General features: G+C 49.3%; 7 protein-coding genes across 21 annotated transcripts in view; 4 read left to right on the top strand and 3 right to left on the bottom strand.

Moving 5' to 3' along the window:
• LOC109523957 (carnitine O-palmitoyltransferase 1, liver isoform) overlaps positions 1-5,052 on the bottom strand; it is an 8,694-nt gene extending 3,642 nt beyond the window's left edge. Inside the window, exons 1-10 of one of the 2 annotated variants that reach the window (XM_019883478.1) lie at positions 4,866-5,052; positions 3,548-3,700; positions 2,902-3,041; positions 2,651-2,822; positions 2,166-2,267; positions 1,865-2,002; positions 1,659-1,736; positions 1,377-1,484; positions 516-600; positions 1-10 (exon numbers count right to left, since the gene is read on the bottom strand). The exon at positions 1-10 is cut by the window's left edge and continues 186 nt beyond it. In XM_019883478.1, coding sequence (XP_019739037.1) covers positions 1-10; positions 516-600; positions 1,377-1,484; positions 1,659-1,736; positions 1,865-2,002; positions 2,166-2,267; positions 2,651-2,822; positions 2,902-3,041; positions 3,548-3,688 — 974 coding nt within the window. In that variant the 5' untranslated portion in view covers positions 3,689-3,700; positions 4,866-5,052. Of the gene's footprint in view, positions 11-515; positions 601-1,003; positions 1,092-1,376; positions 1,485-1,658; positions 1,737-1,864; positions 2,003-2,165; positions 2,268-2,650; positions 2,823-2,901; positions 3,042-3,547; positions 3,701-4,865 lie in introns of both variants that reach the window. The other variant, XM_019883477.1, reaches the window with a different exon arrangement.
• Positions 5,053-5,809: 757 nt separating this feature from the next.
• Positions 5,810-18,103, bottom strand: brsk1a (BR serine/threonine kinase 1a). Of its 5 annotated transcripts, none has more exons than XM_019883470.1 (22): positions 17,327-18,103; positions 16,496-16,583; positions 14,701-16,258; positions 14,520-14,614; positions 13,942-14,027; positions 13,484-13,624; positions 13,231-13,347; positions 13,040-13,073; positions 12,861-12,929; positions 12,628-12,774; positions 12,039-12,070; positions 11,790-11,954; positions 11,322-11,419; positions 11,043-11,190; positions 10,896-10,956; positions 10,558-10,584; positions 9,596-9,872; positions 9,411-9,459; positions 9,200-9,323; positions 8,677-8,887; positions 8,458-8,547; positions 5,810-7,993 (listed from the first exon to the last, which is right to left on the bottom strand). In XM_019883470.1, the coding sequence occupies exons 3-22, from the start codon at positions 14,783-14,785 to the stop codon at positions 7,782-7,784; spliced, it is 2,268 nt and encodes a 755-aa protein (XP_019739029.1). In that variant the 5' UTR covers positions 14,786-16,258; positions 16,496-16,583; positions 17,327-18,103; the 3' UTR covers positions 5,810-7,781. The 5 variants fall into 5 exon arrangements, with proteins under 5 accessions (XP_019739029.1, XP_019739027.1, XP_019739026.1 ...); XM_019883468.1 differs by lacking the exon at positions 10,558-10,584 and having other exon boundaries at positions 9,596-10,229; positions 14,701-15,473; positions 15,574-16,258; XM_019883467.1 differs by lacking the exon at positions 10,558-10,584 and having other exon boundaries at positions 9,596-10,229.
• A 331-nt stretch (positions 18,104-18,434) lies between these two features.
• prr12a (proline rich 12a) lies at positions 18,435-35,193 on the top strand. Of its 3 annotated transcripts, XM_019883434.1 has the most exons (16): positions 18,435-18,813; positions 18,979-20,077; positions 21,501-21,658; positions 22,376-22,537; positions 22,803-27,565; positions 27,843-28,064; positions 28,190-28,868; positions 29,127-29,680; positions 30,644-30,760; positions 30,871-31,004; positions 31,134-31,561; positions 31,637-31,756; positions 32,327-32,424; positions 32,862-32,993; positions 33,673-33,768; positions 33,856-35,193. In XM_019883434.1, the coding sequence occupies exons 2-16, from the start codon at positions 19,995-19,997 to the stop codon at positions 33,988-33,990; spliced, it is 7,881 nt and encodes a 2,626-aa protein (XP_019738993.1). In that variant the 5' UTR covers positions 18,435-18,813; positions 18,979-19,994; the 3' UTR covers positions 33,991-35,193. The 3 variants fall into 3 exon arrangements, with proteins under 3 accessions (XP_019738993.1, XP_019738994.1, XP_019738992.1); XM_019883435.1 differs by lacking the exon at positions 18,435-18,813 and having other exon boundaries at positions 18,878-19,158; XM_019883433.1 differs by lacking the exon at positions 18,435-18,813 and having other exon boundaries at positions 18,878-20,077.
• An 84-nt stretch (positions 35,194-35,277) lies between these two features.
• On the top strand, positions 35,278-39,471 carry irf3 (interferon regulatory factor 3). Of its 3 annotated transcripts, XM_019883527.1 has the most exons (12): positions 35,278-35,466; positions 35,586-35,612; positions 36,342-36,509; positions 36,672-36,843; positions 36,926-36,993; positions 37,082-37,130; positions 37,211-37,276; positions 37,435-37,680; positions 37,901-37,991; positions 38,571-38,860; positions 38,934-39,058; positions 39,238-39,471. In XM_019883527.1, the coding sequence occupies exons 3-12, from the start codon at positions 36,345-36,347 to the stop codon at positions 39,346-39,348; spliced, it is 1,383 nt and encodes a 460-aa protein (XP_019739086.1). In that variant the 5' UTR covers positions 35,278-35,466; positions 35,586-35,612; positions 36,342-36,344; the 3' UTR covers positions 39,349-39,471. The 3 variants fall into 3 exon arrangements, with proteins under 3 accessions (XP_019739086.1, XP_019739084.1, XP_019739085.1); XM_019883525.1 differs by lacking the exon at positions 35,586-35,612 and having other exon boundaries at positions 35,278-35,482; positions 36,343-36,509; XM_019883526.1 differs by lacking the exon at positions 35,586-35,612 and having other exon boundaries at positions 35,278-35,494; positions 36,343-36,509.
• A 950-nt stretch (positions 39,472-40,421) lies between these two features.
• Positions 40,422-45,539, bottom strand: LOC109523965 (synembryn-A). Of its 4 annotated transcripts, XM_019883493.1 has the most exons (14): positions 45,450-45,539; positions 45,162-45,256; positions 45,040-45,087; positions 44,648-44,665; positions 44,304-44,393; positions 43,657-44,231; positions 43,421-43,556; positions 42,804-42,992; positions 42,463-42,557; positions 42,115-42,265; positions 41,750-41,845; positions 41,529-41,673; positions 41,116-41,395; positions 40,422-40,620 (listed from the first exon to the last, which is right to left on the bottom strand). In XM_019883493.1, the coding sequence occupies exons 2-14, from the start codon at positions 45,249-45,251 to the stop codon at positions 40,488-40,490; spliced, it is 2,046 nt and encodes a 681-aa protein (XP_019739052.1). In that variant the 5' UTR covers positions 45,252-45,256; positions 45,450-45,539; the 3' UTR covers positions 40,422-40,487. The 4 variants fall into 4 exon arrangements, with proteins under 4 accessions (XP_019739052.1, XP_019739053.1, XP_019739054.1 ...); XM_019883494.1 differs by lacking the exon at positions 44,648-44,665; XM_019883495.1 differs by lacking the exon at positions 45,040-45,087.
• A 4,375-nt stretch (positions 45,540-49,914) lies between these two features.
• LOC109523944 (transient receptor potential cation channel subfamily M member 4-like) lies at positions 49,915-61,518 on the top strand. 3 transcript variants are annotated; one of them, XM_019883446.1, is made up of 29 exons: positions 49,915-50,341; positions 51,387-51,448; positions 51,525-51,702; positions 51,843-52,023; positions 52,111-52,280; positions 52,468-52,645; positions 53,186-53,250; positions 53,333-53,566; positions 54,670-54,772; positions 54,859-54,980; positions 55,099-55,380; positions 55,483-55,584; positions 56,153-56,281; positions 56,392-56,521; positions 56,683-56,828; positions 56,920-57,032; positions 57,259-57,375; positions 57,463-57,512; positions 57,587-57,825; positions 58,075-58,190; positions 59,168-59,300; positions 59,376-59,550; positions 59,648-59,813; positions 59,906-60,087; positions 60,172-60,304; positions 60,568-60,640; positions 60,883-60,976; positions 61,063-61,113; positions 61,160-61,518. In XM_019883446.1, the coding sequence occupies exons 1-28, from the start codon at positions 50,279-50,281 to the stop codon at positions 61,083-61,085; spliced, it is 3,759 nt and encodes a 1,252-aa protein (XP_019739005.1). In that variant the 5' UTR covers positions 49,915-50,278; the 3' UTR covers positions 61,086-61,113; positions 61,160-61,518. The 3 variants fall into 3 exon arrangements, with proteins under 3 accessions (XP_019739005.1, XP_019739004.1, XP_019739006.1); XM_019883445.1 differs by having other exon boundaries at positions 61,063-61,518; XM_019883447.1 differs by lacking the exons at positions 49,915-50,341; positions 51,387-51,448 and having other exon boundaries at positions 51,607-51,702; positions 51,785-52,023; positions 61,063-61,518.
• Positions 61,519-65,020: 3,502 nt separating this feature from the next.
• The window catches only part of LOC109523972 (carbonic anhydrase 4-like), a 15,316-nt gene continuing 14,463 nt past the window's right edge, over positions 65,021-65,873 (top strand). Inside the window, exon 1 of the mRNA XM_019883511.1 lies at positions 65,021-65,192. The gene's annotated coding sequence lies outside the window, so the exon portion shown is untranslated. The remainder of the gene's footprint in view (positions 65,193-65,873) is intronic.

The raw sequence follows: 65,873 nt of genomic DNA, 5'->3' as shown, positions 1-65,873 counted from the left end.
TGAACGGTGTCTTCAAGAGGCAAAACGGGAAGGCATTTTGGATTTGAAGCGGCTCGAGCATATCCGGTGCTGTTGGTTGTGTTGGCAATGTTCCGTTTGGTATCAAGACCCGTCTATTTAGGGCCGCGTTCCCCATGGCGGGCTTGATTCAGCGTACTGAGCTATTGGGGAATCCCACATTAACAGCTGCCGTTTGCCAAAGCCACCAAAATAATTTACGGGGAAACTCGCCGGCGACTACATGCGAAGGCCAGTCTGGAATTTCTGCCTGAGGAGACGGAGGAGCGCAGCCATAAGTGACGGGCCTGAGTGAAAGAATGCGACGTGTGCTTTTGGTTTCAAATTCCAAATGAATGACGAGTGTAAAACGGACGGGCCACTTTTAGTTGTCCGCTAAAGTGATACGAGGGAATAACTATGGTAGCGAGGGGTCGTGTTCTACATCTACAGCTCTAAAATGAGGGATGATCTGGTTTGATTTAAAAAAAAAAAAAAAAAAAGAGCATCAATACTACCTGTTAGCGTTCCAGGGATTCGACATGTGTCAAACATCCTCTCAAACTGATAGGAGCAGCAAGGAACCGCAGACCTCAACAACCACTGAGTCAGAGGAAGAAGACGACGACGACGACGAAGTACGGACCGCAGAAACACCAGTGAGCAAAACGGTAGAAAACCCAAAACCAATATGGATGGAAAAAGAAACCGAGGAGAGATGAGAGAAGGTGATGTGCGGGCAGAGAAGAAAAAAGACGTTAGTCAAGTCAACGGCCTGGCTCATAAAAACAGACGCAGCTCAACGGGACGAAAGGTGACAGGCGAGGGATGACAGGACTCGCACACAACTTGAGATGCTCAACAGTGACAATTTTTTTTTCCCGACCCCAGCATTGTGGATCAGCCATCTGGACAAGCGGCCACTTTGAGGGGATGTTGACGCAATATGTGCGTTCCTGTGTGGAAGAGTGTATGCGTGCGTGTGTGTCCATGTCTTTCTCTTTACCCGTCTCCTCTCCAGGAGTGCGTGTGGTGTTGAACATCCTCTCACACTGAGCCGCACACAGAGGAATGACAGTGCCGGGTATACGACTCTGAGAGGCGAGGAGGGGGGAAGACATATTGTAAAGCAAATAGAGTAAGAGTGATGTGTGTGTGTGTGAGGGTGGGGACACAAACGTGGTATGAGAACACGAGGGTCTGAAGGAGATGCACATTACATGTAATAAAATCCCCACAGATTGATGGATGTAGACAATTACAAAAAAACAAAACAAAAAACACAAATGGTGCCTCAAATATTGACAGATTGCATTTCAAGAGACCGCAATTGTTGTTGGCGCGACTCTTGTTGCCGAGGCAACAGTGGCTAAACTCACAGGTTTGAGCTCTTCTCTGTTGAGCTTGCGGCGGTACAGGAACATTGCGTGGATGGTGTTACCGGCTCGGGCTGCCTGGATGGGTGTGGGGGTCACATAGAGGAAGTCCTGGCGGGAGAGAAAAGGCAGAGACGGAGATTCAAACAACTTGAGAGACTCGATAAAAACCAAGAAAACAAAACTATGCCAAGCAGATAATCTGGAGCAGTACTGAATCTTTATTGTTCTCATAACAAGTCACCTAATGAAGTCAAATGGAGTTGCACCAAAAAGGGTAAATACCATGCCGTAATAGTTACTGTTGACCATAATGGGGCTCCTTCCTCGCAAATACACGTATTCCTCCCACCAGTCGCTGACCTAAAACACATGAAAAACATGATCGAGAGGAGGGGAAAAAAAAGCCAAGCTTAAATCACCTCCGAAACACAGAAACAGTGCTCATGCCGTTTTCCGAAAGTGGAAGTGGTTGAAATGTGGTGACTCACGTAGTTGGAGGCCCAGAGCGATTTAAGTTTGAGGTACCACTGCAAGCGATTTCCAAGGCGGCTCTCAAATTCGCCGGCCAGTTTGGTCATCCGCTCGTACTGGGTGTCATCCATCAGCGGGCGCACTGACTCCAAATACTGAACAGGACAGACAGGCCAGATAACCGGAAAGACACATCAGAGTCGACAAGCCAGTCTTATATGTGGAACACAATTGAGTTAATTGTACAGATGCAGGACCAAAAAAAAAAAAAAAACACACCTAAAATGACGACAACACGATCTACAGGTGGCAACCTACCCTCTTGAGCGTGTCCTTGATGGCGGGCACAGGCAGGTTTGGCAAGGAGCCCTGGTAACTGTAGAGCAGAGGCTTTCTGCCGGAGAAGATGCGCACCAGTGCCTGGCATACGGACACATTCATGTGGTTCACGGCGTTCAAGTCACTTGGGGAATTTTAATGTCGAGTTTTTGGTTTTGAAATGCAGTGAGTCGTCAATAGTTTTGCGGAGCTGCTTCGTTCGTTTTTCTTTGGGTCTTTTTTGTTTTAGTTTAGATTTTATGAGTGCTCGTGTTAGTTTTGGTGTGTATTTGTTGTGTGCAAGATTTTTAAAGTTATCACCCCAAGTATGGGTACCAATCACAACAGAAATATTATTCTAAAAACAACCATGCACAGACTTTGAAGTACAAAATGTGGCGTGCAAAACACCGCTTCTAAAGTGAGCTTGGTTGGTCTCATGTTCCCTCCCTTGGTGTGCTATGGGGCAGGAAATAAGCACTGACCACCCAGACTTTCGTGGTGGTGGACATCTTGCCGTGCTGCTCGAAGATCCAGCGGTGATAGGAGAGGAGCTGCTTGAGGCACAGGCGCATGGTGAAGATGAGCAGGAGCCACAGCAAAGTGCTGAAGAGCACTGCCGAAACCACCGTCTGACATTGGCTGCTCATGGACTGGCTGTGTGAGAAGCGCAGGAAAAATATTTCGCTCAATTACTGCTCCAAGCAGATTGTCCACCCAGTGCGCTTTTTCTTACCTGACGGGCAGATGCTCTTGTATCTTGGCTATGAGTCCCATGGAGGGGTCGGAGCGAGTGTACATGGTGGCCAGGATGGCGATGACCACAAAGAGCCAGGAGGACGGGCTGGCGGGATACACTCCCGTGATCACGCTGTTCTATTTTCCAGGAAGGGGGCATGGGGGGGAGGGGAATTGTTTCCATTCAACCGATTCCATCCACTTTTCCGTGCCACACGCGTACATGATTTACAGAATGAGGAACTACAACGCAACATTATCCATACACTGCTGGGTAAGAGTGAGATGTGCTTATTGATCCTTTATTCATGCAGGGGTGTCATATTGATGTCAGATTTTAATGGGCCAAAAGCTAAGATCAGAAGAAGCCATGCTTTATTGTGGTCCATTACGCAAGTATGCTCTTTTTCCACCGATGATAACAACATAACTGATTGAAAATTAGTTTCCCCACTCCCCACCCTCAAGCATAACCACGGCTTTATTGATTGACCGTGTCCAAAAATGTCACGCGTTAGCAAGCCATCTGCTGTGAAGCGTTCATTTTGAGTGTCACGACTCTTCCACTGATTAACTTATGAAGTGAGCCCGCACGGCCAAATCACCGAACAAGGGATTACCCGAAATCACGGAGGCGGACATACCTTGAGTCGAATGATACGTTTCTTCCAGGAGCGGAGGCCCGAGCGGTAGATCTCTGTGAGGGCCTGATGGGACAGCTGCAGATCGATGCCCTCCGGGGTGACGGTGAACTGGAAGGCCACTGCCTGGTGGGCCTCCGCCATGACGGCTGTGTGCTGGGCAAAAGAAGAGATGAGCTTGGGGTGACGGGTCAATGTCGCGATTGCGATACAATGTGCAATTATTTTTTTTCACCGTCATCTTCACACGATTTTTTTTCAACAATCACAAGCAATACATGAATCTCTATCTCAATAATCAATGTCAAATTAGTTTTACAAATACATTTTGGTGTGATAGGCTGGGCTTTCCCGAAAATTAACCGTGAATTCATATGAAAGACAGTTTCTCGACTTGCGGTCTTTGACGCGTTCACTACTGTAACTTCACCTCTATTGCATCGACTTACACATGCAAGTCGCTTGCAGGTTTCAAGTAATTGTGCAGTACCTCAACATACAATTAATGTCATTTGATTGGTATATGGCCAACAGGGAATTCAGGTTTTGTCAGGTGTTGAGATGAACCGTAGTCCAACTCCAACGACATCCCGGTGTACGTCCCTTCCTCAAACACAACAGAGTCAAACGCCAGCGGTTGCTGTAAACATTTCAAGGCAATGATGTTCTTTCACAGGTACCATTTAGATTTAGGTTTAGATTTGTGTGTGTGTGTGTGTATAAATGTGTGTGTGTGTATGTATATATACACACACACACACACACACACACATTTATTTCTATACACACAGACCACAACTTGAAGTTAGTGTCGACGTTTTTAGCGTAGCGAGTAGCGTATGATTTTAAACGCAAAAGCACACGCACACAAAACTAAATTTGAAGTCGTCGCGAACAACGAGTGACGACAAAGACCGAGTAGTGGAGGTTTTGAGGGACTTGCATAACGTCGTTGCTGGGAAGCTCGTTTTTTTGTAACGGTAAACATTCAAAAAGTGTTTGTTTGCAACATGTTATGCAAGTACCACACTGGCGCTAACACGTTTTAAGACATTTGACGCTAGCTTAAAGCTAGTTCCTGTTTGGCACTTTGGGATTCCTTTCTTCTTCACATCAAGATTTTCTCTTTTTCAACAGTCATATTGGCGTATCTTGCGAGGAATTGGTGTGCAACGTAAGTGAGCTAAATGGAGAAAACACCTGCAATCGTCATTGGTCCACGCCACTCGAACTGGAACTAGCTGCATTATTGTCACGTTAGCCACAGTCGGCACGTCACCCTCGTCGTGACACATTTCACGCCACGCCCGTGCCGTCATACCTGCTGCTGGCCTTTACGGGGTACAAAACGGAGTTGCTGGATCAAGTGTTTCACTTAAAACATCGACAAAAGCCGTGGGCGCGTCGGCGTGGTCCTGTCGGCCCTCCTCGTCGGTAAATTGTACAACCGAACCGTTGCCCTCCGGAATGGACCTGATGATGCCTTCACAGACTGTCGGAAACATCCAAATCATGTGAAGGGTTAGGGAGTTCACCGTTGCAAGTAACAATCACAACTGAATTAGAACAGGGAAACATTTTTTATTGCTCAAAACTAAAACTGATAGTAATTTAGTTATGTGACATTGACATTATTTTAATCAATATGATTATTAAAGCGCAACTGAACTATTCTGTACTGTACATACTGTGCCGAACAGATTCATGCACAAATTGAGACAATTAAAAAAATGTTCGTATCTACCACCGTCAATAATATACTTCGCGAGTTGCACTAATTAGCTTTTTTTAATGCATTTTATTTAGGACAGCACGCCACCATAGCATAATTTTCACCCAAAGGTATATATATGTACAGTAAGTTGTGAATCATTTCATTTTATTCTCAAATGTGATATTTGAGCCTAGATGGCTGAAAGCAAAGCTATTTATTCTGTTGTATGAGCGACAACAGGTGGGTACAGGCTCATCTTCTGCAATCTAGTGGAAGAGCATCTCATCGTTCCGCCTGTCGCGCCTCAGAAATCAGCACTGGTGTCATGGAACACTCACCTGACTTCAGTGCAGGGTAGCAAGGGTTCAGTTCCCACCTTAGTGGGGGTGTAAATGCGAACGGCCTTTCGTCTCTGTGTGTCCTGGGATTGACTGGACCAGTCTAGGTTGGACTGTGCCTTCTCCTAAAGTCAGCTGAGATACACTGAACGGGGTTAAGCATGACACAAAAAGACAATACGGCCGGGCCTCAGAAATGCGAGGAGCCACGTACACAGATTTAGGGTTTATTATTGTAACCATAACAAGAAGGTGGATCTCTCTTTATTTTTGACCCTCAATTCAATTGTAATTGTTTTTTTTTTAAATCACAGGCAATAGTTATAAGAGTGCACTTTTCATATTTAAATTATGATACAGACATTTTTTGAACACCTTTTTCTACTGACCCTTGATGGATGTAGGATAGTTTACAATCTTGGCCACAGTTGGGTCAATGACAGTGAATGTGGCGTGTAGAAGAGAAAGATGAATCGGATGGCGGCGAGCAACCATAAAGCGAGTGCAGAGAGTGAAGCGAACGACGGTTTCTCGCACAACATGTGAGGGGGCGGACAAACGGGTCAGAGTGACCTGGGAATGAAATGAAAAGATGGAGTAAATTGGCACGTGTGGGGTGGCGGGGGAATGGGCAAAATGCCTGTTCTGGTTTGGTGGTTGGGTTGCGTATCTGTCAAGTTACTCTGCCATCAAGCACCACTCTCCCACGTATACCAGCGCCAAGCCTGATGAATTCAACCTCAGATAAACTGAGCTCACGCTGTATTGCCATTGACTGTTCACGTGATGGAAAAAGTTAATCTGCGGACAACCAATCGTGAAAATAAGTGAAAGATGAACAAATGGCTGCGTGCTTGAATAAATAGGTAAAAAAAAAAAAAAAAGCAGAAATGAGCACTGTCCTGCACATTTGTTGCATATTGTGCCGCATGGAAGACTGGTGATGCGCATCAGCTAGTCTATTCGAGAACTGGAGTAACACTACGACATGACTGTGTGCGGGGTAGGATGAGAGGATCTGCTTACTTCCCCTTTCCAAAGTCCAGCTCAACCGGGAATCTGACACAGAGAGCCGCGAAACCATGAACGTGTGCGTTTTGTGTGTCCGTCTTGTCGGAATACTCTGGCGAGAGTTTGACAAGTAAAGGAGGCTGCGGTCTGAAGCGTCGCAGGCCAGGAATGTCATTCTCTTTCAATGTGGGACAAACAGCTGGGATGAGGTTCATGGACATATTCACATGTCGGGTTTTTTCCTCTCTTTCTTTCTCTCTTTTCATCGAGTAATGTTGCTATTTCTGTCGAAATCAAACAATAATTTCCCTCAGAGTAACGGGAGTCCAAAGACATGAGTTCATCTTGTCTCTGAAGAGAAATGAAAAAATGAAAAAAATGTTGCACTGAGGAGGCAGCTTCCTCTCCCCAGCACTGCCACGTATGCTGTCCTTGCTGCTACCGCCGCACGTCCTCAAAGGAAAATAAATACGGACCAAATAAAAAAATAATTTCTCACATTCACTGACATAGCTTACTTTGTTGGTTTTCTTTGAGTCGGAGTAGGACGCTGCCTTCCTGAGAAGATCAGGGCCCCTTTTTTTTTTTTTTTTCTCAGCTCGCTCCCACTCAGTGAGGAGGATGCTTCAGGTTTAATCTGCCTCCGACGTACACGATGTCGTGAGCCGACGAGTTGTCCGCACATCACCCGAGAGTGACGTGAAAGACGCAGCGGTTCATTTTCCATCCAAGCTCGAGAGCCGTCGCAGCACGCCTAATTCTTTTTGGTATCAGATCTTGTCGTACAATGCTTACGGAGGACGAGCTATCAGGTTTCGTCGGCATCCTTGAGCAGGCTGATTTGCTAACCGGCATGCACATTAGCACTTCAAAATTCCTACTCTTGATTTTGAGAAACTGCAGCCACGGCGGGAGACCAAACTACTCATTCATGTGTTATGTTGTCACCAAAGGGCCATTCCGTCGCTCTCGTTTAAGGGTTGCAGTCCGGGTCGGCCGAAGGATCCAGACAATAGTTAAAAAGCAAGATGGGGGTAGGCTCAATTCTTGCTATGATCAAAGTATCTCCGACTTAGTCGAGGGAGGAGCTTGTGTTTTGCGGGGACGCTCAAAGATGAAGTCAAAGAATGCGGAAGCCGCTGCGGCATCCCGTGGCACGGAGTCTCGTTTGAACCTACGGTTGCGATTGTGTTCCGTTGGTGGACAGAATTCGGGTTCTCTCCTTCGCCGAGCCTCTGCGCTGCAGAACTCCCCCGCTGCCTCCGAGGCCGCCGCCATCTGCTCGCTCGCCCCACTCGCACCTGTCGCCCCCACCCTCTGAGCGCCTGGAATTTTGCCGGGTGGGCGTCCGGTGGGGTCGGCCGTTCTTCTCATCTGGGAAAGGATCTGGAGACGAGAACGGGAAAGTCACTGACTGGAGTTAGCGGGAGAGAGAGAATTGATTTTTGAGTTGATTGTTGAAGGACATTGTCAGTCCAAACCAAGTCATCTTCTTGCAATGTTTGTGTTGATACTAAATAGCCAAATGGTTGGAAAACAAAAACAAAAAACAAGCGTGAGGGACATTTGATCAAAATCACAGCAGGTTTTTTTTTCGACAGACACTCCACTCTAGTGCATTTTCTCTATTGTTGCTAAGTTGCCACCTACTTTTATAGAAGGGAAGAATGATGGACAGAATAAAGCTTTTAAAAAATGTGTGTGTGTGTGTGTATACGGTGTGTAACCTCAAAAAGTCAGACAGCGGTACCGTTGTAAACCCAGGGTCCCCGGTCATTTTTTTCCTCGACTTGTCTGCCCCCCCGCCCCGCCATTGAGAACTCCAAGTTTGCACGAGACATGGATCTCACCAGATAGGGCTTGCACCAGGGGTTGATCATGGGAGCTGAGAAGCTGGGCTTGAATCGTTTCCACCACTCGTCTGAACCTGCGACTCGGACCTAAGGGCGCGCGACGGAAACAGCGGCGGTTATCGTCGCTCCGTCACCACTGTCCTCAAAGAACGGCCGTTGCGATTCAGTGCCGAGGCGTTCGCCACGCCAATCCATGGATGCAGCCAACCAACTTGCCTGACATGAGGGTGAAGGTCACGCTGTAGATTCCCGTCTCCCTCCTGCCGTCCCTCTCGGCCCTCTCCCTGTCCCGCTCCTTCTCGCCCTCGGAGAAGGCAATATCCACCTGAAACTTGACGGGCTTCTGGAAGACGGAAGGGCCGCCGGAGGACTTGTATTCGGCCCTGAAGCTTGTCTGCGAGATGACGCTGTGACTGAGCGACGGGATCTGTGCGGGGGGGAGACAGAGAAGAAGCAGAGAGACCGACAGACTTACGAGGCGGGAGAGGTACGGGGGATCCGACGTGAGTGCGGGGGAGACAAAAGGTGAGGGTGAGGGTGTGGAGAGGAGAGAAAGAGTGAGCCACGGGCCAAAGCAAAGGCATTCATCCAATGTGTCGCCGGCGAGCACAACTGAACCGAAAGAAAGAGGACAGAAATGAAGTACGCACCTCAAGAGAGTCTGAGTTTGAACATGCGCCCCGAAAACAAGCCCGCCACCTTTGAGAGGCGGGGCAGACAGCGCACGCGGCATACTTACAGACAGGAAGGCGTGGACGATGTCGGCTTTGACGGAGCTCAGAGGTTTGTCTCTGATCACCACAAAGATCTGCTCCTCTTTCTCCAGGCCGATGAAGTTCCCAAACCACGACTTCTTGGCCAGCCTGCCACGGCGCAAGGCCAGACACTCAGGAGGCGAGCCTTGGGATTTCGCCACGCGTGTTCTTGTTCATGCGCAAATGAGGACTTACTCAGGGCTGGATTCTGGTGTTAAACTGGACATGTCCTCCGACGTGGGCACTAAAAGAGACCACTACTTGGTAAGTCTGGCGGGACTCTTCGCTGGCAGAATGCGACTTTTCTCAGGTCGGCCACATTCCATCAATCAACTCGATTTGAGACGCATGAATCTCAACATCACCGGCCACTCGCTCACCTTGCAGTTTGCGCCGATGGAACCGAGGTGAGCCCAGTAGGTTGTTCTTGAAAGAATTGAGGCGAGTCCTCCAGTGGGCGGAGCTGCTGGCCGCCATGCCGCTTCCCCCTCCGGGGCTGGAGGGCGGGGTGAGCGACAGGGAGCCCACCCCGCCCCCTCCCTCGGCCCGCGAGGAGGAGGAGGACGAGGAGGAGGAGGGTGGGGTGGAGGAGGGGTGCTGAGGGTGGTGGACAGGGGTGCCCAAGGGCGTGGGCAACGGAGAGCCCTGGGGAGTGACCTGCGGCACAGAGCGGGCAGAGTTTGGGTACAGGCTCTTGGTCACGGACTTTAGGACAGAGGACGACGGGAAGAAGAAACGGGGAACGGGCGAGAGCAGGGGCGAGGGAGAGGGCGAGCGGGAGGATGGGTTGTGCAGAGGCAGGGATTTGACGGGCTGGAGGTGAAGCCGTTCGGCGGGTCCCTTGGTGGGCAGGGTCTGGGTCTTTGGATGGGGGGGAGCTTTGGGCCTGTCGTGAGCCCGCCCTGGGCGAGGTGTCGTGGCGCATCCCTGTTTGGGCTCCTTTGTTTGGGGGGACGCGGCGGCGGCGGAGGTGACGTCTGATTGGCTGAAAGTGAAAATGGGACTTTGATAGGACTGGGGAGCGGGGGGGGGGGGCGTATGGAAAAACAAGAGAAGGGATGGAACACGGAGAAAGAAGGATGGAAATGAATATCATGCTTCATGACAAGAGACTGCATCTTGTGAGGTAAGTGAACGTGTGCAGCCGAGATGTGCCCCAACGGCCCCAACTTCCAGCGAGAGGCTTCATGAACGTTGTGACGAGACGCAAGCGCAATGATTCCAATTCTTTACTTCATATTCATGTACACGTTTATGATTGTGCGCATGGGTGGCTCATGCAGGATGTGGACGAGAAGTGGCATGAGAATACACAATAGAAAAGTGAAAATGGCACACAAACCTGCCGCGTGAGGTGGACTCTGAGGAGCTTGATTTGTGGTAATGTTCCAAAAAAAAAAAATGATTAGAGGAGACGGACAAAAGGATGCTTGTGGGAGTTATGGCTGGTGGTTTGGGACTGAGATTTTAGAGAACATCTTGGAATTTAGGATCGAGCCTACTGCAAAACACACACCAATTTAGTGTTCTTTTTGTCCCTAAAACAAATGAACAGTTGACTTTAATCGGAATAATAACAATTATGAGTACATGATCCCGGTGCGGGTCATCAATGGAATCTGCAGTCACGGTGAGCGATATTGCGTTCAGCCATTGCCAGTAACTACAGCAGCAACTTACCCTGGGACTACTGAGAGGGCTGGAGGAGAGACCGGTGGAAGCTCCGCTCACCGAGCGAGACCTGACAAAGGAACAAAAATTGCACGCGCTAACATTATCGTCACAGTCCACGGACAATCCCAAGCGAGTCCGCTTGAGTAGACGCACCTCTGGCTGTGTGCGGCATCCAGAGCCCGGCGAGGAGGCGTGGGAGAGCCCTGTTCCGTCACGCTCAGCACCTCCAGGCTCTTCCTCTCGGGACGGCAGCGACCGTGACGCGTCAGCATGGGTGAGTCCACGCGCTTCCGGGGAGGATCTGCACACCGGCGGTGGAAAATGTGGGGAGTTGAGCTACCGACCGTCTCCGATGTCGAGGTTTAAAAAAACGAAAGCTTCAACTGCAGTCTTCCTTGAGTGAAGAGCTAACACTGCCACCTAAGGACTGACCGGCATCATTGCGCTGAGGCAAGTCCTCGTCCTCGTAGCTGGGGTACCGCTCTTTCCTGTCCAACAGCAGGTAATAAATCATCTTTTCCTGGTTTTCCCTGAGCAAGGAGCACAGCGGATGCAGGGTTAAGGTAGGGAAAGGCAACAAAGAAAGGAGTACATTAGAAAGCCCAAAATCAAAGCCCAACCGTGAAGTGTGAATTATCATTATGATTTATTTATTTATTTAGTTAGTTTTTATCACGTGGCCCGGGAGCACTCAGAAGACACCAATGGCACCAACAGTTGTGCCATCACACTCTAACGTGTAACCTGAAATTCTTCAATCCTATCAAACACGAGTGCAACTTAAAGCATCCTAAAACATGACATAAGGTCTGATGGGACGTGAAGAAACATATTTGTCCTTTTTGGGGTGTGGGAATAAAAAACAAAAAATAATAATTTTAAATTTAAAAAAAGGCTTACTCTTCACATTGCAAATCTCGCGTGAGCTTGACGCGGTCTCTGAAACAGCCTAGTGAGTGCATGCTGTCCAACACATCCGGGTCCAGCTCAGTCAGGGATAAGATTCGCCTCACGCACACTCTTCTAGGAGGGGGCTGCTCAGGACAAGGCTCGTTGCGCCCACCCCTGCAAACGCACGCACACAAGGTATAGATAATAAATGTGACGAAATAAGATGTGGCGTCGTACTCCACAGACCAGTATACTCACAAATACCAGGCATGTTTCTGAATGGTCTCCAGCTGTAGGAGAGACAAGAAGTAAGGTCGGTTTACGGTCTTGGACAAGTGAAAACTGAGTTTTGTCGCTTATTCACGCGTGGAGTGCAGCGCTGATGGGCACCAGTGACAATACAGAGCCAATGTAGAAAACATGGATGTCGGCAAGAGAGCAATCGTGTACCGTGAGACGCTTTTCGGGGTTGACCTCAATCATGCCCTTCAGCAGGGACTGGCAGTCCGGGGGGATGAAGTGCGGCATGTGAAACACGCCACTCTTCACTTTTTCCAGGAGCTGGCGTAAATTGTCATGGTCGAACGGCAGGGCGCCCTGGCAAAGAAAGAGACGTATTAAAAAAAAAAAAAAGGTCAATAAGAAGGACAAAGAGTCATCATCCTCGTGTTTCTGAATGGTCTCCAGCTGTAGGAGAGACAAGAAGTAAGGTCGGTTTACGGTCTTGGACAAGTGAAAACTGAGTTTTGTCGCTTATTCACGCGTGGAGTGCAGCGCTGATGGGCACCAGTGACAATACAGAGCCAATGTAGAAAACATGGATGTCGGCAAGAGAGCAATCGTGTACCGTGAGACGCTTTTCGGGGTTGACCTCAATCATGCCCTTCAGCAGGGACTGGCAGTCCGGGGGGATGAAGTGCGGCATGTGAAACACGCCACTCTTCACTTTTTCCAGGAGCTGGCGTAAATTGTCATGGTCGAACGGCAGGGCGCCCTGGCAAAGAAAGAGACGTATTAAAAAAAAAAAAGGTCAATAAGAAGGACAAAGAGTCATCATCCTCGTCGGACGGATGTATTTACCACGAGCAGAGCAAAAAGAATGACCCCACAGCTCCACACGTCTGCTCTCCTTCCATCATACTTCTCCCCCTACCAAAAACAGAAGAATCCCAAAGGTCCCAGAAAATCAACACCGACTGTGAAAACAAACGTCACCTGGCTCATCGAACATCAACGTCAATGTCTGAGTGGTGACTTACCCGTATGACCTCAGGGCACGCATAATGCGGTGATCTGAAATAAGATAATTGTATGACATGCATTCGTATGACTGGCAGTTTTGAGGACTCTGCACTGAAACAATGTAACCTGTAATCACCTAATCTTTCAAAAGAAAAAAAATAACCATCTGATGTGTGTTTATGGGCAAATTGAAGAGGCAGGCACTCACCCGCAGCTGGTCTCTAACAGGCTGTCACCCACCTGGAGTGATGCCATACCAAAGTCAGCGATACGGATGTTGTTCTTCTCATCCAGCAGCAGGTTCTCCGGCTTCAAGTCCCTGTGGCTGCATCAATGCAGAAGGGATGTTCGTTGAGCGCATCCACAGGACGCCATCAGAGGGAATACGGCGTCAGTGGTCAACTGTACAAATGACTCGAACCCAAGAGTGCAAGAATGAGCACTTGGATGTCAGAACCAACCAGATGGAGTGACTGTGGCAGAAATCCAATGCGGAAATGATCTGCCTGAAGAACTTCCTGGCTTCTTTGGGAGTCAAACGGCCTTTCTTTACCAGGTAGTCGAAGAGCTCTCCTCCTGACACGTGCTCCAATACCAGGTATCTATCGATGGACAGAGATCTGACCTCACCAACTCCAATACACGAGGGGACCTTTGTCAACTAATGAGAGCCAACACAAGAGCACCACGCAAACGCTGCCTTGAAATGAAGTCAAATAGTCACGTCGCCAAGGTATCAGGAACGATTCACATTCTTGAATAAATCCTTGGGAGCATTATTAACTTGAACCTAGCGTCAAGGCAGAGCTTTTAAATCTCCTTGTGTCAGAGCTCATTCGGTTTGGCGGGTGTTCGGGTGCATCGAGCATACGTTGTACGTCCGTCTCACGGCACTCGTGCCAATGGCATCGGAACTCACAGGTACTTGTTGTTCTCGTATACATCGTGCAGCTTCAACACATGCGGATGCTCGATGAGTTTCAGGATGGCGATCTCCCTCTCGACCTGTTCAGAGTGAAACGAAAGAATGGCCATGAGTTGAAAATGAAGCGTATGACTGTGCAGCACCGTATACTGTTGATGTACCCGACTCATGGAGGCAAATCAAGTCATCAAAATATCAGAACCGGTTGTCAATAGTATACGCTGCACTGTGGTTTGTGCATCACTTTGGTTTTGTTATTCCGTGGAACCGCCAATGTCAAATACCCCCAAATTTTTGCCAGCCAATCGCTGGTCGCGTGTTGCCGAGCAACCTCTCCCGCTAACATTCACTCCCAAGGACAGTTTAGAATCTTCGTTGAACCGCACATGCACGTTTTAAGAAAGCGTTAACGGTGGACCGTGTACAAACTGCGCGCCGGAAAGTCTGAACTGGGATGTATATCACGGCAGTGCTCAGAAGTATGAGGCACTGTGCTGTCAGTTGGGCTGCCTTGTGCCCCATTATTTCCAATGGCGAAGAGAGTTTTGAAATGGACGAGAAAGACAGCATACCTTCATTAACACCGACTCAGACAGCTTCTCCCTATTGACGATTTTGATGGCAACCTTCTGACCGGTGATGCAGTGGACCCCAAGCTTGACCAGTCCTAAAAGAGGGGGCCAAGAGGAACAATTTTGTTCAGTTATTTTTACATCAAATTGCGACGTGAAGCTTCCGTTATCCTCTACTCACCCGTCTGTCCCTTTCCCAGTGTTTTTTCCAGCCGAAAGGGTCCGACATACTGAGCGGACTGACTCAAAGACAGTTCCTTACTCATACTGCTGTTACTTGAGGAACACTGGACTAAAAGTGCGGCGATTATTGCAATTACTGTACTATTCTACAGCTTATGCGGGTGTTATTGTGGCATACACAGCACTCACACTTGAAGACACACAACACACGGGGAGGGTAGTCAGTCAAAGCCTCCATTTAAACCTGACTAATTAGTGATTCCTTTTTGTTATTTTTGGGGAGAATTTACGAAACAGGTCATTCGTGCTGAAGAAAAGCAATAAACATGGCAAACTAATCAATTCAAGCGTATTTGCATAACATCTTGTCACATATTTGACGAGAGCGACATGACGGCTATTCAAAGACGAGTCTGAGGGAAAAGAAATACAGAGAAAGGTGCGGAGTGAATCTAAATGTTATTTCTCTCGCTGTCGGGCCTCAGGGGTGCAGCGACATGCTAAACGTAGCCTCGCCGCCGCTCTCCCACACAGCAGCGAGGCTAGCTTGTAGCTTTAGCTTCGGCGCCTTGACCCAGCGGCGGGTCCTGTCAAAATAAGCCGCGCCGCCTCGACTCGTCGGCCACCGAGAAACGCTTGGTACACTGCTCCGACGGGCGCCTCATTCTCTCGACAGGTGGATGGATGCTGCGCGTAGCCGGCGTCGGTCGAAGTCCTTCCCCCGCCTGTCCTGTCCTGTCCTCCCTTCGGCCAGCGCTCGGCTCTACATCCCTGCGAGGAGGCAGCCGATATCACAGCAGCATCTTCTCCGAAGCAGGTGCAAAAAAAAAAAAAAAAAAAGCGACACAGTCTATCCCCTGTTTAGCGCTACCTCCCCAGGGGTGCCTCCTTAGCTGTCGGTGATAGTTGGCGCAGGGTTAATAGGCCCCGTTGTATTACACTGCCTTCGCTTTTCTTGCCGTAAACCGATCTTTTTTCTTCTCCCTCTCTTGTTTCGCATCAGTCGCATCAGCATCCGGGTCCTTCTCCATCCTCGAGTCCAGCTCCGCCGCCCCGCCCTCCTCCCGTTCCTCTTCCTCCTCCTCCGGCATCCAGGCCAGAAACAGCCCCGACAAGCCGGTGGGAGATGACGATGCCGAGGGGGGGCACATCTGCTGAAGAGTGACAATGCAAAAATAATAAATTATTATTATTATTAGTACATACATCCAGTGCATACAGTGAACATAAAAGGGGGGAAATTCACACAAGCAATTTTCAGTGTCTTCAAAAGGGAAAATATTACTCTTTCAATGTAAAAACGCCAAGTTACACTGCTTTTTGCGTGTTTTGACACTCAACCAAGTCTGATCCGGACAGACTCAGTGAACAAAAAACAATAATAGAGGCTGGAGTTTAATTCAATTATTTGAGTTTATTATAAAAAATAGGCCCACACAAAGACTCCATTGCCAACATTCACAAAACACAGCCGGCATTGACAAGTTAATTGTGCAGACATGTCTCCTCTTCTCCGGTTTTTGAGATGATTCAGTCCATGCACTTCCGGCTGGAAACTGTTAGGGGAAAAAAAATGAAGAAAAAAAAACCAATAAACATCAAATGAAACAATTAAAATAACAACAATGAGAACTATTCACCTGTATGATGAAGATTGAGACTGACAATTTATTTGTGGGGAAAACATTATAGTTAGCTGCTTTGTGACAAAAAAAGGTTAATGCACTTTACTTTGGAGTCCAGCCCACCTATTTTTTTAAACTGTCATATTAAAGATACTGTACTATACCCACATGTCACGATCCTTCAGACAGGGTCTTTGCACAGGCATGAAAGGCGTCTACAAGGTCTTTGCACTCCGCTGCGTCCTTCTCTATGACACTGAAACACGAATCCAGACGACATATCAATCACATTTTAAATCATTTATGCGATGTGTTGCATGTCTCACTCTATAATAACGTACACCAAAAGCACCACAAACACTGCATAGGATCATCTCTAAAGTGAGGCGAAATCCGCACCAAGGATTATTCCAACCGTCCCACTGTACTTTGATGTGTGTTAAGTGATTACACGTGAGTTAACGGTACACCACTAATCACCTCAGCACGTGCAACAAATGTCTCTGGCCCCATATGTTCACGTACCGTAACACGAACCGGCAGCCTCGAATGCGCGGGCCAGGTCATACGCGTCAAAGGCTATTTTAAACCTTTTAATACCTCTCAAGACATTTTTGTTACATAACAGTCCGGTGTAAACAAGTGAGTGTGTGAATGGAAGGGACACTTAGGCTTCAGTCTTAATTTACCACTGGGAAAAACAAAAACAAAACAAAAGACAAAAAACAACTATCCACTCTCTGCGAGATGAGGTATACAGTGTATGTGTTAGCAGATGTTTGAAAATTCCCCCATTTAATTTCCCTCGCAGGATGAATCTTTGAGTGTATTTATTTGGCTACTCTTGAATATAACAACAACGTACTTTGGTTTGCGACGACGACCAAGGATGTGATGGAACTCTGAACATACTTACTCCCAACTCACAAAAGACTCATCAAATGTGGCAACAACGATGCATTTGTATGAACATTTCCAGCAGTAGTTATCAAAACTCACCACTTGCCAACGTTCGCTTTTATAAGCTGACACGGTGCCGGCGCAGCTTCGTCAGAGCTCGGCATGTTGACAGGACAGCTGCGCTGCGTCGAGAGCGTGCTCCTGCAGGAGGTTGCGGTCAAGTGCACATCTGCTATGCAAAGACACGAAGAAGGGAGCCGCCGCATGGACTGGGCGGGGAGAGGGAAGGCAGACCCTTCTGAAGCGTGACGGTGTCATGTACTGGCAGCTTAGTGATGGGGAAAATACAGTGCATCTAAAAAGTCTCAACCCCAGTGTTCAAATGCCAGGTTTTTGTGTGAGGAAAAAAATAAGACAGATCCAGCATCTCTATGAGAACAACTGAACTTTATCTGCGGTTCACCTGAGGCACTTGAAATGGCGGCAGGTGTGCGCCGACTCCCATTTAACAGGAGTTTAAATGTGATTGGTCGGTTCTGAACACAGCCACGTTTTCCAGTTAAAAAAGGGTGGGGAGACTTGTGCAAGCACATTACCTCAGTTTTTTACTTTTGCGGACCCTCTCAAAAAGATGTCTGCCATTTTTAGTTGTTTGCTTTTTTCAGTTGAGTTGTACAGGTTATAGCTTTGGAAAAAGTTTCAAATTATTTCCATTTATATTACTCTTTTTTTTAAATACAAAAACCTGACATTTGAACAGGGTGTGTAGACTTTATATTATAGCCACTGTAGTTCGACAAGGGTTGTTAAATACTTTAATTCTCCTTTCTTTTGGGAGTCTTCCTAATGAATATGCAGAGAACAGATCTTTTGAGGCAAATAGCACCCCCCGCAACCCTTGGGTGGATAAGCGGATCGGAAAATGGATGGATGGATGGATAGTTTTTTTTCAGGTTCCTAACATGAGTTGACAATCACACTCGGTTAGCCATTCAATTCTCGATCAACTGCAGTAGTGTGGATTATCAAAAATAGCTTGCAGGCTAATGTGGAGATCCCCATTTTGCTGTTCTAGACTGCAAATTTCCCCAGTGTGGGTCAGTGTGGGACAAATAAAGGTTATCTTATCTTATGTATATTTTTGCATTAAGATTGTGTTTTTTCCCAGGCGCCGTGTGACAAAAAAATACTATTAATTCAATGTAGTGCAGAAATATTGTACGTATAGCCTCATCGATGTCAACGTATTTTGGCAGTGGTGAGCAGTGTATTTGGTACATGGGCCTTCGGTGGAAACAATAAATGTTGATCAGTGCTTCTTACCACTTAAGGAGAGCAATAGTATGCGTTAATATAAATATGTAGTTGTCATCCACTGGCAGAAATGACAGCTCTTGTTTTGGGTCTCATAGGTCTTGCAGGTGTTCCTATTGTTTTGGCCCGTAAGTACAGCACCTGATCGTGCTCAAGTGTGCCGCCTACTGACGCATGGGTGAATTGCATGTAGTATCAGGAGAAATACAGTACAGTCGTCGGTAGTCCCCCGTGAGATGATGCTTCAGCATACTTTGCCATTTATGACGACTGTATGTATGAAATGGACCAATTGTTGGATACATTCGACTTCTTGTGTTAAGAACTATTTACTCTGCGCAATGGCACAGATTTGTCCGGGTCCAAATATTTAGCGCAACACCTCATATCATCGAGTTTCCGTGTGTTGTCCTTTTTTGTCTCTTTCGCATCATTAGCCTAACAATGAGCTGAAAATGTGGAAAAGCATGCCGAGCTGGTTAGCAGACGAGTTGGCGAACGGAGGGGAGGCCAGCTAGAACGGGGAGCGGAGTGTTACAGCTAGGAGAGACGACGAAAGGAAAGGGGAGGACGAAGAGAGAGCCGCCTTCAAAAATGGCGTCTCCGGATGAAAATTAGTAAAGATGTATTTTTTAAAAAACACGGCCTGCTTTTTTGTTAATCTTCCTCGCTCGCTTTGTACTTTATAACCACGTCCTCTATATGTGGGCGCTTTTTAATTTAATACCAGAAGGCGTAAACGTACGCAGTTGGCATGTACTGAGGGCGAAATAACACCCCTTTTATTCTTATGCGGCTAGCTGTTAGCATCCTGACAGAGGAGGAGGAGGGGTGCTTCATGGCGGTGGACATTTGCATGAAAAGGACAAACATTCAAATTAGGTACTTCTCCGCTTGTGGTGTGCGCGTGTGTATAGTGAGAACGCTCGCTACCAACGTGGATGTCTCGCCTGTCCTTTGCCATATTTTTATATGGCGCTAGGCTGCGTAGCCTAAAAAACTAGCCCAAAGAAAGGGGAGGAGGCGCCACAGAGAGAGAGAGAGACAGAGAGAGAGACAGAGAGCGAGAGAGAGAGAGGGGAAAAAGAGGGGACGCGTTGGAAATCAAATGTTCATCAGCGTTTCGCCCATTGGCGGCCAAATCCGCGACATCTTCATCATGAGCCGGACTGAATTCGGACTATCTTCGTGGAAATGATAAACGTGGAAAGAGGAAAATGAGGAAGAGTGTCTTTTATCGAGCTGGTTGGATTATAACCCCGTAGACCCCCCTCTTTTTTCATCCAGTTTTTTCCTCCTCCCCTCCATTTCTCTTTCAATATGCTGTTTTCCACTCCGGAGGACTGGCTTATGAAACCGGGGAAAATTGCCTGAAACGGAGCTCGGGAAAGACTGGATTTTTTTCCTCCCCCGCCTTGCGACGTCGCTTTCGCCCGCGCCCCCCTCCACATAGATGGATAGAAATTACCCGGGAACAGGGTTCGGCGATTTGGGCGCTGGAGCAGGATGGAGTTACGAGAGATCGGCCAAAGCAAGGTAATCGGCACAAGCCAGACAATGTGCATGCACGCATGCATGCATCAGTGCTTACATTGACCCGTGTAAACACATTGTCGCCATTGGCTTCGCGCTCCACACACGCACTCGCTACGCCGATGCATTGTCATCCCAAAGAGTTGCATAGTAATAACATTATCAACAGCAATGGAGCGGTGTGCGTGTCGTTGCTAGACGTGGATGTTGGAGATGGTGGATGGGAAGTGGTGGTGGCGTCTCCACAGGCTTTTCACTTTGCAGGCTTGGGCATGCTCTGATAAATAAATAAATGGGTTCGAATGGTGCTAAAAAGCTCCACAGCAGCCCCCTCCTGACAGACATCAACTAGAATTGGAGGTGCATTGGTGGAGCCATCGTTAAAAGGGGGGTGGGGTGGGGGATTAGTTCGATTGCAATGAAAATGTTCCAAATTTTTGCAGCATTTGGCCCCAGACACGATTGGAGATGATTTGCGGTGGGCTTCTTGCAGACTCATTTGCATAATGAAATCCTACCATTCGAACCACATTCAGTTGTTTCAGTAAAAATAGCAAAGGCAAGGAGACATCATGATTTGATGCTAAGAATGATAAGTTTGATGCTGACGTGGTTATAATGTGAAAAATGCCGGAATCATTCACGAGACCTGTTACCTTTTGCGTTAGCACGCGAGCTAGCTTTGCAAGGAAGTCAATTGCGGCCTGCTAGCATCACTTACCTAGCCGCTTCTAGCACATTTTCCCACCCCGCTACTCGAACACTAAACGTTTTGGTGTCTCGTTTTAGACGCGATGCCATGTCCAAATGATGGCATCGGTGCTGATATTTGTCATTCTCGATACGTCGATCAGTAGCGCCCGGTTGTGAGCCTCATCGACGTAATCATTGAACAGCTCGTCCCTTCAATTGTACGAGGTAGTTGTGATGTACAGTACTGCACAAATTTGGTTTCTTTTCACCCCAAAATGTTGACCTTGCACACACATAAGGCCGCGTGTGTGCTCTGCGCTCATCGCTGCTGTGCAGAGCTCCCCGCAAGCCGGCACAAATTGCTAACATGTTCACAAACGGCCAGCAAGCCAACCATTGCATGTTCACCTCAGGCATGTCATATTAGTCACGTGTGCATTTTTGTTGCAGTACTCCAGCATCATCACGATTCATTTTTCTATAAAAACATGACATGTCTCATGTAAATCCCATGCTTGAGTTTCATTTTGATGTTGACATCGAATGACTGTCCTAGTTGCAACGAAATCAAGTGTCTTCATGACTTTCATCATGGGAAGATTTGAGTTTCTAACTCACTTAAATGGGATGGGATTCTGGAAAGCGGCTGTCACCTTTTTTAGGTTCCAGCTGATGTTTATGCAAATGTGCTCAGAAATTAATGACACTTCATCGTTCCTCCTCCTCCTCCTAGTCTTGTCTATGGGAGTTCCAGATCATCCCACCCTGAGTCTGAGCTCCTCCACCGCCAAGCCTACGCCACCCCACACCCTCTGCAGGGCTATGCCACCAATCACCACCCAGGGAGCTCCGGCCAAGGCGGGGCTTGGGGAGCAGCTGGACGGAGTTTGGGTGAGATAAATGTCATACCTCCCGTGTCCCCAACGTTAGGGGCCGCAGGAATGAATTATGGCCATGTAAGTCCTAGTCTAGACGTGTGCGTGAACAATGCTCACAACCTGAATAAATTCAGTTGGGATTTAAAAAAAAAAAAAAAAATCAAATAGCGATACACTTCTTCACTTGAAGATCACGGGAGTATTATCTCTGCAATTTTTGTCATTTCCCGTAAACGCAATTAAAGCCCGAGCGCTGAGTTTGTCCTCTGAGGGGAAAGTTATGCTGCAAATGTGATTTTCTGTTGTATTACGTCACTTTGTCGGATGAGCTACAAATCAAAGAGCGCAAATAAGTCACTGTAGCTGAATTAGTTTGCAGGCTACAAGTGGGGGGTGAAATCCATTACTGAAGCACTGGCATGACAAGTGCTGATAGTTAAAAATATTCAACGCAAGATGGATGAAGTCCGAGGACTATATTTACCGCCCGCTACCTTGCAATATCACTTTGTTGTTTAAGTAGGCAGAATTTCAACACACAGTACTGTAGAGTAACCTTAGCCAAGTATTGACAACATATCATATCTTGGGCTTTTGTTGTTATGCTCCCTCTTTGCCCTCGCAAAGTTGTCAAGCGGAGGCACCAATAATTATCATGTGTTGATACATGATCAAAATATGCAAGTGCCTTTGGCAGCATTTTTCATGGCTGTGTATTTCTTTCTAAAAGGTCTGTCGGGGCTGTTTGACACTGGCCTGCACCACGCCAGCCCCTCGGCCCCCGACGCCTCAGTCATGAATCTGATTTCGGCATTGGAGTCTCGGGGTCCTCAGGCCCCCCCCTCGGCCTCTTCCTTACTCTCCCAGTTCCGCACACCATCTTGGCAGACAGGTAGGACTGTGTTTGCTCTTCCTTTATGTGTTGACATTCAAACGTGGCCTGCTGTCAATATGACGTTGAAATAACCTCCGGTCGGTTCTATTATCATTCTGCTTGCATTGTGTTGGATGTCGTTGTTGTTGTTTTTTTTTTTGTTTTTTTTGTTTTTTTTTTAATGTGGAGAACAAAGCAAAGGTCGATAGGTCAGGATTCTGATTTGCATTAAGTGGACGACTCAAGTCATTTCCCATTCTTTTTTTGTCCCCCTGCTGAACAGCGATGCACACACCTGCTCCTCCGGAATTATTCATTTCTGGAGCTCTTCCTGGCTCGGGCTCCTTCCCCTCCTCCTCCGCTCTCTCAGCCTATCAGCACCCAGCTTCCTTTTCCAGCCGCTCCTTTCCCGGTGCCTCACTTTCGCTCCAGGACACGCCCACGTTCAGCCCCACATCCAACGGTCTGCTGTCCCCACACGACCCCTTACTACACATCAAAGCTCCCTCCCAGTCCAGCCTGGGTTTCGACAGACTCCTGTCGTCGCAAGGGGCTGCAGCAGCCGCCTATCGGGGCAGCCAAGACCCTACAGGTGCCTCATCAGCCCAGGCGTCCTCTGCTCGACACCTGCAGTCTCACCAATTTAACCTGCTGTCGTCACAGCTCCAAGACCAGTCGTCCCAGCTGTATAACGCGTCGGTATTCTCCTCGGCCCAGCCGCAAGCTCAGTCCCAGTCCCAGTCCAACTCTGCTCAGGAGCGGGCCGTGCCCAGACAGGACAGCGTTATCAAGCACTACCAGCGACCCACGGCATCGCAGCCGCAGCTCTCGTCCTCCGCTGCCCACTCCCTACAGCACTACCTCAGCTGCGGAGGGGCGGGCTATCAACAAATAGCCAGCCATCACAGGCATGCTGGCCTTTCTTGCAGCCCGCTGGGTGACCAGAGCCCTTCATCGGACCACAAAGCCTCCTCTCGTACGGAGCAATATCGGCCAATCATCCAGCCTCCGTATTCTTCATCTTCCTCCTCCTCTTCCTCCTCTGCTGGGAAAGGTACCAAAAGTAGCTCCAGCAGTGGCTACTCCTCTGCGAGTTCAGCATCGTCCTCAAGAACTCCTCTCACACCTCCTTCTGCATCCTCTACCTCCTCCACCTCCTCCTCCTCCTCCTCGTCCTCGTCCTCCTCTTCTGCCACCCCCGGGGCTCACCCTCCCAACTCAGTCCCCACTTCGAACTCCGCCGCAGCCCCTTCCAGGCAGCAACCCCCCACTCAACCAGCCCCACCGGCCCCGGCCCCTCAGCAGCAACAGCCCCCTCCCACTTCCACTTCAACACCTCAATCCCTCCCCAAATCCTGCCTCTCTGGCTATGGTTCTCCCGTGCCGCCTGTCAAAACCCCCACTTCTGCTCTTACTGGTCAGACTCCGCCCCAGCAGCAGGCACAGTCATATTCTCCAAATCAGCCCCCTACTTCTCACCTCGCTCAATCCTATGGAGGCTTCAGTTCCCCGCAAGCCCAGGACCTGAGCTCAGGTACTGGTGGAAAAGGCTACGGAAGTCTAGGAGGGCGGAGTCAGTCATACCCCACCGATATGTATGGGGCCGATTCCGCTTACGGCTCGCTTCCCCCTTCTCTAGGTGGGGCCGGAAGCCCATCACTGGGTTACGGTGCCCCAGGCCATTCCCCTGCGCTTTTAAGATCAAGTGGTTCATCAGGTAGCGGAGCATCTGGCGGAGGAAGCAGCAGCGGTCCAGCGAGTGGAAACTCTTCGTCAGGAGGAGCGGCAGGAAATGGCATGGCCAGCGAGAGAGGTGGAGGAGGTAGCGGAGGAGCGTCTTATCATCTTCCAGATTCTAGCCCCTCCCCATCCGGAAACTCGGGCATTATCCGCCCAGGGCTGCACTCCCCGGTGCCGGCGTGCCCCACGCAGTCCCCCGGGGGTGCGGGTACCAATAAATACATCTCGTCTGTTCTCTCTCCCACTTTCCTCAGCTCCCCACAGGGCTACCCTGACACCAGAGGTCCGAGCTCCCAACCTCAGTCTTATCACGCCGCCTCCTCCAAAACAAAGGCGGACACGTCAATGCTCGGAGTTGGTTCGCAGAGATCCCAAGAGGAAGTCGACGACGACGACGAGTTCTTGATCCAGCACTTGCTGCAGGCACAGGCGAGTCCCGCTCCCCAGGCTTCTCATCACCATTCCCAACAACAGCCCCAACAGACACCCCAGCAAAGCCAGCCTCAGTCTCAGTCGGCGCCACCAACTTCTGATTCTGGCAAAGGGCTCGGCTATGAAATGGGAAAGTCCTCTGAAGAAAGGTACCACCCCCAAAGTGTCATACGCACCCACACTGCCACGTCCTCTTCTGGGGTCGGAAATCCAAACTCTGGAGGGTCAATCTCCGGCCTGGACAGCCAGCTGGAGATGTCATTAAAGAAACAGCAGCAACATCATCATCAACAACAACAACAGCAGCAGCAGCAGCACCATCACCAACAACAGCAAAGGAACGAAAGGCCCGCAGGGAGCAGCAGGAGTAGTGGGGGACGAGGCAGTGCAGAACAGGTGCATTCGCACCTTCTTCACCATGACAACTTGGGCTCAGTAGTCCACTATGGACGAGGGGACCCGTACACACAGCACTCCCTCGCTCCCCAACACTCCTCCCATAATCAGCACGTGTCGTCACATTCGCAGATAGCACCCCACACCCAGATGGAGCTCCAGAAAAAGGAGCGCGCCGAAATCCCCTATCCTCGTAAAACGCCAGAGGTCCAGCCACAACATTCTCAGTCTCAAAGCGCCGCGTCTCTTATGGACTCGCCCAGCGATCAGTCCCACCAGCCACCGCACCTCCTGCAGTCCGTGTTGTCCCATACGACCCGGAACAAACTGGAGCCTCATACGCAGCACCACAAGATGGACACGCACCAACAACATCCGCAGCAACACCACAAAATGGAAACGCATCGGCAACACCAACAACACCATAAAATGGACTCCCACCAATCACATCAGCAGCACCCAAAAATGGACTCCCACCCACAGCATCAGCAGCACCACAAGATGGACTCTCACCCCCAACAGCAGCAGCAGCACGCCATGGGTCAACAACAAGCTGCGATGGAGAGTGCCGGCGGACGACTGGGCTCGACTAAACATCCAGCTCAAGCTCAGTCGCAGACCACCCAGCTCCAGCTCCAACTCCAGTCGCAGGCTCTAGAGGTGGCGGCGGCTCATTACAACCACGGACCCTCGTCGCACCAGCACGAACAAGGCCAAGTCAAACAAAGCTCGGTGGCTTCATCTTTGGACATGCTGGAGCGCTCTCTTTCCCAGACCTCGAGCACAGATGTTGCGATTGCAGAGGACGGACGTGGCGGACGGAGCGGAGGAAGCGGCGAGCGCCACAGACAGCAACAGCAGGAACAGCAGCAGCAGCAGCAGAGGCAGCACCCGTCTCACCATCACCCACAACCGCACTCGGCCCCTGAACTCCACTCTTTCCTCTCGGAGCCTGAAATCGCCATGCCCACCCCTTCCCACATGCACCACCTTTCGCAGCACCACCCCCAGCAGCAGCAGCAGCAGCACCCCAGCTCTCAACACCAGCAAGCCCATTCTCACCACCCTCACGCTCAGCCGCAGACGACGCACCCTCACCATATACCCCCGACGTCTGCCCCGACTCACCCCCAATCTCAGCCCGATTCGCAGCAGCCGCTGTCGTCCCAGCTCACCCCCCAGCAGAGCCAGTTAGACCAACAGCGCTCGGAGCAGCACCAGTTTGAGACGGTCAGCCCGGTGGAGAAAGCAGACCAAAGCCAACAGAGTAATCGCTTTGTTCCCCTGACATCCATCTGCTTTCCCGACTCCCTTCTCCAGGATGAGGACCGCTCCTTTTTTCCGGGCATGGAAGACATGTTTTGCGCAGAGGACTACAAGTCAAGTTGCGCTGGCGCTGCGGGACCGGGGCAGGAGGCGATGAATGAAAGCCACACTGGGCAAGAGGCTATGGGCTCCATGAAAGCTGGACAGAGCAGCGGTGGACCCGGGGGGGCCGGGAGCGGCGCTGGCTATGATATGATGGGTCACCACGGAGATCAGGGTTATGAGCCTTATTGTCACAGCTTGGAAGAGCCCGGCAACAATACAATGACTCTGGATCTTGACTCCCTTAAAACCCACGAGCTGCCCTCCACGGTGAACACCGAACAGCTTGGTTTAATTCAGTCCCAGAACCCAGCGCTGGGTATGAGCTCCAATAACACCGGAGCTAACAACTCCGCTGCAAAGATGTCCTCCGGACCTGGAGGACCAAGCGCAGGAGCAGCTTCGGGAGGCCTCCAATCGCCAATTTTCTGCTCATCTCGTCCCAAAAAGCTCCTCAAGTCGAGTTCTTTTCACCTCTTGAAGGAGCGCAGAGACCCGAACACGCTGCCGAAGAAAAGTTACGCTCAAGAGTACGAGTTTGAAGACGATGAGGATAAAGCGGACCAGCCTGCTGACATCAGGTTGAACAGTCGTAGGCTTCCAGATCTCCTGCCAGATTTGGTGTCCAGCTGCAGGAAAGGAGGAGGAGGAGGAGGAAGCGGCTCGCTCAGCCCTTTAATGGGTGACATTGACTTCTACCACGCCTCTGGCTACCCATCAATGGGCGCACACTCTCTTTTGCCTCAGGACGGCCCGAAGAAGAGAGGCCGGAAGCCTACGCGGCCCAAGAGGGAGGGCCCCCCTCGACCCAGAGGCAGGCCTCGCATTCGCCCCATGCCTGAGCCTTACACGCCACGAGGAATGATGGGCGAAATGGGCGGGACGGTTGGCGGAGGGGGATTCAGCGTGGAGGGGCGAGGCAGGGGCCGAGGCCGCGGGAGCAGAGGAAGAGGAGGTCGGAGAGAGGATATGTACATGGAAATGAGCGGGAAGGAGCAGGAGCAGATGCATCACCATCACCAACACCAACACCACCACCATCAGCAGCAGCAGCAGCAACTCCATCATCAGTCCCAACAGCAACAGCATGAACCGATTCCACCATTGAAGGTGAGTAGCTCGACATCGGTCCTCAGGAGTTCTCAGGAGTCATTGGATTCGTATTGTTGACGAATTGGTATGCCACATTCACGGTACGTAGGCACCTATTTCAAATGTTGTTGTGGACTCCCGGTTTACGGCTCGCAGACGCCATTTTGAGAACCACAGCTCGAAAGTTAGTTCAGATCCTTCAAACCTAAACGATAACAGAACCATTCCACAATTTGGTGCTTTCCTGTCTCATGTATGCCCCAAATCATGTTTGTTCTCTATTTCTTTGAAATAGATCAAGTTGCCAATTCCCATGTCGTCCTCCGATGCCTTGCTGAGGGCAGACTCTCTGTCTGGCACAGACCCTGCTTTGTCTGATGGCTCGGTAGGCTCGGCCCCTTCACTTGGTCTCAGTCCTGGTCCTTGCAGCACTGAGAGCACCAGGGCGCAGGACAAAACCAAGCAGAAAAGCCAGATGGCGAACGAAGGAATAGATGGGGACGGTCTCGAGGAAAGGGTAAGAGGTCCTGGTCCATGACCGCTCGATTGCATTGAAGCACATTTGTGTCACGTTTTTTTTTTTTTTTTTTGAGTAATTTCCCCATGAGTTGATCTCCAATTTGCTCGATGTGACTCTCCTAGGGTGATGAGAAGGACCCAGAGTCCAAAGCTGGCTTGGTTGCTTCTTTCTTGGACTTCCTCAAGACAGGGAAGAGACCTCCAGGCTTGGACATTTCCCCCGGAATGGAAGCGGACAACGGCGAAAGCTCCCCGTGTAAATCCGGGTTGCGGCCACTCTCCCCGGCACCTCCTCCGCCCCCGCCCCCGCCCCCGTTCGGGGACGGCGAAGGTAACGGCACTCTCGCCCTGGGCGGCTGCCCCAGCCCCAAGCGCTTGGAGGACGAGCTCAAGAGGAACCTGGAGACCCTGCCCTCGTTCTCCTCAGATGAGGAGGACTCGGTCGGAAAGAACCAGGACCTCCAGAAGAGCATCTCCTCGGCCATTTCCGCCTTGTACGACACTCCTCAGCTGACCGCAAACATCCATCACGCGCTGCCGCCTCCTCCGCCGCAGCCTTGTCACTCCCCTCTGACGCCCCCGTTGCAGCCTCCCACCCTTAGCCCTCAGACGGACATTCACGCGCCCCATGCGCAACCTCCGCCCAATGAGCCCTGCGTCCTCCAGCCGGAGGACGAAAACATGGACGAGAGCAGGGATGAGGAGAATGACCGGGAGAGGATTACCGGTGGGGATGAGGAAACTGAGATGATGGAGGAGAGAGAACCGCAGCTGGAGACACTGGGTGCCCCGAAGCTTGAAGGTACGGCCAAACTCGAGCTGCTGGTGCTGTTTTTTTCATGTTGGGGGTGTCATCTTTGGATTTGGGGAAAAAAAAAAAAAAAAGAAAGAACAGGTATCTGTTTGGCATACATTTTCATCAAGAGTTGGCACACCGGTTACATCACAGATAAAGACGCGGTCCAATTCTGCTTGTGTTGGTTTGAAGAACAATGCGGTGCTTGTCGAGTTTTCCATCGGTCTGTCAAATGGTTCTCAGCCTTGATCTCTTTATTTGCAGTGTCCCTCCCGGAGCTTCCCGCTCCTGCTGAAGCAACAAGTCCCCCCCCTCCCTCGGTGCCTCCCTCTCCTGCCTCCTCTTCCTCCTCCTCTTCCTCCTCCTCTCCTCCTCCCTCCCCGCTTCCTCCACTCTCCCTGCCCTCGCCTCCTCCTCCTCCGCCCCCAGAGGAACAACGGGAGGACTCGAAGCCTTCGAGCCCCGTTGCCGCCAAATCTCAGACGCCGCCGCCTCCCCTGACTGCTACTCTGCCGCCGCCTGACACTCCTCCTCCTCCTCCTCCTCCTCCATCTCCTCCTCCCACTTCTTCAAGCCCACCTCCTCCTGCTCAAGCTTCTCCTCAAAAGGAGTCTCCGACACCCTCCCCCGAGTCTGCCGCCTCTCCTGAAGAAGAGCGACCGCCTCCAAAGAACACCAACTTGCACCTGGCGCAGAAGCAGGAGGACGCGGCCATCGCGGGAGAGAGTGAGGAGGACGACAGTGAGAGCGGCGGGGAGGGCATCTTCAGGGAGAGGGATGAGTTTGTCGTGAGGGTGGAGGACATCGGAACACTCAAGGTGGGTGCAGTGGTGAGGCTCGTCGCGCCTCATGAATTTTGGGTTGCCGTCTGTGGCGGTGCAACTTCCGTGCTGTTCAGAGAGCACTCCGTCTGCACACGTCTTTGAGTATCTCCTCCTTCGCAGAGGGCACAAGCTCGCGCCTGACATAATCAAAGCACTACAAAAGGACAGATTCCATTCAGTATTTTACAGCTCATTTTCTTTTTCTTTCTTTCTGGCTCTTTCTTCAATGCTCCAAGACGCCACAAGAGGGTGCCAAATCACCCGTTAAAGGGAAAGTCATTGGCGGCAAGGAAGCATCTTGATCTTTGTGTGCCAGCGTGGAGCTAAATTTAGCTCAGGTTGTTCGGGAAAGTTACGAGTCTCCGCCACATGCCGCTGTTGAGCGCACTCAACGATCAAATCATCTCAAAGCGCTTTCTTTTTACAGCTATGGGAACGATGACTTGGAAAAGATATTCAAGTGTTGACCGATCAGGGTCTCCGCTCTATTTACGGTTGAAACTTAACATAGGCAGGTCGTGTTAAGGTACAGCAAAGGTTGAGGCGGCAGTGGATCCAAGAGCGAAGGGGAAGCAGGATAATTGTGGGATCACGTGGTCCCTGGGGGGGGGAAACGGGCAGGGAGGCACTGGGAAAAGTGCGGCAACGCCTTCCGGCTCAGCTTGATCATGAGAGGAAGCAGACACAAAGTCCCCGGAAAGCGCACCGCCAAAATAAAATAAATGAGGAACTCAGAATACAAACACATAGGGAGCATCTGTGACAGCACGTCACGGGTGGACTGGGGGCTTGATGCTTGTTTGCATGCCGTTGCCTTTCGAGCAGATGCCGTGGGCGCAACTCCCGACCGGAACGTACCGGTGCCGTCTTTCGGAACGCCCTCTCGAGATCTGAACCTTTGTCCGATGCAGACTGACTTTGCAAGCTACTAAGTGGGCTCGTGTGTTTTTGCTCCAGCTGGCCTTGCAGACGGGCCGGGAGCCTCCGCCCATCTGGAGGGTGCAGAAAGCCCTGCTGCAGAAGTTCAGCCCGGAGATCAAAGATGGACAGAGACAGTTCTGCGCCACAAGCAACGTGAGTTGGCCTCAGGAAGCCGCACTCTCATCGCTCGACCGTCTTCCTGTTTGTCGAGCGGTGCGGAAGCCTTTTGCCTGATGTCACATGTGCCCCCTCCTCCCCCTCAGTACCTGGGCTACTTTGGAGATGCCAAAAGACGTTACCAGCGCATCTACGTCAAGTTTTTGGAGAACGTCAACAAGAAGGACTACGTCAGAGTCTGCTCTCGAAGGCCGTGGCGCAGGGCCACGCCCGCCCTCAGGTACCCTTCTTGCTCATCGTGACGATTTGGCCACCTTGACTTCCTTCTTACAATCTTAATTGCAAGCTCTTGTAGAATCGAGATGGCTAATTTTCGGGCCTTTCGGTGCAATTTGTCGACATGTCACAGGCGCCAGTCCTTCCCCAGAATGGCTTCTCCTCCCGCTAACCAAGCTCAACCCAAGGAGGAGCGATTGACTCCGTCCAGCCAGCGTGAGAAGGAGCAGAAGGAGAAATGGCGAACAACCCCGCCGGCTCTGAAAGAACAGCGGGAGAAAAAGGAGGCCTCGGCGACGGGGGCCAAAGCCAAGGAGAAAGAGGCGGAGGCGGACAAAGACAAGCGAGCGCAAGCGGCGGAGCGGCGCGCCGCCGAGCGTGGGAGGGCCAAGGACGAGAAGAAAGCGCCGGAGAGGAAGGAGAAACCCGAGCGCCCGCCAAAGTCCAAAGCGGCCAGGGTGAAGGCGGAGCCTCCCCCCAAGAAGCGGAAGAAGTGGCTCAAGGAAGCGCCCTCCTCTTCCGACTCGGACTCGTCGGACGACGCCGCCAGCGAGAATGAAAGTAAGGCCTTTGCATGTACCGGCTTAGCGCCGCGCTCGTACTCCACGTACACCTCCTTCCGCCTCCTGCTCTCAGTGCCCGTGAAAGGCGGCGTGAACAACCGAGCCATGAGGGAAATGTTCCGCAGCTACGTGGAAATGCTCGTCAGCACCGCTCTGGACCCCGACATGATCCAGGCCTTGGAGGACACGGACGGTAAGAATGCCCGCTCGCCGCCTCCCGACATGTCATCACGGTGGAATATTATTACAAGGCGACGGAATCCGCATGGGCACTCAGTCAAGCGTTTACGGTCCGGTGTGCTACGGAATGTCAATCTGTCAACCGGCCTGGCTACATTTTCGGGTCACGCGATGACTAATCGTGAGTACCATATTAGCAGCAAAAAAAAAAAAAAAAAGTCATGAATTGAGGACTACATGACTTACTCTACAACCCTCGCAACGACCAGTCCGCAAGCTACCGGTCGATCGACGTATTGGTCCTCCGCTCCGCAGTCTATCCAGAATTGCAGTCATGCAAATATACTTCAAGCTTCTTTGATTGAAGAGTCATGCCTGGTGACCGAGGCGGTTTTTGTGCGATCCCGCTGACTAACAAGCCAACGCCGATGACAAGACAGAACCGCATCATCTCCTTGGCGGAGGAGCGGTTCTACATATTGACGCGTGAGACGGAAATAGAATCCGCGCGTGTTATGAAAGCGAGCGGCAGCTTGGCGTGGGATGACTAATGACAGCCGCTCTACCTTGACTGCTCCGGCAGATGAGCTTTACCTCCCCCCCATGAGGAAGATCGACAGCATCCTCAGCGAACAGAAGCGGAGGTTGCTGAGGAGAGTCAGCATGAGCTCTCAGCATCAGGTAATCTGCGCCCAACTGCTCTCGTGGCGTACTTGACGGCATCGCTGTCGTCGTCCCCGTCTGTCAAGCAGGCACAAAACGCACACGCTCCACAACTCTTTCAGAAGGATGTTCCCCCCCAAAAAAAGTTGTTTAATACAACACACAACACGAAGCGATTCCTGCTTCATTATGCAAAATCTTTTCACCGCAGAATTATGTCGCGGTTTTGTAACCTAAACAAAAAACAAAGCAGTCTTTTTCAGCAGAGACCCTTCATGTGAAAATGTCGTGATTGGCTCCGATTTCCGATCGGCTCAACTCTTAATAGGGGGGCTGTCAAACAGCACTGAAATCGAATCGTCTTACCTTGCGTCTGCGGAAGCGCGGGAGCGGTTGATTAAAATGTATCTCGGGTGTGCCGCGATTCCTGATTTTTGGCGCATCCTCTTCCTCAGGAGGTTGTGCACGCATACCCCCAGATCATCGTGGACCCCTTGGACTCGGGAGCGGTGAGGGTGCGGCTCAGCGGCGACGCCTACAACCGCAAGACCCTCAACAGAGTCAAGAAAACCCTGCCTAAACCACAGGTGTCTTTTTAAATTTTAGGCTACCTAACAACCGGTTCGTTCTCTTCGAAAAGGTGCCGACGTAGCCATTTTTGTACTGAACACACAAATTCGTTGACATTTACGGGGCGCCGAAGGACGTGGATCCCGAGTTTCAAACCATTCCCCACGTCAGGTCTCACGGCCATTATTTCAACCGTTTAATCGATGCCACAGAATTTCAGTTCCCCTTTAGCGCTTCTGCATTCATGCGTAAAGTGACATTTTCGAGATATTCTTCTTCTCCCTGTCTTGCAAAAGGAACAAAAGTGCTCCCCACCCCCCAAAAAAAAATCTTCACAGCGGAAGGCAGAACTGATCATGACCTGTCAGATGTTGCTCTTCCAGTGATTCTCAAAGTGCACTTCACTTGGAACGTCGGAAGCTTTTCAGTTCAATAAATGAACATTGCATCTTTCAGATTGGTTTGTTTGAAAGAATTTTAATTTTTTTTTTTTTTTTTTTTTGCAATACATTTCATTTGAATCGTGAGTGAAGTATTTCTTTATTTTTTTATTTTTCAATTTCTGTATTTCAGGGCAGTGCTCATGTTCGAACTGCTTAACTTGACAGCGGCTCACAAGAATAAGAAATCATACTTGACTCGATGGAACATCGTTCAAATCCACACCATCTTAATCTGACTTTGCATTTTCTCCAGGACCTTAAGCTGTCATCCGACTCCTATCGGATCTACAGTCTGTACCACTCCCTGCATCACTATAAATACCACACCTTCTTACAGTGCAAGAAAGAGGTAAGCTCAGACGTCTCTGATTTTGAGGAGCTAACCTGCTCGCGTACTTGAGTCTCAGGCTCCTGTCTCCCCCCCCCCTTTTTGCAGACCAACACGATCGAGCAGGCGGCCGAGGACCCGGGCCAGGAGGAAGTGGTGCAGCAATGCATGGCCAACCAGGGTTGGCTGGACACGCTCTTCGGCTCCTTCATCGAGCTGCTCACGCTCAGCACCAAAGCCTGAGATGGATGAGATGAATTCAAGTCAGGGGATATGAAAAAGAAAAATAAGGAACACCGTGGATCCCACTGTACAGAGCCCCTTTCCGCCAAACCGTCAATTTTCTTCAAATCTCAAAGATCTGAGGATGTATTTTCACGGCCCATTGTGAACTTGAGGGGCGGGGCGCCAACAATGGCCACTTTTTTTTTTTTTTTGTTCTTCTTCTTCTTCTTCTTGATCAATGACTAAAGAAACATGTTTCATTGTGAGGGGTGGGACCCCACCGGATTAGGGGTCACGAGCGGGTCAAGAGGAATTTGACCACCCGCGTCAGGTTGGAAAGTGAGGACAACGCCAAGTCCTCAGAGGAGCCACTAACATCTCGTTAACTGTGCGTCACTAAGACAATAGCTCAAAGAGAAACGATTACTGCTTAGTTTTTACATAAATTATTTTTTTGAAAAGACTAACATCAGCCGTTGGCTTCGGGAAAGACTGAAAGAGGGCGCGAATGCTTTTTAAACTGCGCGTGGAGTGTGCCGTGAGCAGCGTAAACATGGACTCGAACCATTCGATGTGTTCATCAATGCTCTCTCTCTCTCTCTCTCTCTCTCATCCTGTACGACATGAAGGGCAGCGCGACTCAGCGGTGTGATAATATATAAACACATTTTTATTATTTATATGAGGTTTTTAACTTAACAAGCGCTGGATTGCTGCCCTAACATTTGAACTACTTTTTATCGTCCATACCTTCAGTATACAACCGTGACCCACATATTCAAGCTGTCTTCCTCTCTCCACTGAAGAACAGACAACATTAAGACCGACATTATGTATCAAATACAGTGGGTGTAAAATAATGTTTAAAAAAAAAGAAAAGAAAAAAGCGTGGGGGTGGGTGGGGTGCGGGATATTTGAAACTTTACATTGTTGTGCTTCAGTTCAATCATCACTCATGGAAATGCAAAGAAAAAGAAGTAAACTGTCCATTTCCTATGTGGGAAGAAGGAGTATAAATAAGTAATATTTAAAGAGGAAATAGTCATGTCATTTTTATCATTTTGATGTATGTGCATACTTATTTTGAAAACAATCTAATTTTCCATTTTAAAAAAAGGACAAAAGGCGTGTAAATATTGTACAGTTCTTGATGATATTCTTTGTCATTCTGTACATTTAACTCTCCTGTATTTGAGAAACAAATAAAAACTGCAAAGATCACACTGCGTGGTTCGCTTCCCCGCGACCCTCTTGGGTCAACCCGAATCGGAATTTCATTCACGTCACCGTGAGTGTCGGCGTCCAGCTGCGCGCTGGAGGGCTCGACAACTGGGAACTTGAAACTCCCAACCGCGTTCGGAAAACGAAAGTAAATTCCCAGGTTGTTTCGAGTAAACGAAACAGCGGCGCTGCCCGCTCAGTGCTGCCATTGAGACTTCAGCTGCTCACGTCGGCACTCGGAGAACGACGGCAACTCAACGCATCCTCGGCTCGACGACCACTTTTCCGGGACAACTAAAAGGTACGTCGTATATGCATGCATGCATCAGTAGTTGCTGACGTGCGCTTCTTTGTTAAAGCCACAATAGTTTTCGAGTTCGCAAGATTGAATCGCACACCCGCTAGCCTAATCGAGTACCGCTATGTGCGATTTTCCCCGTTCGCTTTTCGAAGACAGCTCGATTAGATTTTCAAACGAAGAAAACGGAAAGAGTTTCACTACGTCGTGAATAGTTCCTCTCGTGTATCTGCTTGTTGCTCGGAAATGCACGATTGCAGATGTCATACGAAAAAACTGGAAAGAGTTTCACGGCGTCGTGAATAGCTCCTCTCGTCTATCTGCTTGTTGCTCGTTGCTGCTCAATTGCTGTTGTCATATGACAGTTTGCTCACAAAAGTTTACGATTGTGAACTTCGAACTGCTGCACGTACACGGGGATTTTCCTTTTTAATTATTCTTCATTGATTGTTTTCAAGACATTTTCACGTCTATGATACAATGCTGCCCTCTAGGGGTCACAATAGATACTGTTGTAAAGTGAGGGAGTGGGAAAAAAAAGGAAGATACGGTCAATAGATGGTGTCAAAAGTTTAGAATGAATTTGTTGTTTTGATATTTTTTGTACCACCCCACAAAAAAATGTCTCTTGAGCAGGGGAGTGCAGACTTTATATCTTCAGTTTACCAATCGAGCTCTCGTTCAAAAAAAAAAAACTCCATTTGACTTTTTAGCATTTATGGCAGAGGCTTAAGTAAAGTCAAAACCATCGCGGTTTTCAGTCGTAATGGAAACTATTGAAACTCCACACTAAAAGCGAGGTGTATGCTGTCCATGTTTGCTTTTAAAATGTTGTTTCCTGGCTCCTTTAGAGATGGCTCATTCCAAACCTCTGTTCATCCAGTGGCTTCGGGCTCAAATTGACAGCGGCGCGTATCCCGGCGTTCAGTGGACCAACCAGGAGCAAACGGAATTTTGCATCCCTTGGAAACACGCTTTGAGACAGGACTCTTCTGATTCTGACATTCTCATCTTCAAGGTACCCCCCCCCCCCCAACCCCCAAGAAAGAATAACAAAACTGAAACTTAGTGTCATGCTTCGGGGCTCTTTTTCTCCCGCTGGAACTGCCTCATTGCCAGCTATCCTCGCCGTGAATAGTCGTTGCCGTGTTTTGAACGCGTGTCTCTTGGCGCACTCCAGGCCTGGGCAAAGGTGAGCGGCAACGGCCGCATCCAGGGAGAGGCCTCTGTGTGGAAGAGGAACTTCCGATGCGCGCTGCGAGCCAAAAAGTTCCAAATGATAGCAGACAACAAGAACGACACGGCAAACCCTCACAAAGTCTACCGCTGGCCGGATGAGTCGACGGCAGGAGGTGAGCCATGCTCACGCGCGGCACTATTCCTGATTCCTGATGGATGACGTTTGCGAAGCTACCTTTTTTTTTTTTTTCTAAGAGAACTCTTCCGCTACACCACCCAGCCAATATGAGCCGGATTGCCACGAAAGCCCTCCCATACAAGAAGTACGTGCCCGTGTCGTGTGCGCGAATGTGTGTTTGCCTTCTCGACAGACGCATCCAAATGTTCACGTTGTGCCTGTCCACCTTTTAGAGCTACGTTGACCCATTCGTGGACGAGTGTCTCTACTGTCCTATCCAAGGTGAACATCGCTAATATTTCATATGGCAGCTTGTGAGAAGAGATTTGCTTCCTTGCTCTCAACTCCAAATTTGCTGACAGAATCCTCCCCCAGTGAGGACCTTCTGCAAACTTGTTTGAAGCAGCTCAACATTGGGCCTCAAGCAGGTACCCAGAATTCATTGACCCTTAAAACCGCCGTCTTAAAATGACCCAATGGGGGTGAAAGATACGCCAATGCAGGTTCTTCTAATGTGACGCATCAAGTTCCAGGCACCTTTGCACCGTCGACTTTTTTAATCCCTGCCAACTTTTTCCCTCCGCAGAAGAAGCGGCGGCCTTTGAGTTTCCTCCCGAGCAACAGGAGCGCCGGCATCCCATCGTGATTGGCGGCCACATGTTGCCGTGGCAACAGCCGCATCCAGTCGCGGCCGAGGATGAAGTCGGCGGAGCCGGGTCGCCGGGGCAACCGGCACACCCGATGGAGGGAGCCGTCGGTGAGGCGTGCGGGGGCCAATTAGCCAAGCAGTTTCTAGACAACATTCATAAGACCAAGGATGGAAATCATTTCAGTGAGTGGAATTAAATTGAAACATTGCACTGATGATGACAAAATTGGTTGCACGGTATCTCCAAGTATGCGTCTCACACACAGCGGTATAAATGTATAGCGCGCAGTGTCGTTAAATGTATTTTATATGATGACAATTTAGACATCAATGTAGATGATTTCCTGTTAAAGCAATGATGAATATTGATTGAATGGATGCACCGTTTCCCTTGCATGTTCAGAGACCGAATTCCGGATAATTGTCCACTACAGAGGGCAGAAGGTGTCGGAACAGCTGGTTGCCAACGAAGCTGGATTCCGCTTAATTTACAGGTAACTTCAAAAACAAATCTCACAAGAGAGCTGTGGGCTAACATAGCATGTGAAATGCCATAGACGGCTAACGAATAGCATCGACGTGGCCGTGTCCAACACCGGAAGAACAGTACTCACGACCATCCAATATTTTTTTTTTTTTTATCCTCCGCAAAAATGACATCTGTAACTGCAGATGAGTCACTTAAGATTTGTTGAGTAAAACTCCTCATTGATCTACTTAAATACTGATCATACTTAAATTCTGGTCATGTTTACTTTATGTCTTGAAGTACAATATTTAGATACTGTAGTTTTATTTTCCAGATTCAAAACACAGTACACACATTTTTCCCCCCAATTTGAAAGAATAATGCCTTCTTTGTTTTTCAGACTGCTTTTTTTTTTGGAACTATTCATTCCAAGTATTAGCCTCACTTTTGATGTCAAAAGAGTTTTGTGTGTGTGTTTTTTTTCTGTGAGGAGTATTTTAGGTTGACGACTGCCGAGTTAAGGGAAGCTATGCTCCAAAACGTCAAAAAGGTACAAAAATGCCTCCGAAGAGCACAAGAATGAAAACAATTGTCTCGACTTCAGGCCTGAGCAGGCGGAGCCTGCCTTGGACCAGGAGTCGGGCCTGTCTTTGGTTTCCCTGCCGAGTCCCGTCACCATCAAGGATCAAAAACAAGCCAAGCTGACCCAGTGCATCCTGGACAAGCTCGGCGAGGGCTTGGACGTCGGCGTGTCGGGCGATGTCGTCTACGGCCAGAGACGAGGCGAAATCAAAGCTTTTTGGAGCTTCTCCAAGTTTGACCACAGCGGACGCCCGCAGGAAATCTCCAAACAGCAGCCGCAGCCGCTTTACCCCTTCCGGGACTTTATCCACGGTACGGTTTGCTTTCTTTCTCATCTGCTGTTTGCCTCGAGGGTTGGATTGAGAGTGCCGTTCGTCTCCTTCAGGGATACTGGACTTTATAACGCTTGAAAGCAAAGAGTGCGGTCCCTGCTCCCTTTTCCTGTGCCTGGGTGAGAAGTGGCCTGACCCGCAAAACTGGCCTTGGACCAAGAAACTCATCATCGTGGAGGTGAGCTCCACTGTGACATGAACAGGCATCCGGCGCGCTCTTTCGGAAAGCGAGGCCCTGTCCAAATAGGACTCGGTGTCAAGGAAGTATGGCCGAGTGACACATTTTCGCCGAGAGTGAGAACCGAAGGGAATTGTCGTCCGTACCTTTGTGGTGATCGGTTCTTCGTTTTCCTTCAGGTGGTGCTCACGTCTTTGGAGCTCTTGAAGAACATGGCCATGGAGGGTGGCGCGTCCTCCTTGAAGTCCGTCGACCTGCAAGTGTCGCTGGAAGAGATGGTCATCGGCTGACGCCGGGCTTTGCCCTTCCGCATGCCACACGTGCGCTCGGCTCGCATTTTTTCCCTTCGCTTTCCTCGCGCCTCTGCAAATTACGGCTTGGTGTGGAAGCGCAATAAAGAAGACCGCCAGTCATCCCGTTGTCATCAATTCTTTAATCACTACCAGCACATTTCAGGTGAGGACTGACTCGCAATCCACGAGCGCATGACGCTCAATGAGCATCAGGTGTTGAAGGTGCGTCCACGCGAGTCGCAACGGATGTGCTCTCGTCTCACCTTGAGTTGTCATTGAACGGAGTAAGATGAAATCGCCAATTCGGTGTCTTGTGTGTGTGCCGTGAGATCTTTTTTGTGGGGGGAGTATACATGCCTAATGGTGATGGGGAGTTCAGAAAAGAAAAGATCAAGGTTCGTACTTCTAAAGGGGAGGAAAACGTCTCAAAACTACCGTTGCCTCTCGGGTGTCAGCGTTAAGCCTCTTGAAAACAGGGCTTCTCAAATTTGGGGGAACCGGGGACCCCCTCACAGGGGGGAAATATTTTTCCCTTTCATAACACCAAGACGTGTTCGCATAAATGCCAAAGAAAGGAGTCAATGTTTCCGAGGACAAACTCCCATTTTCCAAGGGGGAAAAAGTTGTAAAATGGTCTGAGAATTATTCGCGGTATGATGATAATGATGTTGATTTATAGGAAACGTTTTTATAAGAACGAAGAACAAATTTTGTCGTATAAAAAGTTGAGATATTACGGGAATACAGTAAAGTCAGAGCGTTCCAAGATAAAAATCGTTCTATTATTCAGGATATAAAATGTTCACGAGCGAGAAACATCACAAGTGAATTTTAAAAGTACCACTTTCGTCTCGTTATATTTTGCCTTTCGTTCAGATTTATGCGATGATGTCACATGTATCTGAGCTTTTAATTGGCCCAAAGCTAAGCTCGAAAGCAGTGTTTGCGTGATTGGATTTCGTCTACTAGTGTGCTGATCCCCGTATGTTGGCGAAATTTTAGAGTTCATAATAGTTCATTGAAAATGATGTTGAGGACCCTCAAGTTGATCCTCCCCCACCACCCCCGGGGATCCCCGGCCCTGACTTTGAGATGCGCTGCAGTAAAAGGACATCCGAATGAAAGAATGTAGTACTTCATTGATTCTCCTCAACTTCAGCGGTGTCACTGTCTGACGCCGATTCTTCGGTGAGGCTTTCGTCCCGCAGTCCTGCCATCGGGACCAGCTTCCCGTCCGCGTCCACTCCCATTGGCCGAATGATGTTATCCCTGCAGTCATTTGACATGATTTAATGGTGCATGCAGACAGTGAAACTGTACTGAAGACCGACTGTAATCTGCCCTTGGTCTCGTGGCATCTTAGCAGTACCCAACGGGTTGAAATTAGCAACAACAAAAAAATGTCTGAAAGCCACAAATGCGTAAATAACGAACCGCTCCTTTGCTATTCGCTGTTTCTGAAATGCCAGCAAATACCACAAGATGGCGCCAAATCCCTGCCACATATAATAGTCGTGCTTTGGCGTCATTTTGTGGCACATCGGTGCAAAGGAATCATATTGAAGAGAGTGAACCAGCTTCTATTAGTCAGGCCAAAGCCCCGGCTGATGTGAAAAAAGTGCTTCGGCAGCATTTTTCCTTTTTTTTGCATCTGTCGGCAATTCCAAACCCTTATTCATGAAGCATCCATTACTTGTGCATTTACGCTCCGGGCACCTGATCCCCTTTGAATTATTGGGGGGGATTACTGTACTGCGCGCAGACCTGGACAGCTTGTTGAAGATTTTAATGAGCCTCTTGGCCTCCTCCTCCTTCTCCTCCTCCGTCATGCCCTCCATGGGGTCCGGCAACTCCGCTTCTACCCGCCCGGTCACCGGGTTGACTCTGTCTTTAACGCGACGGTATTCCTCGGTATCGGAGTCCGAGTCACTGGAGTAGGGCGTCTCGCCGCAGGAGGTTCTGGATGTCGGGCCAGCCAAAAGACCCCTGGTGGCCAGCAGCCCCGCCGCATTGCCGTAGCCTGTGTACTTGACAAAACGCCTGACTGGAAGAGAAAAGGTATAAACAGGACTATTTGGACATTTTTGGCATTTTACAAGATGTGAACTTTCAGACAATTCAGGCTTGCATTTTTCAGAGTGGCACACACTGTGTTTTTCCACAGTGACAATAGTTACCATTTTCCTTGCAGAGGACAAAAATGAGGTCGGCGGCACAGTGTTTAAGGTCCGTGTCCAGGTGAGTCATGAGACGGATCAGACGGCCCTTGACGGTGCAGCCTTCCTCCGGCCTCTGGGAAACATCTCTCAGAGGAGGCAGAACCTGCAGAGGTCCAAGTCATTTGCCAAAGAAGTTTGCGCTTTGGTCGATGTTACCGTGATTTCGTCACGCTCATTACATATGTCCTGATGAAGTGGCGCGTTTCTTTGTGTGCCCGGCAGCTCTCAGTCAGCAGATTGAGGATTGGCGTCACTTTCTCTTTGATTTTATCCCCCTTCGCAGAAGAAAAGCACTGTCATGTGACTGCCCACCACACGACAAAACTCAGGCCTTAAAAAAAAAAACAGGGGATTCGGGTACTTTGGGATATACTTAAACATTATCTGCCAATAGATCAGGTAAGATTTTTTATGCTAATTTAACCAGAGCTAACCTAAAAACCAAAAAGCACCACTGCCTTATCGGTGCATCGAAACACCCCGAATAACCGCTAGAATTGTGATTGCACACTCCCTTGTATTCAGTCGACTACGAGCAGACTACCGATTCCAGGCGCCTCTCCATAAACAGCAGCAGGATTTGGACGCAGTCCATGTTGACGCCGCGGCACTGCTCCGAATCGGGCTCCAAAGGCACCGTCAGCAGAACATCCAGACACTGGAGGGGCAGCGCTGACAACAGGTTGACTGTGTGACTATGCGACAAAAACAAAACAAAAAAAAAAGGTGGGCAACTTTTGGATAAGAGTACAGTCACATAGACTTGATAGTCCAAATCTTCGGTGGGCCGGACTGTAGAACGGAGCGTGATTATCACAACAGTAGCCATGTGAATCTAGTTGATTGTTAGAAGAGATGAAAGAGAGGGGGTGGGGGGGGGGGGGGGTCTTACCCTTGCAGTTCATCAGTGTCCTCAGGCGTCACGCATTTCCGCATCAGGCAGAGACGCAGGATTGCCACAAGGTGGCGGTAGAGAGCTGCGTCAACCTGAAGAAGGAACCAACACTGATGAGTGCGTTATGCTGATAATAATAATAATAATCATAATACATTTTTGCAAGACCCCCTTTTTTGGCTTTCACACCTGCATTTGTACTTCTTCGCACAGTTCCACAAGAAAATAACATTCTTTTGCGCAAGGAATTACAGAAAGAACAGAGCGAGAGTACCCCAGGGAAGGAAGCAAAACAATCATGAATAACACACGAATTTCCAGACAAGGTTCCAATTCACCTCAGTGGGCGCCTGCCTGTGGGATCTGTGCGTGATGTTGAAAAGGATTTTGAGGATCTCGACGATGCGCTGGGAGGCCTCCAGAGAAATGGGTGGCGCCGCAGGGTCCAGCACGCACTCGTACTGCTCCTTCCACCGCACCTCCAGGCAGCCCTCCAGGGCGGCCGAGAGGATGGAGACGCCGCCGTCCTGAGGGAGGAATTGAGATACAGCTAAAAGTGGAACAAGTCAACTCCTGGTGCTGTACCATCACGTACAGTAAGTCCTGTCTCTTCGTTGTTGTTTTAGAGCAGTGGTTTTCCACCCTTTAAACCTGCCTCAAAAATGCTGACTGTCGCTTTTCTAGTATCAACCTCATGACCGACATCCAAATACAGTCACATAGTAGGCACACGTGTTCTAGAAATCACATTTTATTCCCTAAAAAGTATATTTAATGACATTGTGAGCCACAGTGGCATTTACGCACAGTTTGAAGATGAACACTGTTCTTAAAAGAAACCAGTGGAGAAAAAAAAAACCTGCACTTCAACAATGACAATTTGAGTGCATCCGTGGGCTAAGTTTGGCTCCCGGGCCGGTCTTTCTCGAAAGCCCAAAGGAAAAGCTTGGGTCACCTGCTGAAGCTGAGCGCTGAGCTCGGGCCGCAATGCAGTCACGAGGAAGGTGAGTCGTAATTGGTAGAAGTGAACACTGGAGGGAGCCGAGGAAGCGGCGCTGGAGGAGAGACGCTCTCTGAGGCCGCAGATCAGCCTGAAACAAGGAAGCCAACAAGAGAGGAGCTGCGTGGCCCGCCCACCTTCGCTTTGCCATCTCTGACTCGCAAGAAATGATCGTGACCAAGGAATCCCACCTGAGGGCGCTGAAGCGCTCCTGCGCCCAGGTGCTGTTGTACACCACGTTACACAACACCTTCAAAGCCTCCTTCCTCTGCACCTCCTCGCCCGGCACACTGTCCTCCTCCTCATCCTCGCCCTCCATTTTGCTTTCTCGGCGGTCCCTCCTCCCTTGCTCCAGCTCCTTGTGGTGGATGCTGCCTCTGTGCGCTTCGTTCACGCCGGGCCAGCCGACGCCATCCGAATCGCCGCCGAGGTCCCGGTCGGCATCGTCCTCAAAGGCAGAACCCTCTCGGCTCGGGTCGTCGGCGTTGTCGTCGGCGTCCCCGCGACACGGCGGCGTTGCGACTTCCCGGGCGAGGGAAGAGATGACGTTGTCGTAGAAATCCGAGTCGGGTTCGCCCGCGTCGTCGTTTGGCCGGGTCGCGCTCAACCCGGCCGCTTCGGCCAGAGTGAGGAGAGCGTCGTCGGTCACCAAGGGGCCCAGGACCCTCTTATCACGGGAGAGGATCCGCAGGCTTCGCAGAGCCACTTGCAGCAGATGACACGGGATTCCCGTTCTTATGAACCTCACCAGCACCGCAGCCAAACTCTGAAGACAAACCCGTGCGTACGGTCACCACCGGGCCGTTCATGAATTACCCAATGAACGTGCGGCCCGTACCTGTCTGAGGAGCAGGCCTCGGTCTTCCTGGTCACTCTCGTCGCAGTCGGAATTGGAATCGGTGCTCTCCCTCACTTTATTCTTCCTGAACTGGGAGAACAAGGCAAAGATAAAAACAGCTGATGGTCATGATTGCAACCAATGGCGTTTTCACAACGCGCCAGGAAAACCACCAATAAATTGCGCTCTGCAAAACTTCCAATTTCTCTTTCAAGAGCGATTTACAGACAATAAAAGTGGATGGAGCATCGTGTTTCCCAACCATTTTTGAGCCAAGGCTCATATTTCACATGAGAAAAATGTCATAGCGCGACAATTGATTCTTGAATGTAACACGTCTGTACCTCTTCCAGTTTTCTTTGCTTTAGGCAAGCAGACAGCCCACATGAGCAAAAAAAAAAAAAAAGAAAAGCAGAGGACAGAACAAAGAAAACAAGATCAGCACACAAACGAAAGAGAGATATTCCCGCAGAGTGCTACTCAGAGGCTGCAAGTGGGTGCGGAAAAGATGATCGGGCTCCAGGATGACGCTTATGTGGCGGGGTGCAATCTGCTGAGCGTGCAAACACAGGATCAGGGACGACTGATACAGCAGAATTACTAATCAGAGACGGACTGCGGAGGGCGGCCGCAAACAGGTTGAGGAAGAAGGCCGGGTGACGTACAGGAAAGAGATGGGCGGGGTGGGGGTGACGTTCAGCCGGCGGATGCGGAGACCGACTGCAAAGATGCTTACTTTCCTCCTGTCCCTCTCCTCTGCGTCAAAGAAGAAACAGCGGGCGTACTGTTGGAACACGGCCACACGCGGCCCTCGTCATACAGGCTGCAAAATGAGCAACACGAGCGCGTTTCAAGTACCTCGGCGTTGAATTCCTGGAGCCGGCTCTGAACGCCGCTCACATCCCCGCGCCCGATAGAGCGGATAATCCCCTCCACGTCCACGACCATGTTTCCTGCCGGCGCACAGCCATCATTCAAATGGACGTTACACAATCATCACAAGGAGAGGCGGAGATGATGCGCTAATGGATTGACAAAGGGCTGCCATGCACTCTCGATGGAAAGCCCAAATTGCTGCCAGCGCACGGAACGCATTCAGACCCCGCGGATGGAGTTTGCTTCGACCGACCCGGACCTTAAACCTACCTGGCTTCTTTTTAAATCGGCGGGACGATAGTTTGAAGGCGCGTCGTCACGGTAGCGGAAGCTTCGGCGTTTCTTAGCCCTCGTACGTCGTACGCGGTGTGCAGAGTTCTGATGGGTTGTGCACAGTTCCGGCGGCGCTCCACTTCCCCGCTCACTCTCTCTCTCTCTGCCTCTTTCTCACTCTCTCTCCTGTTAATCTGAGAGAGATGAAGGGGCCGCGGAGTTGATAATCCACTAATGGACTCCCGAGTTAATATCTCTGTGATGACCGGCTAACCTTTTCAAGGTGTTTGCAGGCTCCAAACCGCTCTCTCCTCTCGCTCCCAACCGACCTGTTGCATCATGGAACTCGTGTAACCAGGGCTAAATGTGTCAGAAAGAAAAGCACAAGAAAAAAAAAAAGCATTAGGACACTGTCATTTCACAAAACATTCCAAAACGGAGCGGCACGTTCCACTCGTAGTTGGTACATCCGCCTGACAGCGCTGAGGTTCTTGGTTAGAATCCGGGCTTCGGCCTTCCTGAACGGAGTCTGGATGTTCCTAAACTTGGCCAACTGCCCCGAGACATGTGAGCGAGTTTGGATGGGCCCTACCAAAGGCGGTGTTTGTCCTGTTTTTGCTTTTTACCATGTTGACTCCCAGCAGATGGAGCTATTTTCACAAAATAGCAAATCCACATTTGGACAATTCCACACCGAAAAACGCTGGCTCATGCTTTGAAACAATGCGAGCAAGTGTGTGTCCGGTGACCTGAGCTCAGAGAGCAGGATTTTGTTCAGAGGAAAATTGCGCAAGTCATTTTTCGAACGTTTTTGGAAAACCCGGGAAACACACGATTTCTAACGAACACATTGGTCTTTTTTTTTTTTGTGATTGTGACAGTAAATTCTGCTATGAGGTGAACCACTACAACAGACTGACTTTACCTGAAGTGAGCTGGGTGAGACTTGAGCAGAAAGAAAATGGATGGATAGATGGATGGGCATCGAACGAAGCAATTTTTTAATGGAAAACATCTGCATCGATCTCATGATCTTACACTTATGCATTTTCATATGTGCCATTAAGCATTTACTTCATGAGACAAATGAAGAGAAAAACCGGAGCCCCGAAAAAGCCCGCTCGATGATCGCATCAAACGCGATGGGACTTTATCAACTCATTTCCGATGAGATTGCTGCAATGAAGAGGATGTTTACACGCGCGCGCTCACGAAGGTGTCTTGAGAGTTCCTAAAAGTGGCTCAAAAGAAGATAATCATGTGAGAGGGAATGACGGGCTTTCCTGGCAGGATGCTCACACTTGTGCCCGCTGGCAAGAGGAAGCGGGGCCGAGAGGCTCTTAAGTGTCCAACCGGCGGCTACGGCCTGACAACAACAGGATGTGCAAGACGACAGAGGGAGAAATGTGGGGGGCAAAGGGGAGAAGGGTCCCCACCAAGTGCTCCCAACATATCGTTCTTGAAAATGAACGGGAGACTTGAGGCTGGATATCAAGCAAGTTCAAAAGAGACGGCTGACCATGGGGCACCTTTGAACCAAACCTTGTCACCGATGCATCCATTGATCAATTCTGTCAAACGTGTGCGCAAAATGGCTGCGTTTTCTGAACGGCCAGCAGCAGCAGGAGTGGAGTTCAGGAGCCGGTCAGCCGAAGAGGGTTTGCTTTCGTACGGCACGTAGTCCTTTCCCTTGCCCCGATGTGTCAGCGTGTCAACGAGGAAACGACAAGAGTGTCATAAAAACCACACGTCAATCCTTCTGCATCACACAACACGAGCTTATTATGCTACCTCGCGATGACTCGGTGCTGTGACGACACGGGCCGACCAGATGCTATTTGCCGTGGAGGTAAACAATAGATTCCCGAAGGGAAAAGACCCTGAGAGAAAATGACTGCGGCCATTGGAAAATGCTGGACTGCTTCCAGGCGCAATAGCATCATCGAAATTGGGCTACGTTTTTCGAGGAGGTGTCGCTCTGAGTTTGCGGAAGCTCTGAGAAGTTCCAGCAATACATGAGCCAAGCTCAAGTCACCTCCTGTCATCGACGGTCATTCTTTGTGCGAAAGAGGCCCAATCTAACAGGAGTAAGCATTGCGGCTTCTCAATCTGGTGCTAAACTGCAGTCGCGGACACAACTATTTGATTTCAAGGTCAATTGGCGGGCCGCGCGCGGGCAAGCGGATCAGATGCTTGGAAAAGGAGCAAAGCGGTCACATGCCAACGGGCCCCGCTGACTGTCGGTTGTTTTTCCTCACGCTCCTCTGTAGGGATCGGTGGGAGCGAAGGACGTTTCAGAAATAAACACGCTTGACGGCAAATGTGACTCAAGGGGAAAAGGCACAGGAAAAATGGGGCGATAAAGAAAAGCCCGCAGCTCAGAATCAGCGTTATTTTGGGCGCGCTTCCTGCAGGTGATGGAAAAGAAAGAAAGATGTGTGGAACAATTGCTCAGCAGCAAGTGGACTGTGAGTGGTGGGATGGAGGAGGATGTGGAGGAAAAGGGGGGAGGGGAGGTGCGTATCGGGGAAACGGGGAGGGGGGAGGGGGGGAGCGGCAGGATTACAATGAATGTAAACATCAAAAAAGGTACAAGGTCAATTTGAGTATCATCTCGTGCAATGTTGTTGACATGGAGCCATGCGAGAAATTCGAATGTAAACTCCCGAATGTCAACGGATGACGAGCATGGGAGTTGCGTGGCCTCGAGTGAGCGTGACTCCAGTCTCGGACACACCTCCCTTTGCCCTCACACCCTATAAAAGGCCCGAAGGGGCGAAAGCATGACAGACCGAGCGACTTGGCAATCAAACAGTGACGACAACGCCGACGTCAGATCCATTCGTTGACTCCGAAAGCAACAGCGGATTTCGCCATTTTCTCTGTGGTACGTTTCATCCCGCGGTAAACTTTTGCAAAATACTTCCTGAGCACGGCTTCACTCAATGCTTTCTCAACTGCAGAGCACTGCGGTATGGAGATAGCTGTTCTGCTGCTTCTGACTGTACCTTTGACCGCTACCTCCCCGCTTCGACCCGCTCCCAGGTGACTAGAAAGACAACCTGCACACTCGAGATGCGCTGTCTTGCTTCTTCTTTTTTTCTTCTTCAATTGAACGCATACCTCATTTTGTCTGAATCCCAGCTTCGACCAAGACACCTCCGTCGCAGAGGTCAAGGCATCTGGGTTGGGAAGGTCTGAGGAGGCACGGGAGCAGCAGCGCCTTTCATTCCTCAAGATTGTCCCTTTCAGCACAAGAGGCCAACATCTAGACATGGACGCAATCAAACAAAGGTATTCAATCAATAGGAAGCGTCGCTGCTCTGCTCGAGTACGGCCATTCGACACCGCATTCGGAATTGCTTCAACTATGCATCACGTTACGTCACGTGAGGCGGCTTTCATTTCATTTTCATCCAGGACAGTTCACTTTGTATTTCTAGAACATTCTTTTTTCTTTTTTTTTTGGAAGTACAACTTAGGACCTATTACGTTGCTGTATTTTAATGATGGTCGGTACTTGGAGAGGCAAGCATTTTTTTCAGTTGGTGTAAAAAGTCTGAGAACCACTGTTCAGGACTGCGCAACAGTTTTGTGACATCATTCGAGTTACTTCGTCGTCATTGTCATGTCACAGGTGTCAGCAGCAACAACGGCTGCATTTTCTTTCATTCTGTACTCGGCCTACACAGAGGTGTCGTGCAAGAAAAGTTCACATGTCACTTCAGCCAGCTGTTTTTGATTATTATTATTATTCATCAGTGGCAACCGTGAATTATGCTGGCGTACTGCTCGAACAACAAAGCAAATGGATGCCTTTTGCACAGTACAGTATTCAAATATGCTCAGTTCAATGTCAATGTATCCCACCAGAATATGGGTGAGGTGGTCCGGTTGTTCACCACCACACATTGCCAGATGAAATCTTTATTTTATTATTGTTGCTATTATTCTTACATGATATGAATGGCTTTTCCCCTTTTGCCAACAGCTCGGCAGTACGACAACTTCGTCAGAGGCGCGCGCCCCAGGCTGGATGCAAGTTGGGAACCTGCCACGTCCACAACTTGGCCAACACTTTATACCACATGAGCAAAACGAGCGGAAAAGAAAAATCCAAGAATGCGAATGACCCCCAGGGATACGGCAAATAGACGTTGGGGGGGCGGGGGTACATCCCAAACTCCTCTGTTATGTTTCAAACACCTGTGTGTACTGATTGTCTGGTACTTGTTATGTATGCTATCTGCAAGTATATTTTAATCATGGTTTAAAAGAAATATGATATTATTTAATTGTATTTACAGTAATATATTTATGTTGAGATTAAATTCATGCCAAAACATGACATCTTCTGCCGCTAAGTGATTGTCCCTCCCTGTGCATGCAACCTAAGCTCTGGGTGTGATATTTTTATTCTTATGCAAGAGTCTTCTTGCTGTTCAAACGTTTGTCAGCATAGAACTGTGGCATTTTTGCTCCAAGACGTTCACCCGGAGAGCGTTTAATAAGGGCGAACATCAGTGGCGCTCATGAAACTGACCTCCCCAAGATCCAGGACCAAGTGACATTTGTGTGGCAGGGAGTCACCACTCCTATTTAGAGTTTGGAGGAGGAACAGTATTTGCCTCTTCCAGCCACACCCTCACCTGATAGTTTTTCTTGCTCTGCACCTTCCTTCCTTCCTTCCTGCGTCTGGACTCACTGAGAAACTGGGATAAAATCGGAAGGGGAACTTGTCAGTGAATCATGGTCAGAGAAGACGCGGAATTGAGTGTTTCTCCTGGCATCTTCCTTTGAATCGAGGGAGTGAAAAAAAAGGAAGCATGAGAGACACTGGAGACGCGGCAGAAGGCGGACACAAAAACAACAAATCTGAAAAGGACCAGGTGAGGGGAAAGTTTTGCAATTGTTGAGGAGGAACTTGACGTTGTGAAAGTTGGCAGACGAGAAAGTGAGTCACAATGACGCGTCGTCCACGCCTCGCTAGCATCCAGCAAACCATTCCACTTGCACAATTACGTCTTCCTTATCAAACACGAGGGCAATTTCATCGTAAAATATATTCGGATAAACGCTGGCCACACGCCAGCGCGCTTCCAATTTCCGCGTATCGTGTAAGGCGGCAGCAGTTAGCGACCGGAAAGTGTCACATGCTAGCTTAACAATAGCGGCTATCGGTATTTACTCGAAACGGAAAGTGTGTTTTTGGTCACTTTAACCTGTCAACTGCTTTCACCGCCGTGTGAGGTTTTTCCGCCAAACGTGACCTGACTTGTAGTTTTCAATCGGCAACAGGTTAAACTCCGCGAAAAACGTGACGCCGTGTTCTTCGAACATCAAAGTAAGCGGTACGGTACAGTACCGGAGTACAGTATACAGTATCAACACAATGGCCACGTTCCATGTAGCTTTGATAGGCCAGTTGCTCAGATGCAGTGCACTGGTGTCACCCGGTTGGATTAGTTGAAACAACTAAATGGAACAATGCTCTCTTCGTACTCTTTATAATATGATCATATTTTGTAACTTTTGAGCTAAGAAGAGGTCCATTTTGCAATTTATAACGCTTTTAACCTTCACACGTCTCAAACCTTCACACTGTCTTCACATACACACACTGGGCCAAACTGCACAGCACCTTGCCATAAGTCACAGTCAAGTGCTTTACCTCTGCATGCCTCACCAGTGTAACAGCAGCTATTTTCAAAGAACTGAAGCCGAGGTGCCAAGGTTTGAGTTTCCATCTCCATCATGCTCAGTCAGAAATAAAACAAAGTCTGGTCCATGTTTCAAGTCTGAAATGATGTTGAGTGTGTTTTTAATCGCAGTTGCTTGTTCTTGCAATACGAGTGTAGCCTATACTACCGGAGACAAATTCCTTGTGTGTTCTACATACTGGGCCAATCAAGATGATTCTGAGTCTGATTCCAGAGTTGGATCCCCAAAATCTTCAAGAAAAGAATTTGCAGCACCTTTGTGGAAGATTCTTTAAGGTACTGTGACATTGGCACAGCCCCCAGTTTGTAGCTCATGCGCTTTGATTGACGTGAATTCCTCCGTTTCTCTTAGCAATGGCGCCTTGTGCCAGTGCGGGGGGACCAGAGATACCCACGCCTCTGTGGCTCTCGGCGACTATTTCAGCACGGCCATTGTCAATCACTGGGACAGCGCCCAGCACTCCTCCGAGTACCCGACGGATGCCTTCGGGGAGCTGCAGTTTGCCGGCGCCAGCAAGAGGCACAGCTACGTAGGTCGCTTTCGATCATTCTGATAGATGACTATTACTGGATCAATGGGTGTCCCCCGCCCTGCCCCCTGTGGTCCGGCAGTTTAGGAACCGCTGCGTTTCACCTGTATTGTTATTTGGATCCCTCACGGCGACTGCAGTTCTTGCGGCTGTCGTGGGACACGCCGCCGTCGATGGTCTACACCCTGATGACCGCCCACTGGGGTCTGCCCGCGCCTAACCTGGTGGTGTCCGTGGTGGGCGGCGAAGGCAGGACCAAGGTGAAGACGTGGGTGCGGGAGGTCCTCAGGCAGGGTCTGGTCAAAGCCTCCCAAAGCACAGGTAACATCGTCATTCTGCAAAATATATGCACACTGCATCTTGCCGTCTGTTGCAAATGCGTGGAGCAACATTTTTGTGCCTCTTCAGGAGCTTGGATTTTGACAGCGGGCTTGCGCGAAGGAGTCGGCAGGTGCGTCGGAGAGGCGGTGAGGGATCACGCCACTGCGGCTTCTTCGGTCTCTCTCAACAAGGTGGTGGCTCTGGGCGTAGCCCCCTGGGGCCTGGTCCACAACCGGCAGCAGCTGGTCAATGAACAGGTTGGCCTCTCGCCGCATGGCACGCAGACAAACTCCCAACTTCTTGCTTTTCTCCGTTTTCACCTTCTGGAGCTGTCCCGATACTTGTGTGCATGTTATCTATCTTGGGATCGACAAAACAGAGTTTCTTGACCTTTAATCAAAGAACAGCCGCCACAAAGTTTTCCCATCATTCTTCTTCTTGCAGGGCAGTTTCCCTGCCAAGTATTACGTCCACAACACAACCCGGGACTCGTGCTGCCTGGATAACAACTACCAGGCTTTCCTGCTGGTGGATGACGGCAGCATGGGCCGTAGAGGGGGCGAGACGGGCTTCAGGGCCAAACTGGAGGACTACATCTCCCACCAGCGCACAGGCATTTGGGGTAACGGCTCTGCTCTTAAAGACAACCCATTGTGTGGGCTGATTTTTATTTATTTATTTTTAACAATCAGTGAGCTGAAGGTCAGCTGGCTCCATTGTTTGTAGTTCCCCCCTTGCCCCATGCTATTATTATTGCAAGTATTTTTAAAACGAAACAACCTGAATGAAAAGAAAGTATGAACTCCCCGATGAATCAACCTCACTATCATAACATGTTCTGCAGCATTCGCTGAGCTCTGTTGAACTCTGTTGCGTCGATTCCTCAACTGAAGGCATGCGATGATCCTTCGGTATCTACCGGCAGCCGCTGCATGCCCAAGCATGCATTGAACACGTCGCTTCTCGACATGTAAAGTCAAGATGAGTGCAGTAGCGCAAATGAACAAGATGCCTCAACTGCTTCAACTCTTGTCTGACAAAGAAAAATGCATCATTGACATACAGTACCCATAAGAGAGATACAGGCTGTTGTAAGAGTCAGTGATTTTTTTTTTTAATTTTATTTTTTTCCCCCCCTCTCTCCATAATTCCCTCTTTTTAGGCAGCGGCAGTATCGACATCCCAGTTCTTTGCATGCTAGTCTCCGGGGACGCCAGTCTACTGGAGGTAAAGCTTTGTCACTTTCGTGAGCGCGTCCAAACAACGAGGGACCCTCAAGACTTTGTGTCCCTCTTCCCTTTCGTCCCAGAGGGTGGATCTCTCTCTGAAGAGCTCCATGCCCTGGTTGGTGCTGGCGGGCTCGGGGGGCACGGCCGACTTCCTGAGTGACGTCGTGAAGAATGTGTCGTCAGCGCCGGTCGTCCCCTCTTCCGGCGAGTGCGACGGTGAGGCGGGGCCCAGCGTGGACCTGAAAGACCGAGTGGCAGAACGGGTTCGCAAATATTTTCCGTCAGAAGCAGAGACGGACAAACTTGTTGAGCATGTAAGTGCAACGCCTCTTGTCACACCTACGTGTGTGTTTTGTTGTTGTTGTTGTTGTTGTTTTTGTTTGCTGTCATGCAGCAAACACAAAGGCTCAGCTGGACGCATCCCAGAAGTGGGCCAAATATGGCTCATGGCCCAAATACTACACACATTCCTTCATTCGGAGCACCAAGCATTTATATTACCCAGAGTAATATTTGGAGCCGTTTTTTTTTCTTCTAAACTTAGTTGGTGTATGCATTTTTTTAATCATGTTTATTATTGAATAAACAGGTTTTTGTAAATAATAATAAAACAAAATAAAGTAACATTAAACCTGGTTGTCATTGAAATATTTAGGAATACAAAATCTCAATGATTTTATAAAGATCATAAAATAATAAAATAAACTTTATGATAATTTTATAATTAAATGAAATAACAGATTCATGAAATAAAGTATCATTATTTTACTTGTTTCGTATTTTACATAAAATTAAAAATGTGTTAATTGTATTTGAAAATATTCAGAGTGATGCAAAAACAATGAGCATCAATTGTTATTGTCTTATTGAAATTATTATTTTTGTTTTTTTTTTTTACATTTAAATTCTATTATTGAAAGTGTTATTTCAATGTTACATCTGTCCTCTGATATATATTGATTGCGATCCATGAGCACCAAAGTTTTGCTGTTTCCCAGCGGTGTAACCTCCTGGGCTTACAACAGTTGATCTCGGGGTTTTGCTTGACCTTTCTTCTCATGCCGCTGGGCTCAAAATTCCATCACAGCACAGACAGGATATTTCATAACAGTTGTGGAGCGTTGCCAAGTAATTTGCAGAGGGCATCCACGCTCACAAGATATCCCTCGGTACAATTGTCCCTTAGTTATTATTAAAGGGTGCCAAAGAGTGCTGCAGTAATGACTGTTTTTTGTGTGTGTGTGTGTGCGTCTGTCTCCAAAGCAATGTGCCCTTCGCAGCAGTGTGAAAATTTTATTTCTCGCCGCTGAGCACATCATCTCTCGTCTGTCTTTTAAACATGTATCGTCTATAGTTTATCCTCCACTGAATCTCGCTGACGCCGCGTGCCCGCCCCCCTCTTTGTGGACCTCCATAGGCTCTGAGCATCTACCAGAACAAAGACTTGATCACCGTTTACCACGGCGAGCAGGAGGGCCCCAACGACTTTGACACGGTGCTGCTCAAAGCTCTGGTGGGAGGTAGAGTCCAAATATGCAATCCTCATGGAGGACGTTGGACGTGTCGCGGTTGGCAAGCGAACTTAAAATGCTGTGCCACTTCTCAGCGTCCAAGCAGCGCGTGTCCGCCGACCACAGCCCGTACAACGAAGAGCTGAAGCTGGCGGTCACGTGGAACAGGGTCGACATTGCCAAGAGCGAACTCTTCAACGGAGACATCCAGTGGAGGGTGAGTAGCGCTGCACTACTTCTCCATAGACGAGGTGAACGCCACCTTCAAAGTCGAGTTGAGTCTTTCCCGAGTTCTAGCCAAGCCCTAAATTTGCGTCCTTCCGACGATCCGACAGTATGAAGACCTGGAGGACTCCATGACCGACGCCCTGGTCAACGACAAGCCTCAGTTTGTGCGCCTCTTCACCGAGAACGGCCTCAACATCCTGGACTACCTGACTTACGGCCGCCTGGAAGGCCTCTACAGATCGGTGGCCGACGGGACGCTTCTCTACCAGCTACTCCAGCGCCGCCTGCTGGAGAGACTCGGTACGCCGTCGCCCCTGCAGGAGACCCCCGGCAAAGGCATGGCTGAGAAAATTCACAGTGGACCGGTGGCTGAGCTCAGTCTTTTCGAGGTGATTGATTTACCTGTCACTCCTTCTGGAATGTGTGTTGATCGTCATTTTTTTAAATTGACTGTTACTTTGGTCCTCGTCCACCCCCCGCCCCCAACACAGGTGTCAAGAGTGCTCGAACTGTTAATGGGTGACGTCTGCCAGCCATTCTACTATGCCCCATTGGATTTGGAACAGATCATGTCCAAAAGGAGAGCAATGAGGGTATTCTCCACCTCTCCATTTTCTGCTGGCTTTTTACGTGAGCAGAAATACTGCGCAGAACTGAAACCGTACACCTTACACTGCAGTAGGAGTCTGCGTCTCAGTATAATCATGAACATTTAAACGCTTCTGTGGGATTTCCATTCTTTTGGGCTCTGAGTGGTAACGTCACACAAAGACATTGCACATTTTTGGGACAGAACCCTTTTGAGTGGGGTTTTAAGACGACGTCCTTGAAATTGAACACTGCGACATCTTCCACATTGTTTTAGCCATTAAAACGAGTCCAACTTGTAACGATCCGTAAAGCGACCGGCGCAAAAGGCTTCCGGCTGTTGAGTTGAGAGCACGTTGTTTGCATTCCTGCCGACACGGTCCCGATCAACTATGGAACGCCACACCTTGGGGAGGACTGCCATCTAGGGGAACTCGTAGCACACAGCGCTCGGCAGTACAGTACTCTGCAATATTCTCTGTACATATGCTAGGAAATGTTGGGACTGTGCTATGTCTCTGGGAAGGGCCCGTCTCCTCGATTTCATCACCGAACTGTGTTCTCTCTCGCCAGCGCGCCAGCAAGCTACTGCGTGGAGACTGTCTGTATCGAGAGAAGCGCTGCCTTTTTCCCTGGGCTTCGCTCTTCATCTGGGCCGTCCTCCAGAACCGCAGCGAGATGGCCACTTTCTTCTGGGAGATGGTAGCTCAACAAAAGATTGAAGTTCGGAAGATGGACTCGTTTGATGAATAAAACACTCTGGGGAGAACGTCACGGTGTTGAATTAGAAGGACTTTTCTACTTGTTTCCAGGCAGGAGAGTCGGTGCTGAGCGCGCTGAGTGGCTGCAAGATGCTCAGGGAACTTTCCAAACTGGAAGTTGAGACCGAAACCAAACTCTCGATGAAAGAGTTGGCACAGAAGTTTGAGAACCTGGCACATGGTAAAAAGCAGGAATTTGGTCCTACCGGACTGATACGCTACGGCTGAACTTTGACCTTCTCTCATGAAGGTTGACCCGAAAGCCGAGTAGCTTATTTTTTGCGATGATTGTCTCCTGTCTTTTATATACCTTAGCCTTCTTGTTTGTTTTCTGACTTTCAGATGTCTTCAGTTCTTGTTACCGGAGCAACGAAAGTCGGTCGTTCACCTTGCTGATTCGCAAGTCGCCGGTCTGGGGCGGGACCACTTGCCTCCAAATGGGAATGAGTGCGGACGCGCGCCTTTTCTTCAGCCACGATGGAGTTCAGGTGGCTTGCTTTGTTTCCGCGGACCTCAAATCCAAACGAGCATATCACTTGGTGTGTGGTGAAGGGACTCTTTTTGTACCCCCCTCCACAGTCTCTGTTGTCCCAGATCTGGTGGGGCGACATGAAGAGGAACACAGAGGTGTGGAAATTGTTGCTCACCTTCTTCTGCCCTGTCCTCTGCTACACCAACTTGATCTCCTTCAGGTAACATCAAGTCAACATTCTCGTTTCTAACTACAGGATCAGTCTTCCGTATCCGGTGGACCCTCAAAATTCCAAATTATCGCCCACCTGCCCCAAAACCTGGGATTGTTGTCCTTTGCGGACAACAATCCAGAACCACAATAGTCATCAGAATTGAATGCATCGCTCGGTTGGTATGATGTCACGCTACTGACTCGCGTGTCGGCGTCTCGCCTCCATCATGCAGGGTAACAGAGGAGCACCAGCAGGAAAAAGATGTGAAGCCCACCGAGGACACCGTGGGCCGGGACAACGACAGCCTCTATGGCACCACCATCTTTTCCTTCTCCGACATTAAGCACATGTAATCGGTCTTCCTCATTCCTCATTTGAGGTTGGTCTTGATTGCAAGTTTCACCAAACTGAACTGGCGTTGTGCTCCCACCCCCAGTGAAGCAGATTCCCAAGGAGTGTACACTCCCAGGACTGCCACCATCAAAGGTGAGTCACCGCCTGTCATCGGGTCTATGCGGCCCTAAATGCCGATTGAAGATGCGAGCCGACGCTTTGTTCAGGCCGGCCCCTCTCGCCGAAACCTCCCGAGCGGCCGTTCATCGTGTCGAGATGGCGTCAGTTCTGGTTCGCCCCAGTCACGGCCTTCTTGGGCAACGTCCTCATGTACTTCCTCTTCCTGCTGCTTTTCGCCTACGTGCTGCTGGTGGATTTCAAGCTGCCGCCCCCCGCGGGCCCCGCCATTACTGAGCTGGTGCTCTATTTCTGGGTCTTCACCATTGTCTGCGAGGAGATACGAGAGGTAAATGACGTCGAGTGTGTCTCAAGTTTGCTCCGGTGGCCATTTACATCTTTTTTTTTGCCTGTCTGATACATCTTTTTGTAAAATCCCCATTTATACTACACAACACACGTTTTTTTTTTTTTTTTTTATTGAAGTGAATAAAATTGATTTTATTTTTATTTTTTTTGTGACCCTCAGTCAAACAACGCCAAGTATACGATTACAATTTCCACAGTGACTTTGACTGATGCAATTTCTCTTTCCCAGACCTTCTTTTTAGGGACGATGACTTTGCGGCAGAGACTCAGGGTCTACATTCAGGATGTGTGGAACAAGTGCGACCTCACCGCCATCATCCTCTTTGTCATTGGCCTGATTTGCAGGTAATGGCTCATCCATGCCTTTGCACCGCAGAGTTTGCCTCCCTTCATCGGGCCAAGGAACATGAATTCGCTCCGAGAACGGCACACCGCCGAACAATCTCTCGTCACTCTTTCTCAAATCCCGGCCACACCAGTTTTTGGCATCCTCGTGATGATGACTCATTTTCAGACATGTATCTGTTCCATCTTGGCTTTGCGCCTGGATGCCTTTGTGACACCTTCTCTAATGGGCGTGATTTGTTTTTTTTTAATCAAGGATAAAGACAAGCAGACATGATTGTATGCGAGTTTTTTTCGAGTTCAGACAACAGCAGTCATCATGTCACTTCTGCTTGTGAGGTTAGAATAACGCCTGTGACATATGCTAACATGACAGGTCCACATCTGAGCAAACAATGGCTTTGCAGGTGAGACGATCATGTGTCCACGGCTTGCTCATCGAAATCAAAATAACATCGCCACAGAAAAACAAAAAGGACAAAACAAATCCACACCCCGCTCACACACTCACTTGGTACAATATACAGGATTTGCATTTAATCACAAAGAACTTTTTCTATCCAAATATTTATTGAGTTACATTTTTTATTTAACTTACAGGTTAATTGTTGTAATCATTGTGTAAAGTTGTGAGTTTTTTTTTTTTTTTTAATCGGCGCAGTGTTACTTTTGAAAGTACGGCACTTTGTATGCAGCGATGGCTGTTTGAAAGTGCTCTATAAATACAGTTGAGTTGAGTCTGCATACTGTTATGATGGCTGACAATCACATGAAATGCACTTTCAGAAAATGTCTCGTTTTTGAGGAGCACTCGAGCCTTTGCCGTTGGATTCTAATGTTAGCCATGATGCTTGCATTCATGGTGCTAATTAAGTCGAGTAAATCTGGCCAATTTTCCACCACACGCGGTTGCTCCTCACTTGCATGGCAAACTCGGAGGCATCGATGGTTTTGAATCCGGTCTGCTGCTGTTTCAGGATGTTCAACGCGTCCTACGAATTTGGCCGAGACGTGATGTGCGTGGACTACATGGTCTTCACGCTGCGCCTCATTCACATCTTCGCCATTCACAAACAGCTGGGACCCAAAATCATCATCGTGGGAAAGATGGTGTGCAAAAAAGATGACAAGGGACGGTCTATGAATGACCAGCGTTCAAATTGTTTTTTTTTTGTTGTTGTTCAGATGAAGGATGTCTTCTTCTTCCTCTTCTTCCTGGGGGTCTGGCTCATGGCCTACGGCGTGGCCAACCAGGCTTTGCTGTATTCCTACGACCCGAGTCTGGATCGCATCTTCCGCCGGGTTTTCTACAGGCCATATTTACACATTTTTGGACAGATCCCCGTCGAGGAAATGGACGGTAGGGGGAGGCGCCCGAGTACAGGTCGTACCGACTGTGAGAAGACGTTGCAATTTTGGACCTAAAAGGAATTGTCTCTTGTCTGCATTCCTGTCAGTGGGGAAGCACTGGGACATGGCCTGCACCAACAACGTGACGCTGATCGATGGCGGCGCGGAGCCGTGTCGAATTACGTACAGCAACTGGCTGGTCGTAATCCTGCTGATGATTTATCTGCTGGTCACCAACATCCTGCTCATCAATCTTCTCATTGCCATGTTCAGGTAGATGTGTGTGCCCCGAATCGGGGCTTCTCAAACTTCACGGGCCCCCCCCCTTCCGAGGGGGAGAACGTGACTCTTCATCTTTTTTGCAGTTACACCTTCTCCGAGGTGCAGGCCAACAGCGACATTTACTGGAAGTTCCAGCGCTACAACCTCGTCGTCCAGTACCACTCGCGGCCCTCGTTGGCGCCGCCCTTCATCATCCTCTCTCACCTCAACCTCTTCATCAAGAGGAACATCCGCAAGGTCTCCTCCGTCAAAATCCACCACTTCGGTCAGTCTTTGTCCCTTTCCGCCGACTTCCGGTCCTTGCAAAGTCGGCGAGGGTGAGCGGCCGCCTGTGTTTGCGTCTCGCCAGTGTTGCAGCTCAAAGGCAAGGCGGCAAACAGACTCATGACGTGGGAAACCATTCAGAAGGAGGACTTCCTCACCGCTCAGAACAAAATCCAGAAGAGCAGCGACTCGGAGAGGCTCAAGCGCATGTCGGCCAAGTGAGGACGGCCTTTTGATTCGCTCGACCGAAATGCTCCCGAGGAAACCCGCATAGGCTTAGAACGGATCCGATCCCATCACGGCGGCCACCCAAAAATCTTGACACAATTTGGACCTTTTTCCCTTTTGTTGTCGCCGTTTGACATGTTCAATCACTGCAAGATCAAAGTCTTGGAATTCGATCACGTCGGTGCAGCTCAGGTTGTGTCGATTTGCTTTTTTTTCGTATGCTGAAGATGAAGTCAAATGGCTTCTTTTGTAGGGTGGACGGTGTGATCAAACATCTGACTGAAAACAGAGACTTTGACCACAGGCTCAGGACTTTGGAGAGTGAGGTAAAACTGCCCACCCACCCACACACACACATACAAGTTGTACCTGTCATGAATACAAGCTTAGAAGCTCACAAGTTGCGCAAGACGCACTGAACCGATGAGTCAAAGGTTCAGAAAAGGTCAAATGAAGTCCACGTTCAAGGTCGTGATGCATGTGAAAGCTCATCCTCGCAATGTACTGATCGGAATTATCTTGAGCGGCGATTGGTGCGATTGTCACGATGAACATGACTATCTCGCAGATGGAATATTGCTCCAGCGCACTCAGCTGGATCGTCGATACTTTGGCGCAAGGCGGCTCATTTAAACCCCCTCGCCCTCCCCCGAACCTGAGAGGTACGTCCTAAAATTGCACCGGTTATACCGCTGACGGTATTTCAATTCCCTTTCTTATTGCTATCTATGTTTTTTTTTTTAAACAGATTCGTTCACACCTTGTTCTTGATGCGGCTTTGGTGAGGCCTCGGGTGAAGCGGGGGGCACGACAAAACGGTTTCACCTTGGCTCTTGCCATGCCAACGGGCTGCCAGACCCGGATTATGAGCGGCCTCGGTAGGAGGAGGAAACTCGGCCATCCCGACATTGCTCTAGTATCGAATGTTGGACTTGCTCCTCTTTTTAAAGTGCAATGTTTGCCGTTCAAATGGCAAATCATATTTTATAGTCTGCAACTGGATCATGGATAGAATTAATACGGATCCAAATCTGATGGGGGGGGGGGCCTAAATGTACTGCATGTTAATTCACATTTGATGCTGAGCGTGTACGATTTGTTGTCACTTTTATATTGTCCATCGAGTCACACGACTTGAGGAAAACCTTTTTGATTTTTACCATGTGAGGCGCAGTTGTTTTAGAATAAAAGCTATCACAATTTATTGGTGTGGAATTTGGACCTGTTCTTCTCACCGTGGCTGCCGTAGATCAACAAAGACGCATTATTTGTCATAATCATAAACCCTTTTGAGAATGGTCTACCGGTTAGAGCGTCGGCATCACAGTGCAGAAGTGCAAGGTTCGATTCTGGTTCGGGCCTTCCCGTGTGGAGTTTGCATGTTCTTTTTTTTTTATTATTATTTTATTTTTTCCCGTGCTCTCTGGTTTCCTCCCTCGTTCCCAAAAACACGCATGACAGGTTAATGGAGCCTCCTAAATTGTCTCTTGGCACGATCTCAACTCAACTGTATTTATAGGGCACTTGAAAACAACCGCCTTTGTATACAAAGTGCTGCACATGGAGCAATTATCATACATGCAACAATAAAATGAATTCAGAAAAAAAGTATAACAGACAATAACAAAGCCCGCGACCCTCGTGAAGAGACCCGGATTTGGATGGGTGGATGGACTGCACAGGTGTACCTAATGTTGTGGCCAGTGAATGTCACTTGATGTCATGTCGTGAAATGAAGCCTTGGAGAGCTTTAAGGGGCTTCTCAGGCCGGGGTTTGGGGGGATTGCAAACTCCCTCATTGATGCAAGCAATTGACAAACTGATGAGCGTGTGTGTGCGTGTGCGTGCGTGTGTGTGTGTGTGTGTGTGTCTCCAAGCAATCAAGTCTTACTGGAATAGCTTTTGAAGTCATGCTACTCATCCTCTGTCATCACTGTTTGTTGCACATGGTTGTGAAGATAGTATTTACGATACAACTCTTGCATTGGCTCGAATGGCCTTCCGCCAGTGTGACTGTCGTCAGGTTGTCATGCATCACATTGTAATGGGACCTCATGACCAGATGTTCTCTTAACATCGAGCCGGAGAAGCCGCTGAAAATGAGAATAAGCTGGCAGAAATGGTGGGTGAGGAAATGATTTATGTTGGTTTCATTGATCTAGACCACAAATACTTGGCAATTGAAGAGGGGTGTGTAGACTTTCTAGATTCCTAACAAACGAACAAACACTCTGTAAGAATTGAATCCCCTCCTCCTGTATTCTTTCGAGGTGGTCTTGTGGATGAGCATGCCGCCGCCATCTTTCCGTAAGGCTCCTTCTTCGAATGGCTTCCGTGCAAAAACAAACAAGACAAATGTCTGGGTAAATCGACTCGATTCTCCTGTTGATTCAATGCAAATCCCCGCTCAGGACTGAAGCCCTTTTGTTGCTTTTCAGGACCGTGGCCTCTTTGCTGTCGGCGCAGCCGGGCGGCGTTTTGACTCAGACATGTCACTCCACCCTGTGGTGAGATCAGGCACACTTTGCAAAAGGAACTTTTTGAAATAAGGACTTTATGATCAGAATACGGTGATATTTTATAAAATATTGGTCAGAATTTCACGTTATTCCTGCAACATTATGACTGATGTTTTTTTTTTTCTGTTCTTCTCTAACGCTCCTTTATCAGCATCTAATGCCTCTCCTCCTGTTTTGTTTCTATAGGAAAGGAAAAAAGAACGCGGGTAAGTCTTTTTTTTTGTTGAAAATGGAGACATCCACTTCTGCTTTTTGCGCGCCCTGAACAATTCCAACTTCGGGTGACTTTATTGGGCCCAAAGAAGTTCCTGTCACCGAAGCGCTTCATGAACTGACATTTTGAGTTGAAAATGTGGCGAGTGGGCACACGTGCTTCGCAAACCGGTTTTGTTGTATCTGCCTTGATGTCAGAGCGCGTCGAGACGCTGGCATCGAGGCGCCACCTAATCCTCGCCGTTAATGGAATGCGTCACACAATGGAAATGAGCAGCCTCCCCGGTCACAACGCCCTCCGTTTGTGGCCGCGTCAAGTTTTCGCCATCCTCCATCTATGTTTGTGTGCGTGTGTGTGATGCTTAAAATATTTTATCGGCGGCTGCGCAGAAGTGGTGACCAATCAGATGTGCGCTCCGAAAGCTTGTTAATCTGATGTGGGCCAAAGATACAACCAACACAAAGTTTTGGAGTTTGTACAAACTAACCAGATAGACTTGTTGTGGAGAGCAGAGGGAGGTTCCACTGAATACCGCCTCAACGTCAGATACGTGGCTTTTAACGTGACTGACTTCAAAGACTGTCCTCCCAAAAAGTTCCAATCACGGAGGTGGCCATCTGCCGCATCTGGTTTCCGCACCTTTTATCCGGGATGGATACCTGCGAAAAAATCCGACGCAGGTTATCGGATTTTCAATTTCACTCGTGACCCCCCGCACTCGCTGATTGGTCATGCAGAATGAGATGAGTTGAAAACGAGGGGAGCGGGCCAAACTAGGGCACATTTTTTGCATTGAGACACTGTCGCCGAGGTTCGACTGAACGATGCGTCGTTCAAAGGAAGGCGGAGAGCATCAAAGATTAGCCTCGTGTCCCATTGGCGATGCCCTCAGTTTTTTCTCCACCTTGTGATGGTTTTCCTCAGTTGTCTGGTGCTTGTAAGAGGGAGCACATCACTCCTTTGGGCTCAGCACCGGACTGGCGTTTAATTGTTTGTCGTTGACTGACTTGGCTTTGCTCCATGTACAGCACGTTGGAGAGAGCGGCGCTTGTTTTAGAAATACGGCTGAGTTGAGAAATAGGAGCTCTTCCTTTCATTCGGTCCCCCTTCTATCCGTGGAACGACACGACACGCTACGCAACGCAGCCCCTTTTCGCAAGCGACGCCCGTCCTGTTGTTGGGCCCGGGCGTAATCCCGAGAGTGTCGTTTGGCTTCTCGGGTGTCAGTTTACAAAAGAACTTCAAGAGTAGTTTTGTGTTTGAACACGGTCCAGTGCACTGGAAGACGCGGCTTTAGCGGGATTTCACGGTTGTTTGTGCGGCCTATTGCTCGCGCTCGCCTCAAAGGAAGCGCGAGACAGCACTGGCTTTATTGCGCTTGAAAAAGGCTTTGCCGTCATTTGTGTGAGACCACCAAAGCGGAACCGGTCAAGTGAGCGGTGAACGCTTGTCCAAGCATGAGGTCCGCCTGCGTGGCCCGAATGCGCCAAACGCAACCTCCGCGCACCGTGCAAAAAGTGTCTTTCCAAAGAGAAGACAAAAGGCCGAATGCGTTCCGTCGCCGAAGCAACACTTGTGCCCGGAAACTCCTCCGATGCCTTCACATGACCGACGCCGTTCTTCTTTGAAGCCAAACTTGGTCACGACGCCCCAAACATTCACTTTCAATTTCAGACAGAATCGTTTTGTTTTGGGCGTTTTTGCTTGATTTGGATTCACGTCATGCACTTTGCGTCGCAGCTCGTGTGCAAAAAGCACTCACTCTCCCAATCAAGTTTGATGGCGTGATTGGAATGAGCATTGTTATCGGATGTTGTTCCACGACGGAGTCCAGTTCCAGCTTGGGTCATTGTCTCACTTCAAAACAAAACAACCCCCCCACTTTATTGTGACAACAAAGCTCTGCCTGAAAGAAAGAAAGCAACTAAAAAGCCCTGGTCAGGTTTCGTGTCTCCCCCATCCAGGTTAAATGTTGTCATTGTACACAGTGAGGGACCCCTCCCTTCAACATCCCTCCCACTCTCGATCACATCGCCGGATCGCCACACATTTTCCATTTGGGCGTGCGTTCGTGTTCCCGAATAGATCCACGTAGGCGATATATCCTTGTTTCCCAACATCGGGGCTCGAGGCCCGATTGCCAAGGTAAGATGCTCGCTCCTCCGCGTCAGCTTTCTTTGCAACGCTGGCGACTCAGATGGAAACGGGCGCTAGAACGATGGGATGTTCATCGAGTCGCCATCTATTGCATTGGCTCGAATGGCCTTCCGCCAGTGTGACTGTCGTCAGGTTGTCATGCATCACATTGTAATGGGACCTCATGACCAGATGTTCTCTTAACATCGAGCCGGAGAAGCCGCTGAAAATGAGAATAAGCTGGCAGAAATGGTGGGTGAGGAAATGATTTATGTTGGTTTCATTGATCTAGACCACAAATACTTGGCAATTGAAGAGGGGTGTGTAGACTTTCTAGATTCCTAACAAACGAACAAACACTCTGTAAGAATTGAATCCCCTCCTCCTGTATTCTTTCGAGGTGGTCTTGTGGATGAGCATGCCGCCGCCATCTTTCCGTAAGGCTCCTTCTTCGAATGGCTTCCGTGCAAAAACAAACAAGACAAATGTCTGGGTAAATCGACTCGATTCTCCTGTTGATTCAATGCAAATCCCCGCTCAGGACTGAAGCCCTTTTGTTGCTTTTCAGGACCGTGGCCTCTTTGCTGTCGGCGCAGCCGGGCGGCGTTTTGACTCAGACATGTCACTCCACCCTGTGGTGAGATCAGGCACACTTTGCAAAAGGAACTTTTTGAAATAAGGACTTTATGA

This window comes from Hippocampus comes, unplaced genomic scaffold (assembly GCF_001891065.2).
Source record: "Hippocampus comes isolate QL1 unplaced genomic scaffold, H_comes_QL1_v1.1 scaffold367, whole genome shotgun sequence".
Lineage (NCBI taxonomy): Eukaryota > Metazoa > Chordata > Actinopteri > Syngnathiformes > Syngnathidae > Hippocampus > Hippocampus comes.
This window is presented reverse-complemented; position numbering and strand designations above follow the sequence as displayed.

Coding starts and splice junctions, on each gene's coding strand:
- brsk1a (XM_019883467.1), bottom strand. CDS start 14,785: ATGAGTAAGGAACTGTCTTTGAGTCAGTCCGCTCAGTATGTCGGACCC. Junction 13,074..13,230: donor CTGTTAGAGACCAGCTGCGG/GTGAGTGCCTGC, acceptor ATCTTATTTCAG/ATCACCGCATTATGCGTGCC. Junction 11,191..11,321: donor GCCTCAGCGCAATGATGCCG/GTCAGTCCTTAG, acceptor GCCGGTGTGCAG/ATCCTCCCCGGAAGCGCGTG.
- prr12a (XM_019883434.1), top strand. CDS start 19,995: ATGGATAGAAATTACCCGGGAACAGGGTTCGGCGATTTGGGCGCTGGA. Junction 27,566..27,842: donor AACCGATTCCACCATTGAAG/GTGAGTAGCTCG, acceptor TCTTTGAAATAG/ATCAAGTTGCCAATTCCCAT. Junction 30,761..30,870: donor AGTTCTGCGCCACAAGCAAC/GTGAGTTGGCCT, acceptor CCTCCCCCTCAG/TACCTGGGCTACTTTGGAGA.
- irf3 (XM_019883527.1), top strand. CDS start 36,345: ATGGCTCATTCCAAACCTCTGTTCATCCAGTGGCTTCGGGCTCAAATT. Junction 37,681..37,900: donor CAAGGATGGAAATCATTTCA/GTGAGTGGAATT, acceptor TTGCATGTTCAG/AGACCGAATTCCGGATAATT. Junction 37,992..38,570: donor GGATTCCGCTTAATTTACAG/GTAACTTCAAAA, acceptor TCTCGACTTCAG/GCCTGAGCAGGCGGAGCCTG.
- LOC109523965 (XM_019883493.1), bottom strand. CDS start 45,251: ATGGTCGTGGACGTGGAGGGGATTATCCGCTCTATCGGGCGCGGGGAT. Junction 44,232..44,303: donor GAGGCCTGCTCCTCAGACAG/GTACGGGCCGCA, acceptor GTTTGTCTTCAG/AGTTTGGCTGCGGTGCTGGT. Junction 41,674..41,749: donor GCCACTTCATCAGGACATAT/GTAATGAGCGTG, acceptor GGACCTCTGCAG/GTTCTGCCTCCTCTGAGAGA.
- LOC109523944 (XM_019883446.1), top strand. CDS start 50,279: ATGAGAGACACTGGAGACGCGGCAGAAGGCGGACACAAAAACAACAAA. Junction 51,703..51,842: donor CCAGCAAGAGGCACAGCTAC/GTAGGTCGCTTT, acceptor CGGCGACTGCAG/TTCTTGCGGCTGTCGTGGGA. Junction 52,281..52,467: donor AGCAGCTGGTCAATGAACAG/GTTGGCCTCTCG, acceptor TTCTTCTTGCAG/GGCAGTTTCCCTGCCAAGTA.